General features: G+C 42.1%; 2 protein-coding genes across 2 annotated transcripts in view; both read right to left on the reverse strand.

The window, feature by feature from the left end:
• Positions 1-273: 273 nt before the first annotated feature.
• On the reverse strand, positions 274-28,767 carry pclob (piccolo presynaptic cytomatrix protein b). The gene is made up of 27 exons (XM_070906994.1): positions 24,994-28,767; positions 22,065-23,322; positions 20,774-21,577; positions 20,016-20,656; positions 19,557-19,822; positions 18,343-19,171; positions 16,768-17,803; positions 14,737-14,805; positions 12,660-12,748; positions 12,454-12,529; positions 12,232-12,357; positions 10,462-10,570; positions 10,172-10,239; positions 9,990-10,072; positions 9,831-9,935; positions 8,851-8,898; positions 8,629-8,759; positions 7,636-7,662; positions 7,117-7,210; positions 6,120-6,191; positions 5,425-5,719; positions 4,868-5,062; positions 2,578-2,719; positions 2,411-2,469; positions 1,439-1,576; positions 1,178-1,323; positions 274-417 (listed from the first exon to the last, which is right to left on the reverse strand). The coding sequence occupies exons 1-27, from the start codon at positions 28,765-28,767 to the stop codon at positions 274-276; spliced, it is 10,824 nt and encodes a 3,607-aa protein (XP_070763095.1).
• Positions 28,768-66,884: 38,117 nt separating this feature from the next.
• The window catches only part of sema3e (sema domain, immunoglobulin domain (Ig), short basic domain, secreted, (semaphorin) 3E), a 9,809-nt gene continuing 4,604 nt past the window's right edge, over positions 66,885-72,089 (reverse strand). Inside the window, 9 exon segments of the mRNA XM_070906821.1 lie at positions 66,885-67,529; positions 68,373-68,488; positions 68,845-68,933; positions 69,263-69,429; positions 69,640-69,681; positions 70,127-70,218; positions 70,460-70,685; positions 71,018-71,162; positions 71,244-71,313. Coding sequence (XP_070762922.1) covers positions 67,029-67,529; positions 68,373-68,488; positions 68,845-68,933; positions 69,263-69,429; positions 69,640-69,681; positions 70,127-70,218; positions 70,460-70,685; positions 71,018-71,162; positions 71,244-71,313 — 1,448 coding nt within the window. The 3' untranslated portion in view covers positions 66,885-67,028.

Here is a 72,089-nt window from a genome sequence, read left to right on the forward strand (position 1 = left end):
CACAACCAGCAGAGACTCGACATGGGAAGAGGTGGACATGTGTGCTGGCAGTGTTGGACTGATACAGTTGTTATGGTATTAGCACATAATTCCCCCTTTCTTCTAACGTATGAACTGAGGAAGTAAAGGAAGAATTAAATGGATGTTTTTAGCTCCTCTTCTTGATTTTTTTATTCTCTTATTCTTCTTTTTGTCAAATCCGATCTCTGAACTAGTACATTGTGACTTCACTTTTCACTGATCTATCGCATCTCCATCTTTTTGGTGTGATGCTCAGGGGTTGGTCTGAGTGGAGCTGACAGACAACTTGTGCCAGCTGACCACTCGCTTCCTCATGTCGACCTTGTCCAGCCAGATGTAGGCTTCCCCTATCAGGGTCTTCTTCATGAATTTGCCTCCATTGGACACCAAGAAAAGCTGGAAACACATTGGAGAGAGAAACTTTATTTGTCATGGCTTATTCTGTTGTTATCTGATTGTTAGTGTTTAACTTGCGCACCCATTACATCTTGAAAAATGCACAGGTAAAAGCATATTATCCAGCATTAGTAATACAAGCACCATTGGGCGAAGGGATTACAAGACTACAAAGTCTGACCTATGGATCAATATATACTTATCTAGAAACAAATAAACAAGTTGAACATTTCAATCAGGATTCAGCATTGGCTGAAAAAGGAGTCTGAGCATGAGATTGTAAGATTTGCCAGTATTTGTTTAACTACAACAGTCTGTGTAGAATGAACCTTTTATAGACGCTACCAGCTACTTTTAGATGTTATATCCTGCAGCTCACCAGGAGGTGGTTAAATCTCCCAGGTGCTAAATGAGGCAGCAGACCAGTTTATAAAACTTTCCATAATGAGGTTTAAGACTTGTTTTGTCAGACGTTACAAGCCTCCAGTTTTAATTAGCTGTAATGAGCTATTTTGGAGATTTGAGCAAAAACAGCAACAGCAACTGTCAGTCAACAGCAAAAAGCTGGATGTATACTGAACTGGAACAATTGAATGAATACACCACAAATTACTGCAAGTCTATACATGGAATTAATTTTCTATGATTATTAGGCCAATCAGAAAGGCAAAAATGGATTTACACATCATGCTTGACAAGTGGACAGAGCCAGATTCGTATCTGTCAGTCTGCAACTGTCTCATTTGGGTGCCTGTCGTACCTGTATGGAGTGTCCAGTTGGGTTGAGGGGGAATCTGAAGGTCTCATTGAAAGAGGGCTCTCTGTCATGCCGACAAACTCTGGTCTTCTTCTTGATGATCCTCTTCTGAGTGGCTACATTCACCACATACAGCTTCACATACAGGTCTGAGGGCAAATTAGATAAGTCATGAATAGGGATTTGTGAACCTGCAAGTTGATAAAAACATACATTCATATACTCGCACTCATGCATGTGCACAAATGCACACTACTTCCCGACCTGGTAGGTGGTCTGGGCTTTTGAACTTGTAAGTGATGTTTCTGCATTGAAGGATCTCCAAGACCAGTTGGTCCCCTTCTGTCTTCACCTCCTTCTTGAGAGCGACTTTGATCTCCCCCATTACTTGTGTTTTACCACCTAAAACAGCAATGAAAGAGAGATGTGGGTGATCAGCTTTTAGAATAAAGTTGGCGATTTCTATATTTCTTTCTTTCTCTGTTTGGACAGCCCTGACTGAACCATGCAGTACCTGCAGGCAGATTCCTACAGTTGCACAGAAACGCATGTTCTCCTGGTGTCACTAAGGATTACTTAAATTATTTAACAATTATGCATCACAAAACCTGAGCTCACAGCACAATGAAACCAGGTCAGGGAACGTCTTTACAACTTCACACGGGTCTCATCGACTGTCATGTGTCTCTATTGATATTTAAATGTAAGAGTCGTACTAAGACAGGCTGAGTTAAATGTGTCAAATGAGTCATCAGGCGCCATGGAAATGACCTCCTGACCCTCCTCTGTGTAACAGATGACAGGCTACAGCCTAAGATGACCTTGGGCTCTTTGTTACAAACTGAAACTAGAGACAGAAGGGAGGCATCATGACACCTGAGCTACATGAAACGTAGATATAGTTATGACAGTGGGTAGGATAGTGTGACACCCACTTCTCTTCCACCATCCCTTAGCCATGCATCAAGTCATTAAGTTGGGTAAATATTGTTAATTGACAATAAGCACTTAGCTGAACATTTGACTTCACAATTGAATAGAGTCATTATGAAAACACACTTTAGAGGTGGTTAAGTGAGTGGATGGGTAAATAAAAAATAAACAAAATAGTGTTGTTATACAAAATACCCAGCAGGGGGAGACCTACGACCATGCAAGACAGCATCAGAAATGTGTTTTTCTACCACAGCCTCAAGATTTTTTTTACTGTAAACAGAGGACATTTCTGGAACTTGCCTTCATTTTCTGGGGTCCCTAGTTGGTTTTTGTCGGTGCCATTAGGAATAGTCTTACCACTGTGAGAAAAAAAACATATGAGCATCATCAGACATATTGAATAACAACTCAATACTAGGCATTACTGGATGCACAATGTGCCAAAAAAGAGCCACAAATTGCCTTACATGCGTGGCACTTGAAAAATGGCACTGTCCACTCCAGTGCCCGCCCCCTCTTCTCCATCCAGACCTCCATAGGCGTCTCCCACAAGACTTGGGGCAGACAGCACCACTGACCCTGAGACATCACCCAGTCGGTGTCCTGGTCCTGAGGGTGGCAAGAGCGAGTGTGATGGTGAGGAAATATCTATCTATCTATCTATCTATCTATCTATCTATCTATCTATCTATCTATCTATCTTTTTTCTTTACAGCAAATTATTTGTACACGGCAAGGAACACAGAGCATCTCCACTGACTCAGCTTCTACCACACATGCATGCATGTCCAATAGATATGCTGAAACACTTCACATCCCCAGCCATCACTCACTGACAGTGACGCTGTCTGTCACACATAACTTTGACTGAGCATCACACAACAGCAAATCAGAGGAGGAACAGATCAACATAGATGACACCTCGTCCTTGCGTTCAGCATTGCAGTGTGTAACCTCGGTTAACTCATATAGATCACACCAAATCCCTTCACCAGAATTAAATGAAGGTCACTAAGTTTAATTCACAAATGAAAATGAATTTAGTGCAATACAATATGGATGTTCCTTCATTTTCAATTATTTGTTCTTGGCTCCTGGCTGCTGTTGAGTTATGCTCATACAGTATGAAAAAGGATGATTAGTTCAGGGAATATGTGAAGTGTTTCTGTCTAGACTGAGGGTGGACACATTCTTTGCCTTCATGGTCACAGTGTCCATTGCCTACATTTGCCTTAAAACGATGATTAAAAGTAGTTAGATTGTGTTTGAAACACAATCTGTGACTGAAAGGCAATAGCTGGGAATTCCCTTTCTATAGCCATGAAAACATGATTATATCAATAACAAAAGTATATAAAAAAGACGCACAGACAGACACACACACGCACATGCACGCTATCAGACATTCACAGACTTACATATATTAAAATCATTAAATGAGAATTCATTTGTTACTTCACTTATTTACACATTTGGTTATAGTAGACTTAATTTTATGTCGTTTCTTATCTATTTTTTAGTGTAGTTTAGTTTTATTAGCATTTATTAGCATTATGGTTAAAAAGGTAGGATTATTAATATTTATCAGTATACTTTTCCTATGTTGCCTCACCTTCCCTTGACACTTCTGTTCCTCTCATGGTTACTCTCATTGGCCGGTGAGTGCAGAGTGAGCCTCCTGTTGACTTTTGAACCTCTTGGTGTGTCTTTTTTTCCTGGTTTGACTGGTTCAGGCTCACATTTGTGTCCCTTTTCTTTTAGACGAAGGGTTTGGGAGAGGATTGGATAGGAAGGGGAGCCTGTGTGCCATACCTGTGTGTATCTGTGTTTGTGATTTTTCTAAGGGTTCATTCATATGGCACACGCATGCACACACAGAGAGAGACTGCAGCATCACAAAGCCCTCAGTGGCCAGGGAACAGTAGCCAGGGAAGCTGCAACTGCATGCTTAAATAGCTCTGACACTGGGCTAACTTATCTACAACAACATAATTCTTCATTTTGAGGACATCACACTAAAGATTATGCATAAACATGAATGGATATTGTTTAAATCATGTTAATATGGTACAAGACATGTGAGGGATTGCCATCCCAGTTTGGTTTCTATACTGGGGTTGGAGATCTCCACACTGGGGTTCTGTAGAAACCATATGCTTGGGATTGGCACATGCACCTATCATGTATAAACAGAGGGGTCTGGGTATTTTATTGTGGAACAAATGGAAAATGTTTGTTGTTAGACTCTTCCTCTGTGTTAATAACTCACAGTAATATATCAACTTTATGTCCTACTTAAGATACCAAAATGGCAGCAGAAATATTAAACAGATGGAAAATATCAAATACTGTATTTGGAATATTTAGTGCACTTAATGTGCCAGATTTATAAATATTTAATTTTAAATTAAAAGACTGAAGATTTTTACAGCAAGTTTAGGTTTTGATGTATTTCTCTTTTTAATCTGCTTTGGATTTTGTTTAGTGACTAGTAGTAGTGAATAGTGTATTATTAAGACTGACTTGGAGGGAATTAAATTTACATGACTACTAAACTAAAATTATTGATCATAACAAGTCACTTGTGCTCAGAGAAAAAAAAAGTAAGATGAGGAGAGCAGAAGGCAAAGGTAAAATGTTAAGGAGGTGAACGCACAGCGGTTCAGGTTTTCATCAAATGATCTCAATAAAGCTTGCATGCGCAGGAAAAAGGAAGCATGTCACAGGAAGCGTATCATGGGTAGGGGCGGGATTTACTTGGTTGCAGGCGGGACTGTTGCACAGCAGCCTCTGCGGCTGCAATGGCTATCCCAGCATCCTCAAGGTGGGCCTGAGTGACGCTGCTCTTGCTTTGGCTTCGGGAGGGGCCATGGGAGCGCAGTTGGCCATCAGAGGAAGACTTGGAGCTGCCTGGGCTGCTGTGTGACTTTTCCAAAGGCATCATCTGCATGTCTGCAGGAAAATGAAATGGGTTATGGGTTATGACTGCTAATGGGACGAGAGAAAAGAGATGCAGATGAAAATAATCCACATTGTTAACAGTATTTGATATTTCCTGCTTCAGAGCAGTCCCAATTGTGCCATGTAGCAGTTGACAAGCACATGTGTAAAGTGCAATTACAGTTGTCAAGAAATGATTAGCATTTGTTTCTATGGTAACAGTCTCTATCTCTATGACAACTCAGGGATCAACTTATAAATTGCAGTTTTTGTCGAAAACCTGCTACGAGTAACAACGTCGGTGTCATGATTCAGAATAACCTGTCATATAGAATAAACTGTATGGACATTTAAGATGGATGAGATTATTTTACCTTTGGCTGGATCAGGGAAGATTCCATGGCTTCTGCTCTTGATTACAGAGTTTTTAGGCGAATCATGACTCCCGTCCCCCTGTCCTGGTGCTTGACCCTGTCCCATACCATGCCCAGGTCCCATCCCTGACATATGGCCCAGGCTGTGGCCGTGTCCCTGACCTGACCCAGATCCTGGTGGGCCTTGAGCTGCATGGTGGGCTCTACTGTGCTCAATGCTCTCACTCTGCTCTTTCAGAGGCAGCCAGCGAGGAGTGTTGTCTAGCTGGTTAGTGTTCGACAAGTCAATCAACACCTGAGACACAATTAACATACACACACACAGAGTGAAAAAAATGATACAAGACTCTAAAACCAAGTCCAACAATGTACAAATTTTTGAAGGTCTCACTGACAGAAGGGAACAAGGAGAGGAATTTGTATTAAGGTAGATAAGAAGCCTCACAGCATAGTGTTTGCAAACAGTCTATTTGCTAAAGAGTTGTAATGCATACTGCATTTAGCACAAGATACACAGATTTACAGGCATAAAGCAAAGCTTGAGGAGAGGAGAGAGATAAGGCTGATGTTATTTGGTTGTTTTAAGAAAAGCTTGTCTATTGAAAAAATTAAGCAGAGGAAACCTTTTGTGTGAGGTAAATACTAAATGCATTTGACATTTTCAGACATGGGATTCAGATTCAAACAGCACTCACTTCTCCAAGGAAATCATTGGAGGAGGATCTGTCATAGTCCCACACTGTCACCTCCAGCGTCTTTTTCTTTAACTGGAAAGAGTGAAGAAGGGAAGAGAGGGGCACAGATCATGATGAGGGATCATGTGTGCTTATGTATGTGTGAGGGAGAGAAATGTGTATGTGTGAGTGTGCCTGTTTTTGTGTGCATGTGGGTGGAAGAAGTGTGAAAGAAAACAGCTCAGGCACACTGTGTGTGCAGTGCATGAATGAATGCCGACCTACAGTAGGAGGGTCATTTACTGTAATCAGCAAAGAAGAGAGTAGTGAGATTGGATTTGTTCCAGTATATGTACATGCATGTGTGCATGTACCCTTGAGTGTTTATGTGTGTATGGGTGTGGGAGGAGATGGAAAAATATCTCAGGGGGGGAGTGGGCGAATGAGCGATGCGGCAGCATTTTTAAGGCCGCTCCGGCCAGCAATGAGACTTGATTAACAGAAGTAAGGCCCAGAGGAGCCAGTGAATCGCCCTGCCTTCACAGAAGGCCTCTATTCTCTGACCACTAAAGCTACCGCATCTGCCCTCATCTCTCACAGTTGTAATTACTGTGTGGGTGCTTTCTCTGTCACAAACAACACATGCTCTTAGCAAACACAGACACTAAAAGGATAAACACACGCATCCAGTGACAGACAAGCACACAGACACATGATTACCAAGTTTCTATCTTTTCGTTAAAATGAAACTGTGTGAGAGCAGAAATGATGGTTGTTGTGTCTTGGGAATGCTGATAAGAGGGTGCACAGGGATACTAAGAACAGCCCTCGGGACAAGACACGAGGACAGAATCCTAATATGAGTATAAGACATCCACTTCATCCCAAGTGGCCCACAGCACATACACACATACAGTAACTGCACGAGCAAGACAGAGTGAAAATCTGTATGTGTGTGTGTGTGTGTGTGTGTGTGTGTGTGCATGTGTGTGTGTGTTAATGTCACTCTGCGTAGTACCTGTTCCAAATGAATGTTCTTGTAGATGACAGTCTGGTTCCATTCTGGGTTCATGGTCTTCTGGGCATACCTGGTCCTTCTCTTGTTATCAGCACTGATAAGTCATGATATTCAGAATGATTGGTTGTCAGTAATAAATTAAAATGTCTCTTCCCTGCCTGACCCCATGGCAAACATTCACCAAACTGTGATATACTCAATAAATGTGGACTATAGTCAATCTCCTGTTGTGGAGACATAAGAAACAAATTCAAATTTTTGTTTTTTTAATTGTCTGTTTTGACTAAGATGCTTTTACAAAACCACAAATTACTTCAGAGATAGAGGCTGAGGAGAGTTAAAAGAGAGAGGCACGAAGAGAAAAAGCGATGATAGGAGTGTTCTTAAACACCATGAAACTGAGCAGATAATTGGACGAACAACAAAGGCCACAACAAAAGGATGGAAAACCACTTTGGAGACATAATTTACAGAAAGAAAAACAACACCAACAAAAAGCAAAGATCAGCACCACACTACCTTGCATTCTGGACAACCATGACTTGGCTGAGGGAGTCCAGAAGAGGAAGAGGAGGGCAGATATCACAAACAAGAAAAGCAAAAACACAAAAAACAGTCAGAGAAGCCCAGAGAGCTCAAAGAAAAGGCAGTAAAGGATAGAGAGCTGAGGCAATCAATATTCTCTGCAGGGTGTAACACTGTTTTTGTGCCCAAGCAGTGTATGTGACGCAAGACCAAAAAACCTCACAATGATTACAACTGGCTCATGGGTGAATGATGATTCCCCATTTTGAACTTTTGTTGAAACGCCTTGGCTGTGTATTCCACTGCTAATGTCAGACAAATACCTTTCAAAATACTCTTCAAATGAAACAGCGGGAGAACAAAGTTCTGTCCGGCGGAGCTTCCATTTCTAACCTATACAGCGTATAGGTAGAAAGGGCTCATAAACAAGTCTGATGGGGTCATTATCTAAGAGAAGATACTGTTACAGAGCAGATAAAGGCCGCATCGATCCTTTCTTTTGCTATTCACAGGCTCTTGGGAAGATGGTGGAGCAGACAGGGATGAGAGGAGGAATAAGAGGACATAACACTTGGGGACAATTCTAAACTACTCAGTTCAGTCAAAAGTGGGCAGCATACGAAAGAGCTTGTGAATTCAGCACAGAGTAAGTGGGCTGTCTATGACCAGGTAATTTTGCGCATTATAATGTTGCAGTATGGCAAAGGACCTCCTCTCCCAGCTTTGTATGATGTCCAAAACACCCATTTATTGATTCATAGAGACTGAATCAAATTGAATCAAATTGCACTACAAATGACTGCCTCATATCATCATGTCCAGCCTCATTCTCTCATACAAACTCAAGTAGTTAGTCAGTTCCATACAGCACAGTCAATACAAAGTCAGAAAGAAATAGGGGGAGAGAAAAAACAAGACAGACACAAAAGCAGAAAGGGAGACAAAGACCAGACATATGTGGAACACTCAAACACGCTCAGAGCTCACCCTCTCCCAGGTAAGAGGTAGACCTTGACAAAAGGGTCAGAGTAGCCGTCGTTGTCCCTCTGGGCCAGGTTTCTGGCCTGCAGGACGTGGACGATCAGGTTTCCTAGGTTCCTGTCATAGTTGATCTGGAGCTGATGGGAAAAGAATGGCGTGGAGGCTGTGTAAGAAAGCGCAAACTACAGCTGAAAAAATAAATCTCTGGTACCTTTTGTGTTTTTATACCTGAATTTCTCCAGTGATGGGATGAGGTGTCTTCATCACCTCTGTTGTCTACAAAAAATGGGGGAAAGCATATAATGGTTGTAAATGTATTGTTTCATGATAAGTCAAACACAGACATGGCTGACGGACCAGACCTGACCCACAAAGAAAAGTTCATACCAGACTTCAGCCACTAACCGGGGATTAGGTTGCTGTAAATGGTGCTCTGATTTCAAATATATATTGTCAGCTTACGGACAAATGGGTTGTCCTTATAGGGGAGATGCCGAGTAAAGATTTCTCACTGGATCTATGAGCCTCAAGAGAGATTTGAATGACTGAGCCGTGTAATTGACTGGAAAAGTCCTCCAGTGAAGTTTGAGAAGGTTAATCAATTATTTGAGGTACTTTGACATTAATAAGAATTGTCTATTTCAGTTTAGACGATTTCCAAAGTACAAATATATTTCTACTATCAATCTCATATTCCATCCTAGGTATTCATGGCCATTTGTTTTACATAATGCATTTTTTTCTATCAGTGTGACATGCTTTTCAAGAGTCAAGCATTTAAACCATAATGAAGCACTTGTGCATATATTGCCAATTTCACATGTAATGGACACCCACACCCAGGGTCATGCACTGTATCACACTATTTTCTTGTTCCATTATAATTGGCCTTTCACTTTCGGATGAACACTGTCACACCGTTTGACCTTCACACGCAACCTCCCCTTTGTAGTGTTATATGATGTAATACTTATGGAGGCGCATGATAGATCACACAGGGTTCCATAGACTGCGGCTTAAAACAGATCCATGCTATTATTCATTCAGACTAGAATTATATTTTACACAATGTATCCAACCTCTGACATATGAACCAGTTGTTCACTATTTATATTCTTGTCACCACATTTTAAACAGAACTCCTCACAACTGAAGAGTACGTCTGAGACGAGCAAGCAGAAAGCATGCCAACAATTCAAAGCCACTACCTTGTGTCTTTGTTTCTTGTTTATGGCAGGGGAAGCAGGCTGGCCGGGGCTTGGCACGCCACTGGAGGCAGCCGATCCGGTACCTGAGTGGAGGAGGGCAGAGCGCTCCAATGCAGAGAGAACCCCCAAACCCCCAGGCCCAACCCCTGTTCCAGCCACACCTGGAGCCTGCTGCTGGGACACCTTCTGCAGTTCTGCAGCCAGCTGTTTAGGATCCACACCAGGGGAGCGCTGCCCACCTACTGAGACAAATATGTATAGTTATGCACATTGTATTTATGTGAAATAGGTACACAGATACATGCATGCATGCAGACGTATCAACAAATCCTTGTACATACCAGCCTTAAGCTGGACATGGTGCTCCAGGGCTTGTGGGTGCTCAGGGTCAGACAGCATATTAAGGTCGCTGTTTGGATCCATATAGGAAATGTATAATGGAATATCAACCAGTGTATCTTAGCAGTAATCAGTCATAGAGTGATATTTGTCAGATGAAGGGGTGTGGAATGAAGAGAAGGGACAGGAGGGAGGAGAGAAGGTGTACATGGGTGCAGAGTTACCATATTGCGACTAAACATGTAGGAGTTTCGGTGGGATAGAGGGGTAAATGATGACAGATGTAACTCACAGTCTCACACAGAGCTCCGCCTCTGCACATGGCTGCCCCATGAAGCACTGCACTTCTTCATAAGTCTTTCCCGTCAGAGGGACTCCATTCCACTCCAACACCTGCATTCCTGTGGTGTGATGAAGGCATATTCAGAGACAACAGGGTGTTATCAATTCCCAGACAATATGTTGCCTGTGGCGAATATATTTCACCCCATCTCTAAATGAAACATGATTGAGTCTGGATAGTGCAGCCTACATGCTCACATAGCAGAAGTAATAGTTCAATTTGTAGTACACCCAGTGGAAAACTTTATTTTTTAATTTTTTTACTTAATATAATTTTCAATTTGTTTTTTATGTTGACTTTGACATTACACACACAGCACAGCAACATGAAACGAGAGTTTTGCACACAATCTTATTTGTTTTTCTTAAAACAAACAAGGGCATGTCAGAGGTAAAAGAAGTAAGACAAACACATCACAAATAGTAATATTAAAATATGTATATTAATGATATAATATACAAAAATCAGTGCACAGCAAACTCCAACTTTCAACCCAAGGCCAGAGCTGTATGAGGCCTCACTTACACAAGTGATATCTAGTCGTCAGATTAGACTTCTGCTTACGAAGCAACTCACCAGCTGTTGTGACAATAAAGGCTTGAATTAATATCTCCATATCCTTCTGCATGAGCCAGTGCTCATTTAGATTATACCCTCTGCTCTCTCTATGTAATTCACCGTATCCTCCCCCACTTTATTTCTCTTTGCACCTGCAGGCATGTTCCGCTGCCATTCTCTTTCAGTGAAACATAAACATCATATTTGCATAGCTACAATTCAGCATTCGCTAGGAAGTAAACATTGCCAGTCTGACCGTTATTCCTATTTCTTTATTACAACTAATACTGCCATGCCATGTCTAACCTTTCCTATTGTATTATTTCCAAACAAAAAGAATGAATGAAATACATCAGACCAAGAAGAACCACATCAGCTGATCTGTCCTTCATCCCCTCCCTTGTGCAATAGTAAAGTCTTGGCAGTCCCTATGTTAGAGTTCCCACTGAAGAGAGAAACTAGAACCAATTTTGTCCTAAAAATATCCTCAAACTGTTGGGATTACTATTAATATTCAGGCTGTTCTCTGTCCAAACAACAAACATAAGAAGATCAATCATTAGAAAATTCTATTAACTCACAATGTACAAATTGAGTAGGTTTTCTGAACGTTCATAAAGCTAATTGTTGGGTATGTGTGTTTGTCTATTCCTGCCTTTGTGTAGTTGTGTGTCTTTAATGATGCTAAATATAGCCTAATGACTAACACAGCCCAGCACTGTAGAGGGTGAGTTGACAGACTTATTCTGTGTTTGGATGTGATGTGTTGGGGAATGAGACATGACAGACCACAACACAGAAGGATACAGCCGCCTCTCACATTTCCATCTGGAGTTCAGTGATTCAGGCAGGGATTTTTACTGAAGGCTTACACTGCCCTAAAAATAATAATAGTTTAAAGATTTGTGTTTACACCATTAATCTCTCAGGCCTCAGAAACAATACCTACCATGTACAGTATCTTACCAAGAAATGATGGAAATATATTGTTTTTTTTCCCACTATTCCAAACTTAACATTGTATTTTATATTTTTTTTCATTCCAAAGGTGAATGTTGTATTTCCTGACTAAAAGAAAAATAAACATAAAAAAATACAAGAAGCCAACTGAGGCAGATACAACGTAATTTATACTATCTCCTTTTCTAATTCTCCTCTTACCCTCTACAACTTTTCCTGTTTGCTCTGCCACACCACCAGGGATAACCTTGGCAATGTAGGCTCCAATCTCTCCTCGGCTCCCTGGAATCTCCTTCCCTCCTACCACACGGATCCCAAGTCCATTCCCTGATAGAAAAATAAACATTCAAATCCAAATGAGCAAAACTGTGAAATAAAATGAAATTGTATGATATGTCTATGTGATCTGTGTTTGCATTATACCTGACACACTGGTGTCCTTCAGGTCTCTCTTAAGCTTGATGCGAGTGTGAGGGAAGGCATATGGGACCAGTTTCATCTGAGAGAGATTTTAAGGAATTTACAGCATGAAGAAAATAGATTTCCTTCAGAAAACTTTTCTGGTTTATATACTGAAAATTGAAGTAAGGAAACAGCATAGTGTGAAGTTGAATGTTGTTAGCTCTCACCTGTCTCCTGTCTGACATGTTTCCACTCTGTGGATGCCCTTCTCTTGGCTTATCAAACCAATCTGTGTCCTCTCTCCTCAGGTGGTAAGCTAGGCAGGGAGAGGTAGTGGTTAAAAGTCAAGCACACACAAACGCACACTACTGTATCCCTGAAAGCTTGATAAATCCTTGCTTTAAACATGGTAATGACAACATGGGCAGAGATCAATCTTGCAATCAAGCTTTGGACAGTTTCTAGTAAACGTTTGTCACGCTTCCACAACCGTTTGCTCAAATATAGGAAGATCTCTGATCTGTCCTGACTGGATAGGTGAAAGCAAAGAAGTATAAACTCTGTTCCACCCTATCCATACCGTCTGTGAGATCAAATGATCACTGCAAATGACAAAAAGTGATGATAAAATACATTTAAAGAGCCTTTTAAGTTTGGCATGCTTTCGACACAATGCAGTGCTCTCCATCCGAGTGTAAGGGTTCTTTTTTGTCCATGTTTTCATAGCTGCTGTATATGAAACGTTGTTGAAAGAAGCCCCATAAAATTTTGCATTATGATAATAATGATAATAATTTAAGTCAAAATACTGTGGGTTGGAGCTGCCCCATTGTTTGTTTTTATTCCAATAATATCAATATTAACTACAATAAACCTCATTTATATGGCCATTTCCCAATCAATTGTTACTGTATTTTTTCTTTTTAATAAAATAATTTCAGTCGTGAAGGGGGAGAAATATCCACACAGTATCTAAATCCTTACCTTCCACTGTAGCTTATGGTATAGGATCAAAAAACATATAACTGTGAATTGGTACTGTACTATGTTAATGTATTTATGAAGAACTGTAAGTACAATGTGCTGTGAAACCTCCCAAAGCTCATCATACAGACATCTAATACCTTTTAAACATGACTTGTGACATATGAAAGATATTGGATGTCTTGTATTTTTAGCATTATCATTGCAAAGCTCAGAAAACTTTAAATATCTATGAAGTATAAACAATCCAACGCCATGGTAACAAAGCATGTTGGTGGGGAATGTTCTACAATAGAAATGTGAGTCATCACTTTGGTGTCCAATTCAATAGATCGTCACTAAGGATAGAATGTGCACAGGTTTGCCAAATGTCTCTTTGTATTATCACTTATCTAATTCCAACAAGGAGATGAACCAATAATGATGAAGAGAACTGTCCTGATGACCATTTAGGCTGAAGGTAAATGCTGCCTGTTATCTACACCAGAGTTTTTCAGTGGCAACATCGACCTTCAGAATTGTTAAAAAAAAAATTGGATAAAATGCCATAACATATATGCACTGAATAGCAATACACACATATTTTTGTGGTAACACTTATGCATGATCACACAATATACATGTGATTTTTTTGCAAAAGTGCATGAACATGAATACTGGAAATGGGTCTGATATGCTTACAGAACCACTATGATGTGCAGTCATGATGTATAACTGAAGTCACTACAGAAAATGACACATAAAAGATATCTAGTGCCATTAAGATGGGGTTCATTCCAGAATGGATCTGACATGTCAACTACTAGAGATCTGCTAAATGACATGTAGTGCATACTATTGTGATGTGGGTCATTCCAGAATGAGTCTGGTATGTTTACAAAATCAACCATGATATGCGGCATGGAGGCATACAGTCTCTATGTAACTACATGGAAATTGGGATGCTGTCTCACCTTCTATATTCCAGTTTGGGCCTCCAGCTGGGGTACAAAGTTATATGTTTTTTTAGAAATGCGTTCAACATATGTTCATTAATCTAAAAAACTACAGGTATTGTACTAAGACTAGATTTGCAGTGTGAGAAATGTATTTCAGCACATGCACTGAAAGCAGTAGTCATGTAAGATGCATGCTTGAAATTACTGCGAGTCTGACATTACTAGCCTTTCAGACAGTTTACAAATTTAAGCAAAAGCACTATGAAAAACATAAAATACATTTTAGGGAAAAAGCCATCAGTCAATTGATGTAAGATTGAGCCACAGTGGTACCATGGAAGTAAGGGTTTTTAACTAGTACTAGTAGTAATAGATACTCTACCGTGTCTGATACTTTCATGAAAGATTCTGGCATCATCTCTGTTCAAAGTCAGCATGGACTCACTTAGTGCTGTAATCAAGGCAGATGGACACTTTTACATGGGGTCAGGACAAATATCACCTTCTTTTCAAGATTTTAACTATTCTAATTCTTCATAAATGGTCCAGAAACAAAGCTAAAGTTGTTAAAAATATTTCTTACTTTTAAGCATTGTGATACTTATCTGATAATCTATCCGGATGACATTAAACCCCCTTAAACTTAGGCCTAATCAGGCAAGTGTTTTGCAGAAGCCACTGGTCTTTCATATTGTATTAGTTCAGTTGTTTCAACTAAATGCATAACAAACTGTATCTAATTAAATCTTAATAATAATGAACAGACTTTTATATGGTATATTGATACCTAACCTAATGTAATGCTACCAAACCCACACTTGCAGATATGAAGATGGTACATGTCAAAATTTGCTGTCAATCACTAGGGGACATGGACGTCTCACATAGCAATGAGACATCCACAGCAACAACCCACAAGGAGAAAACATTCACTTTATTAAGATGGAAATGGAAAACATATGTTTTGCACAACATGCAAGGATGCAAAATCAGATACAGATAGAAAATTAAAGATATATAGAAACAGACATAGGGTTAACACAACACAAATGAGACACAATAATATGATGCTAAAGGTAATTTTAACAGTACACATAACTGCACAGTAGTCCTTGAGAGAAAGTCATTGCATTGCAGTATGGGTAGACATGTACAAAAACTCCTGCAAATTGGATTACTTTTAAATTGGTAGGTGTGTGTCACTGACTTTCCAGGAGTTAGAGAGATGTAACTACACAAAGTGAATGCCTTGACTGCACCAGCAGAACCCTTAAGTACATCCAGACACCATGATTCAGCAGTGTTCCTTTAAACTTACTGCTGCTAGTTGTTCTCCAAAATAGCTGAAAGGGAGCCTTAGAAAAGTAAATATGTTTCTGGCTGAGCTGATGCCCTACTTCTCACAAAGACACAATTTTTCTCGGCAGATTGGTGGGGGAGGGATGGAAAAAAGAAAAAGAGAATCCGTAGACACTCCCTGTCATACCTTCATGTAAAAGTCCTTTACTACAGGTGTCTGCAACTAAGATTGTTTCCAAATGGTACAGCATCTCAAACACTCTAAATGCCATTAACCAATCATTTTGAAATTTACATTCTATATATGTATGTAAGTCGTGTATAGGTTTGTGATTTATGTTTATGAGGCACTTCAATGACTTACACATTTTATGGCTTTTTCACAACACAAAGCTTAATCTTGTATGCAACTTGTATTAAAAGTTTCTCACTTTTAAAGATTAAAAAATACTCTGTCCTGTCGATAAGTTTCTGAATAACCGCTCATGGCTGTCATGTGCCACAACCTCTCTTAACATTAATATTTATGCAAGAGTGAATTCTCACTAACTGTGTTATTTCGACCATGCATTCACTGAATGTTCCCAGTGTTGATACTTTGTTTAGAGTGACTGTAAAATATGTATCAAGTTTTCAATAAAGTTTGGGCTCTCACTAAGAATAAGGCAGCTGTAATGTGAACAACATGTATGAGTAAGTTCAAACCCATAGATTTTGTGCATACAATTGTGTTACCACTGAGTGTTAAGAGTAAGGATGATCATGTGAAGAAGTAAAGCCATTATAAAATAAAAAGACAAAGCATGCTCATGAAATAACACAGAACAAACACGAGTACAACTGATTAGTAACATACATAAACTCAGGCCAAGAGCATTATGTATAGGTGAGTAAAATATTCAAAAGAAAGGAAATAACATGCAAACATATAATGTGAAATTTACCATGACAGAGGGAAAAATAGTAACGAGCAACCAACAACAATTATCTGGAGAACTGATGATTGAGAAAGAACCAGTTAAAGCACAAAGTCAGTAAGACCACTCAGCATTAGCATGCGTCACAAGCAGGTCCACATAATCGAGTTGCTGCAACAGTCTCAGGCTCCATTTACCTTCACTGTCAGACATGGCGCCTTGCAAGTCATCCATGATGAATGCGATGTCTCGATCATAGCCACGCGTCCGAGATTCCTCTCTCATATGTTGCTGTACCTCTGGTAGGGAATGGCTAGACCCAAATTGGTCCCTGGAGTCAGCAGAGATGGGAGGGAGAGGTCCAGCTGAGGCTCTAGCCATACCCATAGGCTGCCCCACTGGGCTCAGAGGGCTCTCCTCCTCAGAGTTCTGAGCCACAATAGGGATTCGGCCCCGGCTTTGGCTGATAGGTAAACTGGTGGGCTTTGCTCTGGCCACCCCAGGGGCAAATGCTGCATCCAGGACCTCTCCCTCTGTTTTAAGTCTAAGTGAGGAGCTGGATAGGTCCCGTTTGATAGATAGATCCAAGCCATAGACAGAAGAGGGACGGGAGGAGGGGCGTGATGAGGGTCGGGAGCGGGTGCCACTTGGGTAGGTGCCATCATCTTGGGCAGTCGCCCTGATAGTGGATCCCAGTGCAAGGGACTGCCCAAGAGAACCAGCTAGGTTGGCCCCCAGGGAGGAGCCCAAATATTTTTGCTGCTCAGACAAGTTTTTTCTTAGCCCAAATGTTATCTCATCCTGAAGCAACCTAGCCGTTGCAGCCAGATTGGTCACAGATGAGGCTCCAGATCCCATGTAGCTACCAAAGTCGGGTTCCAGGTCCCTACTCTCCTGAATTGGAGAAAATTTAGTAATGGCCTTTGGGTCTATTAGGGCTTTTTTGTTCTTCATCTGTTTCTGGTAAAGCACAGCAGCTGGGAGTTGTTTTGCAGCTTGTTTTTCAAGGGTGAGTCTACCAATGCTATATTTCTCTCCTTTAGGGAAGTGGCGAAAACTGCTATCACTGGGGAGATACTGGGGCAGGCCCAAGCCTGTTAAGTGTTCTAGTCCCTCAGTTCCTCGTCTGAACTCCTGCTTGATTTGCTGCTTCAGTAGCTTCAGCTCATAAGGCTCCTCCATAGTGTCATCTTCTCCTTTACCATAACCCTGAAGGCGAGATGAGCCTAAAAACTCTGCCACCTAAAAAGGAAAAACAATATGCCACACAATGAGTGTTTTCTTTAAACTTACACAATAACAAATGCATTTTATGGGTGCTAATAAGTGGTCAGTGACATATAAACAGAAGGGACAAGACTGATCCATTGTCTGCATTTGTTTGTAATTGTTTTTCAGTGTGAGTAGTGTTCGAATGAGGTTAGTCTCTTCCCAATTTGTTTTTGTATTGACATATGCAAAGTGTGAAAAGGCTGAACCTTTAGGAACAGAGGAATACTTTTCATAGACATAGTCATCTGTTGGCCAATACACCGTAGTATCCGCCCAAGACCTAAAGCTTTATGCTGCCATAATTTTGCTGCATTCTGAACAGGCTATAAAAATTGCATCATAGAAATAAAAAAAGCAGTATAGGAATGCTCTCAAATTTCTTAATTTTTAATGTTCAGTGAAGGATTTGTGAAACTGCACCCTAAAAAGCAAACTGAAAATAAAGACATTAGGAGTTGAGGAAGGTAAAATAGAGGATAATGTAACAGTACAGTATTTACCTCTGCTGTGCGCCTGACTTCTGCTGCCCTGAGTAGTCTGTCTGCCTTGGACAACTCCTTATCAGGCAGGTTGAATCCAGAACCCAAGCCGGTGTTGCTTAGCCCTGTTGAGGCCTTGGTGAGCTCCCCTATGTCTTCTATCAGCACGTAGTTCCTGGCATTGTGGTGGTCAATATCAGCATAGAAGGAATCAGCAGAAATGCTCGACATGGGACTAGAGGCCATGCTCCTCTCTTCTAGCCCTAACCTCAAGTCCAAGTTGCCATACTTGCCCCCCAGATGAGCCACCCCGTAGCCACTTTCTGTGGAGGTTGGCACAATGAGCAGAGGCTGGTTGCGTATCACTTCATAGTTGGTGGTGATCTTAGGCTCTAAATCAGTCAGGGTGGTTTGACGCTGTTTACCCTGCTGCAAGAGCATAGCATGTTGGTAGCTACTAGGCTGAGCCTGGGCATGGGAGAGGGATAGGGTTGGGTAAGGAGACACCTGTTGGTGGTAAAGGGACTGCTGCTGATATAAGTTCTGTTGGGTGTAGTGGCTGGTGGTTTGGGTCTGGGGAACATACTGGGCATAGTGAGAGTAGGGACTAGTTAGTGTGTTGTACTGGGAATCAGCTTCTGTCTGTGGAGGGATGAATTGGTCAAATTCCGACTGGGGAGCTGTCCGTGGTCTCTCCAGACCTTCACCCCTGGCCTCTCTGATGTTGCTAACCTCGCTATCTGACATGTAGTCTCTTTCCTCCGCTACCCCCTGAAGATAGGCCCTTTCTCTCTTCTCTCTCTCCTTCAGCAAGACTTCCTTACGCCGGTTGATACCCATCTCCAGGTACCTACAGTAATAAGAAAAAAGGGTACATATGGTTTTACAATTTAAGCACTAACAATTCTGTTAACATTACAACCAGGGAGGCAAATAATGTTTTGGGTTGTCACACATTAGTACCTTTTACTATGTGTGAGTGTGGAGAGGTCTCACAGAGTGATGTCAAGGCAGCCTTTTAGACCATAAGCTATCAAGGTAAGAGGGGAATCATGCAGATGAATTAGGAATAATGATTGCATGAGAGGGAGGAATGCAATGTATGGTTGTAATCAATTTACAACATATTAATTGGTTACAAACATTATTTGTTAATGAATGAATGTCACAGTGTCTGAACAAAAGCTTAAGCCTATAACCTAAACTGTGCTGATGTTAAATCTGTGGCATCTCACCGTAGTTTGGCATCAATCTCCTTTTCCTCTTCATCTAGCTCAGCCTGTTTCTTGCGAAGTTTAGAAGATTCTCTCTCCACCAGATCAAGCTCCTTGTCAATGTCCTGCAGGATCTTTGCCCGGGCCATTGTTGTACTGCGGGCAAGACGACGACGAGCAGAGTTGGTGCTGTAGCCTGACCGTCCTGTCAGGGAGTCATCCTCAGGAGGGGGGTCTGGTAGTGTCCGCTTTACCTTCTTACCTGTACCAGAGGGAGAGCCTCGACCCTTGAACATAAAAACAAATCATAAATATGTCAATCACTGAATGATGATTAAAACAACTTCAGAATGAAATTTAATTGCAATTCACTGTATACTTTAAATTGTTTCCATAGCATAATCATAAGCACAGTAATTATCATTATCAATAATGATAGACAGTTCTTAGTTTTTCCATTTGTATTCTGCCATGACTTACAGAATAGCTGTCTGCATAGTATCCACTCATCCTGTCTTCTGTGGTAGGACTAAGGGATTTAGGATCAGATAGAGACTTCTGACCAGCCTTTAATATCCGAGGGCCAGAGGAAAATCTGGTTGGGTCAGCAGTCAGCATTCTCTGCCCTCCAAGTGACTTTTCCGGAGATAGGGGGGAGACTTGGGTGTAGAAGATTTTAGACTTGGAGGGGACATCTGCTGTTAGGTGTGTGCTATAGCCCATCTCAATGGGTGTGTGCCTTCTGTCTGAGTCTGTCTGACAGCTCAGACTGCCACCTCTCTGAGAGTTCTCTGGAGCTGAGATATGCTTGATGATTTCCACCTTAGTGTCCATCTGGATATTGGGTCTTTTAATAGTTCCAGAGTGGTCAGTCTGGACAGATATCTCCGCAACTGTCTGGATAGCAATGCTAGAGACCTTGGAGCCATGTTTCCCATCACTGCTGTGTTTTCTAGAGCGTCGTCGAGCTTTTGTGGGAGCATCCCATTCATCTTGGTCCTCATCATCAGTCTGAGCAGAGCTATCAACATTTCTTTTATTTTTCTTTCTCCTTCCTACATGCTGCTTCTCTGCTGAGTCTTCATCATCTGTCTGCACTCCACTATCAATAATTTTTTTCCCTGTGTCCTGATCAGCTTGAAGCCTCTTTACTAGATTAAGCTGTTCCTGACTTTCCTCTAACTGTGTCCCAATAGATGGAGTTGTAGACTCATCTTTGACAGGCCAGTACTGGCCACTGTCACCTACCCCTGCATATTTAGCATCTAGGAGGTTCCCTGTGGTACCAGAGCTTCCATAGTGCTCATCTAGCTGGCGCTGGAGTTGCAGTTGAAGTTGTTGGATTTGCTGCAACTGCTCTTTCTGCTGGGCATAAGTCTCCTGCTGGGCCACCATATGGGCATGGTGCTCTTCCTCTTGCTGCAGGAGAAGCTGCTGTTTCAGAGCCTGAAGTTCCTCAAGCTCCCTTTGGACCATAAGCTGCTCCTGTTCACGGTAACGCTGGATCTCCTGCCTCTCCCACTCCAGCTCCTCAGCAAGACATAGCTGCTTAAGCTTCTCTAGCTCTAGAAATTCCCTTTCCATCTGATACTGGGCCATTTTTGTGTTGTCTAAGCCAGGGAATATTGAGGAAGAGGCTAAGGCATCCAGAGAGGCAGCAATTGCTTCCAGGGTAGTGTCTGAATACATGTCCGGATAGCCTGTTATAATGTCAGCCAAAGCTGTGGGTAGAAGCTCCTTAGGTAGCCCTGTATCAAAAGGAATTATCTGTCCTGGGTCTGCACTTGGAATGAAGCCATATGGATGCGGCAATGACTGGTTGTGGACTGTTGATGTAGGTGTTAAGGTAGTGCTAAATACGGAGCCAGGTTGAGTTGTAATTGCATACGTGGATGGTACTGGGGCAGCAACAGAAGAGTAAACTATTCCATCTGAGGTTCTTAGAACACTGTGTACACCAAACCCAGCTGCAGGGACCTGGGTGTATGGAGCAGTAGTCATCCCAGGGTAGCCTCCAGTAGCTTTGCTAGTGTAGTCTAGAGCTTTACCTGCCACAATAAGTCCAAAAATGTAGATTTTACTTTATCAAATACATTATAATTTCAGAAACAAACACAATGTACTGTATATGAGTTGAAGGTCATGCAATTTGGATTTAAAAAGACTAATTTCACATGCATATCTGCAGTCATTTTGGCTAGCAAGATGCAAAACCAAAATATTGAGGGAGCACACGAAGGCACACACATGCATCTGTATGAAAACAGAAAGAAAAAGAAAAAAAACAATTATGAAAACATGCATCTTAAACAGCAAAGCAAAATCAAACAATTAAAGGAAAGCATGATTAAAAAACAAGGGAAAACAAGCATATATGTCTTCAGGGAGCAAAGTATTGAGCTTTAACAATTTACGTTAAAGAGAGAAGGAACTTTGTAAATAACAATTTCAAAATCAATCAAATGCAATCCCATAAAGCAAGCATAGAGTGGTAATTAAAAAGCTGCAAACATACAGAAAGATCCCCACACTCACCAGCAGAAAGTTTGGCAGCAGTGAGGTCTATAGCGCCATCTGAAGATCCATGAAGATAGTCATAGTCATTCTTGGGATCATAGGAGAACAGTCCTGCCTCTGTCAGGTTGGTCTCAGACATTGAGGCTTTTATACCATTCATGCCTTTGATACCATACAGTCCAGCATTATCATATTGGTAGTGATCATCTCTATAGCCAAAACGATTGTCAGGCTGGGTTGTAACCGGGGGCTGTGTTCTGCAGCTTCCTGTAAATGGTAGCTTGTAAATGACGTCACAGCACACACTCCTCCGACCAGCTGTAAGGTCAACTGGAGTCCCATCATCCTCTACAACAGTGGTCACCACTCCTGGGCTTGTGCCAGACAAAGCTACCATAGCTCTCACTGGTCTGTAGTTTGACAGATCCATGGCTCCTGTGGCCTCGAGAGAGAGGACAGGACCTCCATTGCTGATAGCTGCAGGGGCCGAAGTAATTGGCTGTTTGCCTCCTGAGGAGATAAGAGCTCCAAAAGAAAGATTAATGGGTATGTCTTGAGCTGTGGATGCGACAGCGCTGACTACGGCCTGGGAGTTTACAGGTCTGTATACAATCTGTGCTAGTGGTTCAAATGGTTTGTATGTGGTGAGAGGCAGAGGCAATGAGGTAACAGGGCCCTGCAAATCGAGCGGTTTCTCTGCTGGAGTGTTGTTATATGAGGCAATGGTGGCTGTGCATGTGACTATTGTGATGCTGTCAGTGACAACAGACAGTGTAGTTGCGGGGGTGATCTCTGCACTAAGATTTACTATCTCAGGCTGCACTGCAGTGATTTGACGCCCACTAGAGTCGCTTGAAAAAGACTGTCGACATGACTCAGGTGGTGTCAGGTCCATGCCTTGTTCAGTCATCTTTATGCCAACCTTCATGGTACGCAAATCGATAACATCTCCAGGGTAGACTATCTTCCCATTCTGTTTCGGCAGAGGTTGGACTTTAGTTATGTCTGGTTGTATAGTGATTGTTACACTGGGGGGCAGGGGCTGTGGAAGTCTTTCATGGACGACAGAAACAGTGGTCCTCTGGACTTCAGTGGTGACAACCTGAGTGACCAGGCTAGGCAGGCTTTCAGGAGGCTGGCCTGAGGTGGAAATTGAAGAAGAATACATGTGACTCATACTGGAGACCACCTTTTCTGGTCCTCGAATCTCTTGACTCTCAATAGACTCCTGCTGAATTTTAGTGATGGTGACTGGAGCCACAGATACACCCTGTGGAATGTCCTGTGCAGTGGGCACTGAGGGTCTACTGGTATATGCCTCAGTGGTTATTATCTCCAGGGGGTGATCATATTCCGATGCATAAGTTAATACCTGTGGTCTTTGTTCTGTTGAAGGAATAGACCCTCTCCTGTAAGGGACCTGGACAGCATAACCATCAATAGGAACATCTTTTTCAGCTGGCATGTTTACTACCTGTGCCAATGGTAATGGTTGCTGCATGGTCATGGATTCTCTCCTGGTGGCAGCAAAGGCCTCAGTTGTGACCACCTGTGTGGGCATTTCATACTCTGCAGGATAGGTGAATATCTCACTTGTAGGGTATGGTGGTTGTGCTATGGACGATATTGATGTCCTCTTCCTACTGGTGGTTTCCTGAGTTGTAATAACTCCAACTGGCATGCCAGCCGTCGTCTGAGGCTGCATCACTGATGATGGTATTGAACCTCTTCTTACATCAACATCCCTTGTTATAATTTCTGTGGGTGTCTCCCGTTCAGGCTGCAATGCTATGACCTCCGGTGGCGGTGTTGAATGTGACATGACTGAGGATGTAATTGCTCCATAGACCTGTGGAATGTAAGTAACATTAGGTACTTCTGCCTGCACTGCCATTTGTTGGACTTCCATCACAAGAGGGGATGGTGTTACTTCACCAATTGTATGAGTTATCATCTGAGCAACTGTAGTTGGTGGCTTAAAAGGTGTTGGGCTAACTTTGACTACTACAGGTAGAGGATGAGGTACTGGAGATGTTGTTGCTCCTGGTATTCTAACAGCAGTGTCAGCTGTAATAACCTCTGTATTCAATTCAAACTTTGTAGGGAGGGTCATCACTTCATCTACAAAAAGTGATTGCTGTGTAGAGAGCTGCTCTGTTACTAAAGGTAGAACTTCTAAAGGCTGAACAGTGTGTGGTGCGGATGGGAGTTCAGCAATGGTGTCAGTATTGCTAAAACCTGTAGGCAATTCTTGCTCTGCACAGTGAGTCACCGCTTCAACTACCATAAATTGCTGTTGGACAGGAATTTGCTGACTCACTTCTGGTATTGGTGATCTAATCATAACTGCCTCACTGACAATGACATCAGTAGGCATATCCTGTTCTTTTTGTAGCATTTCTATTTGAGTTGCAACTTGTGGATAAAGAACAGTTGAGGGGACTTCAGCTGGTCTATCTTTAGGAACTAGTGCATGTAGAGGTACCTCATGCTGCAATGGGACAACAACAACTTCTGTCAGAGGCTGTGGTTGCACAGCTACAGCTGGTATTTGGGCCTGAGGAACTAATGCTTCAGCTGAAACCTCTGGTGGAAACGCTATGACCTCTGTGGTTATATTTGGGTGCTGAACAACAGATGGTATAGACTGTGCTCTTGCTGTGGCTTGGACTGTTAGTGGTTGAATAAGAACCTTTGACTCTGGGGGCATTGTGAAGACCTCAGACATTGTTTCAGGTGGTGGCAGTGGCTGAGTAATTGATTGTTGTTGTTGCACATATGGTTTCTTAATTGGAAGAGGTACACTATGTGCCTGAATAAATCTGCCCTGATCTGATGACACAGTGATGATATCAGCCACAGAGGGTGGTGGTTGCACTACAGAAGACACAGAGTCTCTTCTGGCTTGCATTTTAGCAGCCACAGCCTCAGAGGGGCTTACTTGCTCTACTGCCATAGTTGAGGCTACAGGTATTGGAGGTGGATGCCTTACAGAGGGAACAGAGGCTCTCCTAACTGTAGCCTGAGCTGAGAATGCTTCAGTGGGTGTTTTCTGCTCTGAAGGCGTGGTCCGTACCCCTGACACCTTTGCAGATGGGATGGAGCTTCGTCTTACAGGTGCCTGGACTGTTATGCCCTCTGTTGGTGAGCCAGGCTCAGATGGAAGGGTTATCACCACATAGGTTTGCAAACATTTGGCATGTCTAGGAGACAAAGGTGACTTAGGAGATGTTGAACCCAACTTAGATTCCACAGGTCTTGTCAGGCTAAGTGACAGAGCATTTGGAGGTTCTTTGGTCCTGGGCAGTGTTGCAGCTTTGGGGGCCACAGGAGGAGGAGGTGGCTTGACACTCTCTCCTGGCTTGTGGCTGAAAACCAATCCAGCTGGAATTGATATAGGCTTAGGTGGTATGGGTGGAGGAGGCTTGGTGGTTTGACTAGGACCAGTTGTTGTAACAGAAACTTGTGCCACAGTTGCTGTAGCAATCGTCACTGGAGTTGGAACTGGTGGTTTTGGATGAACAGTTGGCTTGGGTAAAGTGGTAGGTTGTGGTGGAGGTGTATCTGCCACAGGTACTTCTTCTGTGTCTATAACTTTTGCACCTGTCATAGGTGATGGTGGAAGTGGTGGAGCTGAAGGTACTGATGCAGCTGACACCCAAGTGGATAGTGAAGCTGTATCTGTGCTAGGTATATCTGATGCAGGGTGTGTGGCTATTTGACTACTTTGTGGCAGAGAAGTGGTGGAAGGTATTGACCCTGTTTTAGCTATATTTTGTTGGGTTTGTCCAAGCAGAGATATGTTTTCCACACTGGGCACTATGATGACTACATGGCCTTGTCTGGTTGGGGACACTACTTGGGGTACAGCTACACTATCTGGTTGGATGTTTTCTATTCTTGGCTGTATATCCACAACTACAGACTGCATTGGCTGGCCGGCCACTGTGGTTCCCATAGCTATGGTGGTGGTCATAGCAGGGGTGACATGCTGAACAGTTCTTACAAGTGGCAGCTCTGTGTTAGGCTCAGGTAATGACACTGAAGTAGATCGAGGGGGGGGAGGGGGTGGGACCTTCTTTTTGACTATAGTAGTTGAAGCTGGAGCTGGTGTTGGCACCTGGGCTGTTTGGGCTGTGACTACCACCGAGCTCATAGATGGGACAGCTGGTTGCAGAGGGACCACTTTGGCATGGGCATGAGCTGGGGTAGTTTTGAGTGCTGAGACTGGTGGTGGGGTTTGTGCAGAGATTGGAGATGTAGTTGAAACCAGGTCAGGCATCTGGACTATGACTGGCCCAGGGCATGAGCCCTGAGTGACAGAAGCAGAAACAACCCCGGCTGAAGCTGGGGTGGAGACAGCAACAGGTGTGGCTGCAACTAGGGCTGTAGGTTGAGCTGAGACAACAACTGGTGCTCGACTCCATGCTGAGACCTGTATAACAGCTGGAGCCTCAATAGGCACCTGAGATGGAGATGAAACCAAGTCTGGCATTTCAACCACAACAGGTACAGCAGACTTCTCCACTAAGACTTGATTTGGGGCTTCAGCTGTAGAAGCCTTAACTTGAACTACTGCAGTTGTTTGAGCTTTGGATGGATCAGATACCACATCTGGTATTGTTACTATAACTGTGGTTGGAGACGGATGAGAGCCTGAGTCCACACTAGATGGTGCTGCTGGAATTGTGGCAGGCAATAGTGGAGAGATCTCTGGAGGTGATTGGGATACAAAGGAAGTTGGAGGTGTTGGTGTAGACAGTGGAGTTGAATCTGATGAAAGAGGTGATTGCGCCTGGAAAGAGGATGAAGATGTAGCATTAGAAGCCAAACTGGAATCTGGAGTGGCTGGTGAAGTTGGAGGTGACACTGGTGATACAGGAGAAGGTGTAGTGGTTAGTTCTGGGGCTGATATTGGAGTTGGAATAGGTTTTGGCTCTGGAATTTCACAGACAACACAGATAGGCTCCATCTCAGCAGTTTCAGACAAAGGTGAGCTTATGGATGGATCTTCTTTAGTCTCAGATTCATCACTAGGTGTAATGTCAGAGGAAATACCAACACCATAATCGTCTGCAAGACTGTCATCCTCTTCCTCCCCAGATGAACACTGGGTAATCTTGAGGTCTGGTATGGGGAACAAAGCCTTTCTAAGTGCAGGATCTTGAGGAACCATAGGCCTAACAAAACCTATAGATCCACTAGGAGTACTGGGAACAACAGTCACCTCAGAGCGCTTAGGGGGCTCAGAGGGGCGTGGTGGAGCTGGCCGTTTCTTTTTCTTCACCGACACTTCACTGGAAATGTCAGTGCCTACAAGTGGCATATCAATTTGTCCAACGAGGGATGTCTCTTCTGTGAGTATGGTCACCACACAGGTCTCAGCAACTGTGGGAGGCCCAGTGACCAAGGTCCCTGATGAGGATGATTCCATGGCCGTCTGGGCCTGTTGAAACTCTTGCTCTATCATCATCAGTTCTCTCTTTTTTTGCATCATCTCCTCATAAACCTCCTCAGGAGACCTGAGTTTTTTGAGGGATTCCAAGGTAGTATCCTCTTTGGATTCCTCCTGTTGAAATTCAGTTATCTTAATTTCAGGTTCCTCAACTAAGGATTCGTAAAGATAGTCCTCTATTGCCATTCCTCCATAGAGCGGCTCAATATCAGGAGGACTCTCCCCTGGAATAGCTTTTGTCTTCTGGATAATTTCCTCATATGCTTCCTCTGCACTCTTCAATGATTTTGTCTCTTTAAATGGATCAGGAGGAGTATATGGCATCACTGTTGGTGAAGGCTTATGTCCTCTTTGTACAGCTCGCCCAGCCTCTGGTTCTGATTCTACACTGGCAGAGTACTCAGAGCCAGATGTTCTATTGGTTTCACCAATTATGGTAACCTGTCTCAGATCCTCTGTGGAGGAAACATCTTCAGTTGGAGACAGTGGTTGGCCATGGGCCCTAAGTTCATTTTTGTCTTTCCTAGACTTCTCTTCCTCCCTCATATTTTCTTCCTCAGATGAGTCTTCAATGGTGGGGAGAGGCTTGGTTGGCTGCCTGTGCTTTCCTTTGCGATGCTGTTTGTCCCCACTGACTTTCCTGTGACTGGGGCTGCTATCACTGTCCTCCTCCAGAGATGAGGCTGATGTAGGTGAAGATCCTGGAGTAAAGCTGGATGCCTGAACACTAGATGATCCCTTTGACAGGGATTCTGTGATGCTCTCCACTTCTTCGTCCGTACTTTGTCTCTGTCTCATGACTGGAATAGCTTTCTTGAAAGTAGTGCTGGGCATCGTTTCAGGAATATCTTGAATAGTTGCAGTGTCAGTTTTTGGAAGGTCTTTTTTCCTGACTGGGCTATCTTCATTATCTGTGCAACTTTTTCTAGACAGTGATTTGGCTGTCACTGAAACATTATCAAGTTCAGCCTCTTTGATAGCTTCCTCATTTGCCAAATTCTTTTCTTTCTCATCTTCTGAAAGAGACATTTCTTCTTCATCACCCATACCCATTATCTGCTTGCGTATGAACTCTTCATCTTCCATAGAGGAGTCAGCACTTTCAGTTTTGATGTCCTCACTGCTGGATGAAGCATTGCTCACCTTCAGCATTCTCCTCTGGACTTTAGGTGAGGGTGTGAGATCACTTCCACTGCTCTCACCTATTGGTTGGAAACTTAGGCGCCTTCTCTCAGCTTTAACTGCCTCCTTTACTGGCATGGATGGATCTGTATTTATATCATTTTTACTTGTATCACTAACCACCTGCTCATCCCTTAATTCCTGTGATATAGGTAAAATCTGGGGTTGTTCTTCATCATGCTCCTCTGGTTTAGATTTAGGCTTAGCAGCTGTCGCAGGGACAACAATGTTTTCCAGTTTAACCTGCCCAGTCGGTAGGGAGACTTTTCTTTCTTTCACTGGCTCTTTTTTGGTTTCATCTTGCCCCTAAAAATGTGAGAAAAAAAATTAACAGTAAATACATTTCATTGATGGGTTAGGGTTAGGTTACAAATGTTGGGACAAACATTGCCAGATATTTTACCTTGTTTTTACATGTAACTGCGGAATGTTATTAAGAGTTATTGTGAAAATGGTCTAATTTAGTGGGAAGACGCATCAGTCAAGTTTTGTCAAAATAAGATAAGCATTGGTGATTAACATATTGCAGAAACAAGCTAAATAGAACATAGGCCCCTATTGAGTTCATTTATAATTGAAACCTCAGAGTATAGTTGTAAAAAGCATCTTTCCACAGTCATAAAAATGACTAGTTTTTGGTGTCATCACACTAGTTATACTAATGTCATCATATGGTGGAAATGAGGGGCAAAGTAAACTAACAAATGATGGATGAACAAATTAGTGAAAATATTGCAAAACTCTGCAATAATAATAATGCAATAAAATAGTAATGACAAAAATACAACATATACATTCAAATAATGCTTGGTGCACAACTTACATGCCTACATGTTTTAAAGATGACATTGATATTTATAAATTTAAATCAATATCGGTATAGCCAGTATGACGGTAATGACAGAATGGTTCTCCATAGTATCTAATTATTTTCTTTTCTACAATTTTGATTTTACAAATATGCAATTTACAATATTTTTCTGTAATCCAAAGGAGCCATTCTTACTATTATGATGATGTTCTTTGAAGATTCTGGTTGTGTCTCTGGAGTTGAGGTTATCTTTTCAACCAACTTATCAGCCACTTCCTTGCTGTCAGCTACTATGATTGGTTCTACTTCCAATACTAGCTGTGGTTCTTGTGACTTTGGTTGCACCTTAACTTGCTGCAATTTGGTTGGCTCTTTCAGGTTGATATGATCATCAGGCTGTACTTCCTTAATAATCCTCTCAGGGGCAGACAATTCTGGCTTTGTTTCAGTCCCTGGAACAACTCCAGCCATAGCAACCTCTGCAGCAATAGGTGAGGTGGGTACAACTGTAACCTCAGTCACTGGGAAAGAGGAAACTGCAGCTACACCTGCTTCAACTACTTTATTTTCCACTGTTACAGTCTTGGGAACATCTGTGTTTGGCACTTCAACCTTTGGTGTTACTGCTTTCTGTTGCACAGGGGTCATAGTGGGTTTAATTGGTTCTGCTGTGGATACTGCTAAAGGCTGTTTTTCTGCTGCAACAGGTGAAACCTTTGCTGTTGTAGGTATGAGTGTAGTCTCGAGCTCGATTTGTGCGGAAGCTGCTGTGGCTGTCTTGACAGATGTAGGTTCCATCTTTGAGGTTGGAACTGTTGGCACTGCCTTGATGGGGGCAGGTGCAGGCTGTGCTTTTGTGGCTGCAGGTGTGGGATCTGCCTTTGAAGAGGCAGTTTTGGGCTCTGACTTTTCGGTTGCAGGTGTGGCCTGTATCTCTGGCTTGGTAGATACAGTTGAAGACTGGAACACTTTTCCTGAGTCTCCCAGCTGTCCCAACAAAGCCCTTTGAGTCTGGCAGTTCAGACAGAGCCATTCCTTCTGTATCAAACAAACAAACAACATATGATTAGCATACCAAGATTAACATGAAAACTCCTTAAAGGTACAAGTTGTCATTGTTTTATCTGTGGTATATCACATATGGAATTGGAAGACTTTCAGTTATATATTTAGTTGATGTCAATCATCTGATAGACTCATACCAGACTCATAGACTCATACCAATGCTGCTTGCTGCTGCTGTCTATCCACCAACCGCCTTATCATAAGCTATATTTTTGGTGTTGTTGACTACAATGTTCTGGTATATGTTTGTTAAGGGTGGATTAGTTCTTCCAGCAGAATCTTTGTTTTGCTTTATTTGGATTATTTGAGAAATCCCTCACAAAGGCAGAGCCTTTTCCTCCAAATCCAACAGTAACATTTGTTTGGTCTAAATGGCAATGTCCTTGATCTAAGATCTGACTGAATTAGCATTTTCTTTAACTAACAAATGCAAGCACATATGCTATTTAGTTCGTATTAATGAAATTGTCCATATGGTGCCACTGTTATATGCACTGTTTGTAATTGTAATTGTAAATGTAATTTTTTTTAATTCAAATACATAATGAAACCAATACAGTCTATTTTCTCCAATGCATGTATTATGTGTGTGCTGTGTAGAGACATTACATTAGTGCAGGACAAGCAATCTACATTTTATAAACAAAACCGTACCAAAAGGGTAGCTACAAATTGTGAGTAAACGATGTTTTTACTTTGAATTTTATTCAGATTTATGAGCATAATAACAAAATTGGGGGAGTGGAAGGACTGAAGCACAACTTCAGAAACTGAAACAGCATTTTAGTCTAACTAAAACTAAAAGATTGCTACACTGGTAAAGACCAAGTTAAAGCATACCCTGAAAAGTAGCCTGACCAGGAACTGGATTAGACTGGAATGATAGCTCCAGTTTTTCAAAACTGCTTTGTGGACATTTGCTGAAGACAAGCGTAATTTACTGGAATAAGACTGCCTTAACTCTTTACTTTGTGAAATACCTCAACAGTTTTTTACAAAGACAAGACACAAACAAATATGCAGCAAATTACATTTCAAACTTATACCTAGTTGTCTGGTGTCGAGTCTTAGTATTAATATACCTGTTATTGAATTTGTAAGTGATAGCCAGTTCCAATTATGTGTTTTTGTGGCACATTTAGGTAGTCGAAATGATATGACTGCATCATGTCAAATGTGCCAAAGCAATTAGGTATTGCCGTGTGGTGCAGAGGATAATAACTCATAGTTTTCACATTTTCAACTAATAAAGTCATCTTTGACTTGTTATAGATAAGAACACAATATAACACAGTCTCTTATGCTGAGTAATACCGTAAGGACCCAAAGTAGTATAATTAAATCTTAACCCTGCACGATTGTTGCTGGACAATTCAAACAACCAAAGCATTTACACAGAAATATTAACCATAAATAATATCATCAATGGGAGCTTGTGGTTTGTAATATTAACATGCTCTGTTCTGCTACAACTTACGATACCTGTAAGACAACAATAAAAATGCTTACCTTTCAAAAGAGCGAATCACATTTTATAAGCAATTCTATTACTCTAAAAATGTAATCCTCTGAAGACAAAGTCCCTATCACATCCAAGCTCCATTAATGAACAGTTAAGTAGGAGAGGAAGGCATAAGCTTTCAATAGATAAAGCAGTGTCTGTAGCAACCTAGTAGACCAAATCACAGCAATGCGCCTGCCTCTGCAGAGCCAGGGAGAGCAGCTCTGATACACAGGACAGAGGAGGAGATTACATCGCACACATATCCTGTTTGTGAAATACCATTAAGTTTTAATTGCTTCATCCGTGATATAAAGAGTTAGAACCTATACACATTCACTACATCTTAATTATGGACCCACAATAACCACATAATAATGTTCATGCATGTTATAAACAGGAGAAGTTGATTTCATAGGTTTATGTGCTGAGTTGAGCTTTAGTGATGTAATATAATTTCTGTCATACCCTGGCTTAGGCCTGCTCTTACAATCCAGCTATGCTGGATATTTCATCTTTGTTCCCATAAACAAGCCTAAAATGTCACACTGCTAAGACCTGTTGTGGTCATGCTCCTAAACAGAAAGACAAGGCTAGAGGGAACACTGATTGGTCAAAACTGGCAAAATATCATTACTTGAAGTAATTTGTATTTTTTTGTCCTACTAAGGGTTATTATTATTATTATTGTTTCAAACTTCCAATCATCATGTCTTTACAGACACAGATTATATATTTGGAAATAAAAACATTTATGTTAGCAGAAATCTACTGCAAATAGAGCACTGCTGAAAATACGCTCACATTCTACGCTGAGACTATGGGCAGCAGCAACACTGCAAGAATAGCATCATTAGCTGCATTGCTGTAAAATGCTTTCATTGACTGAGAAATATTCACAGCAAACAGGATTACAGCTGATGAGAACATATACCGTCTTGATAAATAAAGTCATAATTAATGCAAAATATTGCATGACTTGGGAGAAAACTGATACTGATGCATCAAGTTTGATTAATGAGATTTTTGTTGAGTCAGTTGTGGTTCAGTCAGGAATATGATAATCCTATTGGTTCCCAACAGTAACACACAAAGCCTCATCAGCATAGTGCATGATGCTGATAATCTTGTAAACCAATAAACCTCAATTTCATGTGATCTGATGCAAGCTCAGCCTCACTGAACAAAAGTTATATGGGTCCACATAAAAGGTAAATCTTACACTGAGGGTAATTTATTTTTCTTTGTACGAACTTATGACACTGCTGTGCATTGTATCTAGTTCATTTAGAATACGAAATACCTCATAAATTCATAAAATCAGTGAATCTTAAATAAATAGAATCTGCCTTAAACATCCGTCAACTATATAGTTCCCACATATCCCTTCTCCTTCTCCTTCTCCTCCTGTCACGCTCGCAGGATGTAATCACAGCTAAGACGGAACGTGCTCCTGTCGCATACATATGGTAATAAGCAAAATTATGTCACTACCGAGGCCATTCAGATGATAAATCAGTAATCACAAACTCCAGCCCTTCCTGCTTTTCTGATCATCTTACAGACCGAGCACAATGACCCTATTAGAGGCAGCTCATATGCACTGATGCTATCTTTATAACTTTGAAAATAAATCAAATTAAACCTGTATATAATTGCAGTTTTGGACAAAATTATATTTAAAAACCTATTCTTTATTTGTAGATGAAATCCTGAGCTGCCATAACCATAATTTGAGACAGTGTGACAATTTGAAAAAGCACAAAATGAAAAGTCAGTTTCAGATCAGTTTGAAAAAAAAAATGAATTACAGTAGATTTTCACATTCTTAATATGTCTATCATTGCCATTCCACATATCAGTTGCATCATAGCACTTACTTTATGAAAAACCGGGCAACCTAAATTCACTCAGCCACTGATGATAATTGCACACTGAAATTAACACATATTAACAATACACAGGTTGTTAAGAAGCTACATTTGCATAACTCATTAAAATCCATTTAGGCTTATTACCCATTCTACTTCTGCTACCCTCTAACAGGACAAACTTGAAAGGAGCTATAAGGAAAGACTGATCAAACAGCATTGTACGCAGATGGCTTTCTCCTGGTCTATTGTATTCTCCCTCTCCTGCAATCTAAATATGGCCCTGCACCTCACACCCCTCCAGGTGCTGTTATTGCACAGGTCCAAGTCTCAGCATGATGAAGTGAAGTACAGATAGACAATTACAGAAGTACGTAACTGAAGGGTTGCACTTTTGCACTGTGTATTGTATGCCAAGATGAATGCCAAACAAATCAGCAAAAATAAACATTTACACACCACCACTGCACCAACCTTGCATCTGATAACTCATTTAACCTGCTAATTCTAAATCGGACTGCAACACCCCCCTCCCCCCTCATCTCAGTCAACAATAAGGCCTAATCCCATCACATTCTCTTCCAGCGCCAGTCAATGCCTCACAGCCACACAGTCTCAGAGCCATGCATCAGAGCTACAGGGTTTGGAAAGTCGCCATCATCCTTTTGTCTAATTAAATCTGTTTTATGAGTAAAGAGCAGGAGCCCCAAGCAGAGAGCTGTGGGAGAGGCTGCTCCCCACGATTAGCCTGTGAGCTGGATTACCAGACTTTCACAATGACAGCAGTCAGGAAATTATGCTCTTGACACACAGGCGTGCCGCATTAGGCTGGATCTGCGGAGCTTTATAAAGAATTGCCCAGTTCACTTTATTCACAGCAAAAGACATTTTGCATTTATGCAGCACCTTAGGAAAAGAACCAATTCAAATTGGGAACAGATTACATTCAATTTTAAGATACCTAAATATTTTATACTTTCATTCAAATTACACAAATGTCTTTATTGGTAGTCATACCCTACATACACATATGGCAATTTCCACCATGCATTGTGGATGACAGACAAGGAGAATACATCTTGTTCACTATCAGCATTGGGTACAACAGGTGTATGGTTCTACAAAGACACTGTAAATCAAATGTAAAATTCAAATGCACAAACATCTATCAAACTGCTCTAAACAGAAAAGGCCTGTCAGTCTTGCGTGTCCACACTAATGAATCAATCCAGTCACTTGAATTTGTATTATTTGTACAAACCTACACCTTCTTATAAGACACCAGTCACTAGGTATTCAAGTGGTCCTGAAATTTACATTTATAATAGCTAGACTGAAGGCATGGCCTTTGGGCTGTGGACTACACCGCTATTTCACAGCCTCTCTTCAGTGCTTTCCTGCTGTTGATACCGGAGCTGGTAAGTTTCTTATTGATTTTCTGGCAGATGCCTTTGGCACAAGCTGTAGCTGGCTAATATACTTGGCTTTCAGCAGCCCCCAAAGAGCAGAACTCCTCATAAATCAAGCCCTCTGATAATAGAGAATGTTGACCCACTAATCTGTAATAAGCAGAGTGCTTCATTCTAAAGACAAGGAAATACACCCCTTGCTTTTTCCAATCTGACAAATGGCGCATCAGCAAACCTCCCTTTGATGGCAGGGTGCGATGGGGCGAAGATTTGGATAGAAGAGGGACTGAGATGGCGTGGCATAAATAGAAAGCAAAGACACTAGGAGGTACATTAACAAAGTCGAACCTCTTGGGGGAGGTCCCATTCCTTCTCCTCTGACAGAAAGCCACGGTCATGTATTAAAATAGCAACATGGATCCTTTTCTCATATTCGGGGAAATCATAGCAGCTTGAGGGATAAGCGTCACAGCCGTCTAAATGTCATGAAACATCAAACATACTCTGTCTTTTCAAAACCAAATAGAGTAATACAATAATCTGTACTGAAAAAAACAACTAAGGGCAGTGGCAATAAATAAATATAAGTGACAATGATTTCATTGTTCACACAGATATAAGATTATTTCAAGAATGTTCTAATGCAGCATCAAGTCCAAAGCATGAGTCTACTCAATTTTAGCACGGCTAACCTCAGTGTACCTTCTAAAAGATGCTTTGAAAAAAGAGTAGTGATGCAGCAGGTAGACTGTGCTTGGTCTCTCCTCAGAGTGACTATTTTTAACACTGTCACTAGGTACACCGGGGGTGCTCCTCCTTATCATGGGGCCAACAGTCTGTGGTTGCCTACAGCAGAAAGCATCTTTCACACAGACCTGGTATCTGTAAAGAATATAATGATGGGGCAAATGATGATGAAAATTATTACATTGCAGGTCTGTGTGTCAGAGATAATGCATCTTGTCATAAATCAGTCTCTCATGGAAAATGTTGTTTTTACCTTTGATTGGTTGGCACAATTCCTCCAATGGATGTTATGACAAACTAATATTTTAAGACAAAATATAAGGGCAAGATTGATTTGTACTGAAAAAATTAAACAAAAAAATATTTTAAGCCAAAGATATAGCCACGTGGTAACATTTTAAAAAAATATCAGGGAACTATCATTCATATTGTCTCATCTGTCACACACGAAGCTTTGGCTGGCAAAGCACGACACACGTGTGTCCTACTTATCAGACAACAGTCACTCCCAGGCTTTTGATGGCATCAGCTGAAGCAGAACAGGCAAAAGGGAAAATGGATAGACTTGCTGCCAGCACTCACTTTGCCTTAAGTGGCATCCTCCTTTTTCAAACCTTACAAGTCCCTTTCAGATTTTAAAGGAGGCATTTCTGCCCTTCCACTAAAAAGCCAAACACATTCATGATAGAGAACTGGCGGGCACAGCCGCTTTGGATAAAGCAGGTCGTGGGACAGCAATAAGTATGGCGGCTCATCCTATCCAGTTGTGTTAGGGCCAAGCTTTTTCTGTTTTCCATGGCTATTAAAAGGAATGAAGCAGCAATCATCCATGCTTCACCCTTCCCCCATCCAACCTCTACCCTTAGGCTCTTCCCCCTCTTGTGTCCACAAAAATGTGAGAAGTGTCAATTACATAAGAGACAAATCACTTTCGTGTTATTTCTCCTTAAAAATGCGCCATTTGGGCTGAGCGAGTGGTAATCTGTCTCTGGGAAACCAAACTGACGGCAGAAATAATGAAAATAGAAAAAATAAAGCTCACATTCACTCAATCACTGCAGAGACGACTTGTGTTGTTTACTGAGAGTCAACAGGATGCAAAATTGTCCCCCGTTACACAAACTCTTAGCCGGAAATACTTTGTCTTTGTCTACTGTTGCCAAAAATGTAATAAAGTGTCATATTATTTCAATAAATGCATCCGTTACATATTTTATATATTTAATGTAACCAACTTTTTCTCCTGTTTAATAGGATCTCACATAATGAAAGTATTAGCATCAAAAATGACCTTATTCGAAAGCCTCCAGGAAAATGACTAATGCGACTGACATGTCACATTATTATTGTACACACATTTTAAATACTTGCAGCTCAGTGTTGTATCATTTCAACTCCAGTGGTCCTTTCAACTGACCATTGAAATAACTATAAGGGAAGAATAAATCAAATCACACTAGATGGGTCTGATATAACATCTATAAATTATTTAAGATTGTTAATACTGTTTGCCATGAAAACAGACCAACCCCACAGGGAAATGTGAGCTGTACAGTATTACTGCACCTAACATATAGTATATGAAAAGGCAAGGGTACACAGCCTAGCATTCAACAATGACGTGCATGTGTGGGTACGTCACAAAGCAGGTACACACATGTACTATTACCACCTACATAAATTGAAGGTTTTTGAATTAAATGGAGCCACTGATCTGTAAGAGAGCAGATGGCCAGAAAGGAAATGTCTGCTGCTCTAATGTACTGCACCGTGTTGTGTTGGACTTAATCTGTTTCACCTCTGCTTATTGGCATATCACAGGGCTTTGCCATCTCAGATCTCTCACGGGGGCTGGAGATTCCCTGGTCCCTGGTCTGCTATAGCAGCAGATCCCATCTCACTAATGCTGTTGCACAACCCTCAATCACTTTAATACATTTTCAGTGCTGCCGGTCTGCTATAGCACTCTTCTCATGAGCCGTTACATAATAACTCCGGCCACTCTAGCGGAGGGACAGCAGCCACCACCTACCCTGCATGTTAGTATGTTTTTGTTTTTGTTTGAGAACCTCTCAAAGTCGGTCAATAATTCAAATAGGTTTCATTAATTAAGTGCACACAGACCTCTTTTCAAAGTCACAGTGTGAAAACCGATTCCAGCAAGCTCTCCATATATTTTCTCTGCTGTGGCACCTTCATCTATTATTCCACCAGACTTGTAAGTCATGGTCTTTGTCAAGAAAATCAAATCAACAGCGGAATAAAATTCAGCCTATTGTGAGCAACATTTTCAGTAGAAATACAGGGCTGTATGACAGCCAATCTTACAGTTTTTCCACCCTTTTCACAGCAGAAGAATATACGACAAAGTAAAAAGACAAAAAAAGCACTATTGTATTGCTTGTACACTCCGACCCAAAAGAAGGTGTGCTTGACTACATAAGAATTAACAATAGACAGCAAGGACAATAACTATATTAACTTGATAATAAAAGCATCAAAAGAAATTGTACAGTAGTGTTTTGCTACTCAGCATCAGACATTAATATCAAAAACTGGTGCCCTCATTACAGTCCAGTAAAACAAATATATCAAGTCATAATAATCAATCCAGCCAACTGAACGTGACGCAACTCAATAGATAAAATGGTAGTATTTGAATTAGAAATCATAAGGGACATTTTTTCAAGGCCAAACCTAATATAAATTGAAGTGAAAATGAAATTTATTTCACTTACCACTGCTGTATGAGGCATGGGGTTAAATCCACAAAGACTGCAGACAGTGTTCTTGCATTCAGTGCAGGTGTTGTAATTGGGTGGACCCTTGGAGCCCATGTTGAGTTCAACCTTACAGAGTGGACATGTGGACAGACCTTTAGGAGCAACTTGTACATCCCTGGGTTTTGGAGGCTCTGATGGAACTTTCTCTGCTTTGGCCAGCACTGATGGAGCAGGCTTGGCCTGTTGAGATTGCTCAGTTTTCTGGACAGCAGGTGGCTTGGTGTCCTTTCCAGGTAACGTTTTAGGAGAGGCTGGCGGTGTAGTTTTAGGAGAAACATGGGCTGTAGTGGACATCTTACGTGGAGTCGGTGGTGTAGTTTTAGGTTCATCCTGGACAGCTGAGGTTATCAAAGTGGATGCAGAGCTTAAGAAAGATGACCCAAAGCCAAACATCTTTCCAGTCACTGACTCAGCAGACTTTGCTGCAGTAGGCTGTGTTTTAGGACCACCAAAGCCAAAGAAGCCTCCTGACTCCTGTTTAGCAGGCTGAGCTGGTGGTGGTGCAGATTTGGCAGGAGGTGTCACAGATTTGGGGGGCTGTTGTGGTGGTTTTCCAGCTTCTTGCTTTGCAAGACCTGCCTTGACTTCTGGTTTTGTAGTTTGAGAAATCTGTACTTGTGGGGGTTTTTCAACAGGCTGCCGATGGCTAGCCACATCCTGACCTGGTGTCTTTTGCATAGAACCTCGTCGTGGTGTGTCCGTCCTTTGGGCTGCAGTTGGCACTGGAGCCTCAACTTTGGGGGTTTCTTTTTTGTCCGGTGTTGCTTGAGTGACCTCTTTTTTGACTGCTGCAGATTCTGTAGACTCCTCCTTCTGGACTAATGTCGGTATATTCGTCTGTTCAGAGCCAGGAGGTATAAAAACCTTGCTTGGGGAGGGCTGTGGTTTCACTACAGGACGACCAGTGGGCTCAGATGCTCCTAGGGCTCTCTGCATCTGGCAGTTTAGACAAAGCCATTCCTTTACCTGAAAAAAGTGCAACAGAATGTATAAATCATAGTTTGAAAAGCAAAGAGAAAATATTTTACAGGACAAATTTAAACATTTTGAGTGGAGAGGATATTCAATCACTTCAAGCAAGTCTCATGTATTTATTCACATAACATTAATATAAACTATAATCATGCCTATTGTAAACATAAAATCTTAATTTATGTGGGTCTGGCATTTATAATTACTGATAGGACGGACAGAATAAACCTCTTATATGAACCATGAAGTTAGTACACCAATGTATGTCAAGGAGTTACTTTTCAGTGGCAAAGGCTTTGTGTGGTATTAAATGAATGAATTGCCAATACCAGGCCCATAAACAGTATTGAACACATTTGTAAAGACCTAATTTAAATCAATCAAAACGTAAATGCTTTCTTTACTTTCTTTTTAAAAGAATTGTAAGTCAAATTAAAGCAAATACAACACTTTTGGGGTTAGTGATTTACCTCTGCCGCATTTGGCATTGGATTAAATCCACATTGGTTGCAGACAGCAGTCTTGCATTCTGTGCAAGTGTTGTAGTTGGGAGGATCTTTGGAGCCCATGTTGAGGTCAACCTTACAGAGTGGACAGATGGACTGATCTGCTTTTGGAGCACCTTGGGTGTCTGTTGGTGCCTTGGGGGGCTCTGATGGAACTTTATCCACTTTGGCTTGTACTGTTGTCTTTTGCTGCTGTGATTTTTCTGGTTTCTTCTCCTCAGTTTTCTGGACAGCAGGTGGCTTGGTGTCCTTTCCAGGTAACGTTTTAGGAGAGGCTGGCGGTGTAGTTTTAGGAGAAACATGGGCTGTAGTGGACATCTTACGTGGAGTCGGTGGTGTAGTTTTAGGTTCATCCTGGACAGCTGAGGTTATCAAAGTGGATGCAGAGCTTAAGAAAGATGACCCAAAGCCAAACATCTTTCCAGTCACTGACTCAGCAGACTTTGCTGCAGTAGGCTGTGTTTTAGGACCACCAAAGCCAAAGAAGCCTCCTGACTCCTGTTTAGCAGGCTGAGCTGGCGGTGGTACAGATTTGGCTCGAGAGGTATCAGCTTTTGGAGGCTGTTGTGGGGCTGGCTTTCCTGCTTCTCGATCTGGTGGAGGAGCAGACTTAGTAATAGAAGTCACAGCTTTTGGAGGCTGTTGTGGGGGTGGCTTTCCTGCTTCTTGATCTGGTGGAGGAGCAGACTTAGCAATAGAAGTCACAGCTTTTGGAGGCTGTTGTGGGGGTGGCTTTCCCGCTTCTTGATCTGGCGGAGGAGCAGACTTAGCAATAGAAGTCACAGCTTTTGGAGGCTGTTGTGGGGGTGGCTTTCCCACTTCTTGATCTGGCGGAGGAGCAGACTTAGCAATAGAAGTCACAGCTTTTGGAGGCTGTTGTGGGGGTGGCTTTCCTGCTTCTCGATCTGGTGGAGGAGCAGTGGAAATCACAGCTTTTGGAGGCTGTTGCTGTGGTGGTCCAGGTTGTCCTTTGGGTGTTTCTCCAGTAGGTTTTTGTGAGGCCAGTGAAACATCAGTCTTTGTGATAGTGGATGGAACAGTTTTGTCAGGCAATGACGCGGCTGTAGGAGTATCAGTTCCTTTGGTTGTGGCAACATCAACAAGCTCATTTTTGGCTGCAGCTGGTTTAGGGATGTCTTCCTGAGAAGTTGATATTAGAGTCTCTTTTTTCTGTGTGGTGGCAGGGACTTCTTTGCTTGGTGAAGGTTGGGGTTTTATCATGGGAAGGCCTGGAGGTTCAGAAGCTCCAAGTGCTCTCTGCATCTGGCAGTTGAGACAAAGCCATTCCTTCACCTTAAAAACAAACACAAAACATTATTAACATACTTTGCATTTGTTAATAATGAACTCTCAAAACAATACTTTGATGTCTTGGTCCAAATAAACGCTTTGTTTAACTAGAAGTGACAACAGAGATCGGAGAAACAAATTTCCAATAAATTAAATGGACATGGAAAATGTTGACCAAAAATAAAAACCTGTGACTAAATAGCAAATGTATAGAACAAAAACAGATCAATTTATTAAACTGTCAAATTGTCTGCTGACCAAACATGCTGAATGAGAAAATGAATTCTACAAGAAGTTAAGTATTTAGTCATTAAAATACCTCTGTTACATTCGGCATAGGATTAAATCCACATTTGTTGCAGACAGTGGTTTTGCATTCAGTGCAGGTGTTGTAGTTGGGAAGATCTTTGGAGCCCACGTTAAGTTCCGCCTTACAGAGTAGGCAAATAGAGTGGCCCACTTTGGGAGCAGCTTGGGAGGCTTCTGGTTTTGCAGGCTCTGATGAACCTTTGTCCTGTCCCGATGGAGGAGCCCTGGCCTGCTGAGGTTGGTCTGGTATCTTTTCCAGATGTGGTTTCTGAGCATCAGACGGTTTGGCCTCCTTTGCTGAAGTCATCTTCGGAGAAACTGGGGGGCTGGACTTTGGAGAAATCTGTGATGCTGACATCTTGTCAGAGACTTGCGCTGGGGCAGACATTTTGCGGGAACTTGGTGGTGTTGTGCGGGACTCCTCACGAACTGCAGATGTTATCAAGGTGGATGCTGAGCTGAAGAGGGATGAACCAAATCCCAACATCTTCCCAGTTACCGCTTCAGTTGTTTTTGAGGCAGCATGTTGAGATTTAGGACTACCAAAGCTGGAGAAAACTCCTGATTCTTGATTTGGTGGCTGTGCTGCTGGAGGAGCAGATTTGGCAAGTGATGTTTCAACAGGGTTTGATTGTTTGTTTAGGGCTTGTTGGGGCTGTACTTCGTCAGAGGATGTGACTGGTTGATCAGCTGACTTCTGAACTCTTTCAGTTTTCTCTTCTTTCTTTTCTGATACTTCTTTGGTTGCAGGTAAACTTGGTGGAGTGATGTCCTTTTTCTTTTGGAGAATATCTGTGACTTCAGCTTCAACAGGCAGTGCTTTATTAAGGTCTGAAACTACAGCTGTCGTCTCTGTGGTAGGAGGTGCAGTGGAGGTTGGAACATTCTTGGTTGGTGGTGAATCAGTTTTCTCCCCTGTTGTTGGGGTTGAAACAGTACCCGGGGTCTTTTTTGTAGGCAGTGAGGCAGTGGTTGATGTTTGGGTAATATCCATTTGAAATGGAGGTTTAGTTTCTGCTTTATTTTGTAGTGCACCTGGTGTTGGCCTGTCTTGATTTTTGTCTTGCACTTCTGCTTTATGTTTGGAAATAATGTCTTTCTTTTCATCGGCAGTGGCGTCTTTTTGGTCAGCAGCAGGTGTGGACACTGTCTGGGGTTTCATCAGTGGAGGCTCTACTGATTCAGTAGCTGTGAGAGCTCTTTGCATCTGACAAGTCAGACACAACCACTCCTTCATCTATGGGGAAAAAAAAACATTTTGACTGTGTCTGTAAAACAGTTTTAAGGGTTTAAACAAAACATTATAGTATAGCACAACAAAAGGCAATATGTATGTATTTCTATATTCTAGGTACACCAAAATCGATGTTTAGACTGGCATTATATATTTTGAAAACCTATATAAAAATGTACATATGATATGGAATACACATCAATACACACATCTTGAGTGAATATCACTTACTTCTGACACATTAGGCATGGGGTTAAATCCACACTGGTTACACACAGTGTTCTTGCATTCGGTGCAAACATTGTAGTTAGGCGGATCCTTGGCTCCCATGTTGAGTTCAACCTTACAGAGTGGACAGTTGGACTGGCCTTGTTTGACAGTGGCTTGGGAGGCTGCTGCAGCCTTTGGAGGTTGTGACGGAGCTTTTTCCACTTTTGCCTGTACTAATGGAGGTGTCTTGGTCTGCTGGGGTTGTTCTGGCTTCTTCTGTTGTTCTTTCTTCTGGGCAGCAGGGGATTTGATCTCTTTTGCTGGGGACATCTTGGGAGAAACAGGTGGAGTGGTCTTGGACTGATCCTGAACAGCTGAGGTAATCAAAGTGGAAGCAGAACTGAAGATGGAAGAACCAAAGCCAAACATTTTCCCAGTCGCTGACCCTGCCGGCTTTGCCTCATCAGATTGAGTTTTACCACCACCGAAACCAAAGAAGCCTCCTGACTCTTGCTGTGTGATTGCTGTGGCATTACTCTGCTTATGTTCAGTTTTCCTTGTCTGGTCTGGTGTTTTTATAGGACCTGATGCTTTTTGGGGTTCCTGTGGCCTTTTCTGAGAAGGAACTGGGCTGGGCTGTTTCTGACCCTCTGGCTTTTTACAAGCCTCAGTTGTTGCTGGCTGTGCTGTTACAGATTGTTTCCTCTGAGGTGAGTGTGGTGATGATGACTCTTTGTTTTCAGGTTCATCTGGGCTGATGATATCTTTATTTTGGGGTTTTGCAGGTATCTGAGAGTTGACAGAAGCGACTTCTGGGGGCTGTGCTACTTCGAGAGCCCGCTGCATCTGGCAGGTAAGACACAACCACTCCTTCACCTAAAAAAATGGAAAAAAGGTTCCATTATACACGTTTAGGTAATCTGTGTATAATTACTCAATGTTTTATATTTATGTAAGACAGTGAGCACTGTAATATATCAGCAGCTCTTATAAATCTAGTAACAGAGACTAGTTTTTTTTTTCAGTTTAATATTCCCATAAAATTATGAATGCAGGCATGCATAATTCGAACACTATGGAGAGCCAGCCAGAGACACTTTCAAAAAAGTAAATATGGTGTAACTCTTTAGAGTCTGTAAGCTGTCAAACGTAAAATGAAATTGTAATAAAAAGTATATGTCTTTTCTCTAATCTTACCGATGTTTCATTTGGCATTGGGTTAAATCCACACTGGTTACATACAGTGTTCTTGCATTCAGTGCAGGTATTGTAGTTGGGTAGATCCTTGGAACCCATGTTAAGTTCAACCTTACAGAGTGGACAGGTAGACTGGCCTGGTTTGACAGTGGCTTGGGAGGCGGCTGCAGCCTTTGGAGGCTCTGATGGGGCTTTGTCCAATATGGCCTGTCCTGATGGAGGTGTCTTGGTCTGCTTGGATGGCTCTGTTTTTTTCTGCTGGTCCAGCTTCTGGGCACCAGGGGACTTGATCTCTTTTGCAGGAGACATCTTGGGAGAAACTGGTCGAGTAGTTTTGGGCTGGTCCTGAACAGAGGTCATCAAAGTGGATGCAGAACTGAAGATGGAAGAACCAAAGCCAAACATCTTCCCAGTCACTGACTCTGCAGGCTTTTCAGCATCGGGTTGAGATTTAGGACCACCAAAGCCAAAGAAGCCTCCTGACTCTTGCAGTGTAGCTGTGGTGGCATTACTCTGCTTACGTCCAGGTTGGCCTGCCTGATCTGGTGGTTTCTTTGGACCTGCCTTCTGTCTTTCCTCTGGTGTTTTATTACCAGGTGCTGGGCTGGCATGTTTCAATGGTGCAGCAGCAGCTTCAGGTTTGCCTGACTGCACTGATGGTGTAGACTCTTTTCCCTGTGGGGAGACTGGTTCTGAGGTCTCCTTCTTTTGTACAGGAGGGCCTGGACTGTCCTTCTTTTGAGGTGTAGTTGATTTGGATGAATCCTTCAACTGGACTGCAGCAGGTGTAGGACCCTTACTGGGTGATGTTTGGGACTTAATTGTGGGAGGTCCTGAGGGCTCAGATGCTCCAACAGCTCTTTTCATCTGACAGTTAAGACATAGCCACTCTTTAACCTAAAATACAACAGACACCTGGTTATGTGTTGCTTTGGAATTGGGAGTTGCAGTAATTCACAACAACCTGAGTATTTAGAGGAACTCCTCAAAACTACACTACAGGTCAATGGGGTCATTGTAAAAAGGTCACATATCAATGAAGGGTAATTAAAAAAGAAACAATTACTTTTGTCACGTTTATTTATGTCATGGACATTTATTTACTCCTTCACTTACCTCTCCTATAGGCATTGGATTAAATCCACATTGGGTACAGACAGTGGTCTTGCACTCAGTGCAGGTGTTGTAGTTCGGCGGGGCCTTGGAGCTGATGTTAAGCTCAACCTTACACAGTGGACAGGCAGCCTTGCCTGCATTAGGAGATGTTTGGGAGATGGTTTCTGCCTTTGGTGGCTGTGGTGGGGCTTTGTTCTCTTTGCTCTGGGGGGATTCCTGTGGTTTCTTCTCCTGCTCTGGCTTCTGAGCAAGAGTTTTGGGCTGTCTTGCTGGCGATATTTTGGGAGAAACTGTCGGTGTACTTTTCGGAGAAATTCTGGGCACAGCAGACATCTTGGGAGAGACTTGTGCTGGTGCAGACATCTTACGAGAGCCTGGTGGTGTAGTACGTGATTCTTCCTGAACAGCAGATGATATCAAAGTGGATGCTGAGCTGAAAATGGAGGAACCAAACCCAAACATCTTCCCAGTCACAGACTCTGTTGTTTTTGAAGCGTCAGGCCCTGCTTTAGGACCACTCAAGTCATATAGGTTTCCTGATTCCAGCTGTGTATGGTCTGGTCCTTTAGCAGCCTTAGTTGCCTGTGTTACTGCTGTAGGCTGTGTCTTCTGAGGAGGCCCTGGTGTGGAACTCCCTTTCTTTTGAAGTGTATCTAGCACTGGATTTTCCATCTTTACTGGTGCACCAGATTTAGATTCCTTCTTTAGAGTTTCCACTTGATTAGGAGCTGTTATTTTCTGATGAACAGCAGATGGAGAAATGTTGTTAGCTGCATTGTGAGGTTTCATAGGAGGTCCTGTGTGTTCAGATGCGCCGAGAGCTCTCTGCATCTGACAGTTCAGACATAACCATTCTTTTACCTGCAAAAAGAAAAGATGTCGAATTAAAATATGAAACATTTACAACACTGCAAACATGCAACCACTTCACTGTGTCAAAGTGTATGCCTGTTCAATTATGGGCTGTCATATGTTAGTTGTACCTTTAATAATTTTGTATCTTACAGTAATGTAAACTGGGGATTTTTGTAATCGCTGCTTTTATTACCTCTGACACATTTGGCATTGGATTGAATCCACACTGGTTACAGACAGTGTTCTTGCATTCAGTGCAGTTGTTGTAGTTGGGAAGTTCCTTGGAGCCAACGTTGATTTCCACTTTACAGAGTGGACAGGTAGATTGGCCTGCCTTGGGAACAGCTGGGGAAGCAGTTACACCCTTTGTAGACTCTGATGGAGATTTTTCTACTTTGGCTGGTAGCAATGGGGAGGCCTTGGGCTGTTGGACTTGCTCTAGTTTCTTCTCCTGCTCTTGTTTCTGAGTAAGAGGTGATTTGGTTGCCTTTGCAACAGGCATCTTGGGAGAAACTGGCGGTGTTGTTTTAGAATCATCTTGGGCAGCTGAGTTTATTAAAGTGGATGCAGAACTAAAGATGGAGGAACCAAAGCCAAACATTTTTCCACCCAGTGATTCAGCAGGCTTTGCAGCATCAGATTGAGGTTTAGGACCACCAAATCCAAAGAATCCTCCAGATTCCTCTTGTGTAGTTGAGGTAGTATTACTCTGCTTACGTCCAGTTTGACTTGTCTGGTCTGGTGGTTTCTGAGGACCTGTTTTCCGGCCCTCCTGTGGAATTTTCTGACTAGGAGCTGGGCTGACCTGTTTCTTCACAACTTCAGCCTTTGCTGGCTGCTCTACTGATGTTGGTGGTTTCCTCTGAGGGGAGCCTGATGCAGAAGCCTCCTTTAGTTTAGATTCAGCAGGTGTTGGAATGTCTTTCTTTTGAGGTTTATCTAGTGGGGGCGTTTCCTTATTTGGGGCATTGGCAGGTGGAGTGACTTTATTTGGTGAGGCCTGTAGTTTCATCATTGGAGTTCCTGGAGGCTCAGATGCTCCTAGTGCTCTCTGCATCTGGCAGTTGAGACATAACCACTCCTTCACCTATATCAGAGCAAACAATTAATAAGTACAATTTAGATTTGTGTTGTCGTACAGTGGAATGCATTTTACTTCTAACAATATATTAATTATGTTATCAATTAAAAAAACATAATAACAATCATTGTTCCAGTAACTTTTCTGTAATCTACAGCACTCTTCTTATCTTACCTCATTCAAATTTGGCATGGGATTAAATCCACATTGGATACAGACAGTGTTTTTGCACTCTGTACAGGTGTTGTAGTTGGGAGGATCTTTAGAGCCCACATTGAGTTCCAGTTTACAGAGAGGACAGGTAGACTGGCCTGCTTTGGAAACAACTGGGTAAGCCAAAGCTGTCTTTGGCGGCTCTGATGGAGGTTTGTCCACTTTCGGCTGTACTGATGGAGGACCCTTGGCCTGCTGGGGTTGTTCTGGTTTCTTCTCCAGTTCTGGTTTCTTGGCAGTGGGGGATTTGGAGTCCTTTGCAGCAGGCATTTTGGGAGAAACTGGTGGTGTAGTTTTAAGCTCATCTTGAACAGCTGAGGTCATCAAAGTGGATGCAGAACTGAAGATGGAAGAACCAAAACCAAACATCTTCCCAGTCACTGACTCTGCAGGCTTTGCAGCAACGGTCTGACTTTTAGGACCACCAAAACCAAAGAACCCTCCTGACTCTTGCTGTGTAGCTGCAGTGGCATTTCCCTGCTTTTGTGCAGTTTGGCTTGTCTGATCTGGTTGTTTCTGAGGATCTGTCTTCCGGCTCTCCTGAGGTGTTTTCTGAACAGGAGCGGGACTGGCCTGTTTATGACTGTCTGGTCCTTTAGCAGCTTCAGCCTTGGGTGGTGCTGCTGGTGTAGATGCTTTTCTCTGAGGAGAGCCTGGTGCAGAAGTCTTTTGTAGTGCAGGCTTTGCTGGAGTCGTTTTTTTAAATGATGAATTGTCCAAAGATGTGTCTTTCTGGGGTTCACTTCCTCCAGCAGCTCTTTTCACCTGGCAGTTTAGACAAAGCCACTCCTTTCCCTTAAACAACACAACAAATAAACAAATTATTCATGTACATGTTTTACTAATAACACATTGAAGGCTCTAAAGTAAAAAAGCCAAAAGAAAGAAATCTAGGAGTTGAGGTGTCCTATTCTAAACAGAAAAACACAGCTACACACATACCAAGAATTGTGGGATACAGTGAGCAGACTCTGTAGATGGCTACAGAAATTTAGATATATATAAAAAAGTAAACCCAGTGACAGTACTGACATTTTTTTCAGTGGTTTAGACTATACACGTTAAAACATCCACTTTCACAGAGTGCATGCAAAATGAACAGAAGGTTCTCTCCATCCTAATCTTGGTTCACAACTGTTTCAGGCATTAGTTTAAGCAGTATCACAAGATCAAGTAGCCTTGGACTGTCCTTGACAAGGTAGTCTACTAACTGTGCATTGAATTACAGAGTCAAGTGTCAAATTCTTTGTGCTTCAGATAGCCTGGAAGATGTCATGTCCATCTACACAGTATGTGGTATTGCCTACAAGACAATCCCCATGAGGTGTGTGTGTGTGTGTGTGTGTGTGTGTGTGTGTGTGTGTGTGTGTGTGTGTTTGTGTGTGTGTGTGTGAGTGAATGTGTGTTTTTGAATATAGCTTTTAAATTCTCTTTGACTAAACTCCAGAAAAAGCAAGAATTGTGGATCATTTCTCTTTAAAGTTTATATGTAGCCATGCAATAATGGCCATGGTAACATTATTACCTAATAAAATAAAAATAAATAAAAAAGTATTATAGTTATTCATAGCAATCCTTATTTATTTCAAAGACTAAAGGGAAAGACAGTGACACAAGACATGTGTGGAGTTGCTTTGGTATGTGAGTGCAGCCCTCGTCAGCCAGGTCTGGCCGAAGGGTCTGACTCATAGCCTTCTCTCAGTCTCATTGTTTAGGGACTAGGGGCACTGTGAGTAGGATATGGAATGAAAATGGCTTTGCAAGTTTGCAACTTTAGTTCAAGGATTAGACATTGTCACTGGTAAAAACAAAGGCAAATACCACTCCAAAGCTTCACAGAGCGTAATTCACAAGTGTCATGAGCATGCTACAGTACTGTATCTAAGTAATGAATACTTTGGAGACATTGAGGCAATAATGTAACAACCCAGACTGAACCAGCTGACAGGTTCTCATCACTCAGGAAACAAAAGCAATTTGCCTCAGAAATTAAAAAATGACATAGTGATGTTCTTTCCTTTTTCCCTTTCTTCAATTCTTCATTCATTCCTTCATGAGTTGATTTAATCAATTTCACACATGTCTTACCTCTTTAACATTTGGCATGGGATTAAATCCACATTGGTTGCACACAGTGCATTTGCATTCAGTGCAGGTGTTGTAGTTGGGAGGATCCTTCGAGCCCATGTTGAGCACCATCTTACAGAGTGGACAAGTGGATTTGCCTGTGTTAGGAACATTGTGGGAAGCTGCTGCTGCCTTTGGAATCTCTGATGGAGCTTTGTCCACTTTGGCCTGTCCTGCTGGAGGAGCCTTTGACTGCTGGGGTTGCTCTTGTTTCTTGTCTTGCCCTGACTTTTGGACAATAGGTGATTTGGTCTCCTTTGTAGACTGCATTTTGGGGGAAACTGGTGGTGTGGTTTTGGGCTCATCCTGAACAGCTGAGGCTATCAAAGTAGATGCAGAACTGAAAATAGAGGAACCAAAACCAAACATCTTCCCAGTCACTGACTCTTCAGGCTTTGCAGCTTCAGTTTTTGCACCACCAAAGCCAAATAAACCTCCTGACTCCTGCTGGGGAGCTGGAGTGGCACCACTTTGCTTATGTCCAGTTTGACTAGTCTGGTCTGGTTTTTGAGACCCTGACGCTCTCTGGGTCTCAGGTGTCATTTTCTGAACAGACGCTGGGCTGACCTGTTTAGCAGCTTCACCCTTGGCTGGCATTTTTGCCAATGTAGACTGCATTTTCTGAGGTGAACCTGGTGCTGACATCTCTTTTTTGACATGTGCAGCAGGGGGTGTCTGGTTTTGAGCAGCAGAAACTTTGTTGGGTGTGGGCTTTTTCATGGAAGGTTCTGGTGGTTCTGAAGTTCCTTGAGCTCTCTGTATCTGGCAGGTAAGACAAAGCCACTCACGCCCCTATACAAAAGATAGAAAATATACATATATTTTGACAATTATGAAATATTGAGGCACACAAAGTATAAGAAAAAACATACAATTCACAAAAGACAGTTCTCAAGACATCCTCAGAAAGGTGTTGAAAATGTTGTATAACAATTGTATTATAGTAAAGGTATGGTATAGGTGCGTTGTGTAATAGTAAATCTAAATCATATATGCAATAAAACGTTGAATGATCTTTCACCAATTAAGACTGGACTGAATATAAGTGAAATTTGAATTGTCAAGCCAAGAGAACCATATAAAATCAATAGCAAAAGGTATGTACTATATATTTTACAGACATAAAATACATGCATATTTAGTTTGAACAAAGCATAGTCATAAAAAAAATATAAAAAAAACATGACAAAAGCAGACAAAATACTACGCCACTACTTACATCAGAGTCTGGAGGGCTGAAGCCACACAAGCTGCACACTTCGGTTTTACATTGTGTACATGTTTTATGGTTAGGTGGTTCCTTGGTGTGCATATTAAGTTCTGTGGTGTTACAAACTGGGCAAAGGGACTTAGCTACTGCTTTTGACTGAGGTCCGGCTTTGGTTGCTGCCGGTGATGAAGACCCTGCCCGGGACAGGCCAGGTGCACCAGGTCCCTTAGAGCCCTGTTGTTGAGTCCCGGGCTTATTAGAGGATTGCTGCTGGGATGTAGTCCTGAAGCCTTGCTGTTGTTGTCCCACCTTCGATGAACCTTGTTGTTGCTGTGAAAGTTTAGGTGAGCCCTGTTGTTGCTGTCCAATTTTTGGTGACCCCTGCTGTGGCTGTCCAGTATTTTGTGCCCCAACCTTTGTGGACTCTTGCACCCCAGTCTTTGCAGGTTTTTGTTGCTGTGCACCAGTTTTAGCAGGCCCTTGTTGTTGCATCCCTGTCTTAGGTGGAACTTGTTGAGATGATGCCTTTGGAGATTCTGGATGTGCTCCACTTTTAGTCAGAATCTGTTGTTGAGCTCCAGGCTTAGGTGAACCTTGCTGTGGTGGGCCCTTAGGTTGATTTTTTTGTGGCTCTCCTTTAAGTTGGGCTTCAGGCTGTGTACCTCCCTTTGGAGCAGCTTGTTGCCCACCAGGCTTGTTTGGGGGTCCAGCCTGTCCATTCCCATGCAGCTGTGGTGATCCTTGTTTAGGGAAAGGCTGGCTCTTTTGCGCTGGGGGGCCTTGGCCTGATTTTTGGGGTCCCTGTTGCTGTTGAGGGCCTTTGCCAGGGCCTGCTTCTGGCTGCTGTTCTCCAGATAGCTTCCCCCCCTGCTGGGAAGGGGCTTTCCGATTTTTATCCCCCTCCCCATCATCTCCAAATAAACCAAACTTATTTACAGCAGAGGACACGGCATTGAGGGGGTTGGCCCCGCTAAGGAATTTGGAGGAGAACATAGTGGGGTCTTCGTCCTCCTCCTCTTCCTCCTCCTCCTCCTCCTCCTCCTCCTCTTCCTCCTCCTCGCAAGAGCTGGAATCTACAGGACTGTCGGAGTCAGAGCAGGAGCTGTCTCCTCTCTGTCCTGGCTCTCCTGTAGAGGCCTGAGGGGGGGCTGGGGCCGGAGCTGTGGAGAGAGCATCTACAGCCCCACTGCTGCTGCTGCTGCTGCTGCTGCTCCCTGGGCTCTCCTCTGGCTCAGCATCTACATCAGACTTCCTAAATGCATGAGAAACAGACAGAGAGGAAGTGTAAGATGACAGGGAACAAGACAAGAGGGAGGGATAACGAAAGAGAGCGTGAGAATTTGTGAACCACATTTACATTACTGTCTGAGCCAATACGCTGTCTGGTAAACAAAATAAAAACCCTGCCGCAACAGCGTACTCAAGTATAATGACAGCAGAGGAAACATGTCATTCCAAGATAACCAAGTTATCTCTAATAACTCCTTCACTTAGGAGAGCATCTTTATGTTACACAACATGATGTGGTTAACTCTCTAGTTTAGAAGGGTGCATCTTCATCATAATCCATAAACTGCACATTTTACAATAGAGGAATTTACATTTGAATACACTGTAAATGTGACGAAACTGCCTCCGTGACCCACCACAGTGCTTGACAAATAAAATGTACTCTCATCCCGGCTGAAACGATTATCTTTTGCATAGCAATCGTCGCCTCTACACAGAGAAAGCCATTAATGATTCAGCCTCACTTTGATTTACTCCGCACCGACTGTTGCATTCAGGACCATGGACAGGGTCAGAGCCGCCCTGTTGATCACAGCGTATACAAACCTCAGAGATCCCTTTCAGCCAGAAATACAATACAGACCAATGTGCAACACAGGAGGCGGATACCGCTCTCAATAGACCCGGCTAGCCTACTACAAACCCAATTCAAATGGCCATTCAAAGTACACTCACAGCTGCAGATTACTATTTTTCTACCACCTTCAAAAAAAAAATCGACTTTCTCATCTCATCACGTCCTCGGGTTTTCCTCATCGATAACCCAAATAACACCGAGTGTCGGGTACTGAGGACATCTCATGCAGGACATGTTTTACAGCAGCAAGAGAGTAAACAGAGGAAATCTAGCGCTCTCTCTGGAGAAACTGCACATCCGGGTAGGGGCCCGTCAAATAACGCATGGAAAGTGAATGCTGATACTTTCCTTCACAAAAGCAACATCAAGGGCAGCACAGGTCTGTGATGAGCTATTGTCAGTATAACATCTACTATGTTTATATTATATGGATTCAACGTTTAGTACGCTCAGTCCACTGGCAGCAATGGTTCACCCAGAGGCGGTTAAGTGGATCTGATGTAACCACAGCGTTTAATCGTAACGAGAGAAAAAAAATAACCCGACAGCTCTAAACCCGAAAACATGTTAGTCCGCAGAGGGCACGAGGTGATGACAGCTCCGTGCGGCACGAGTGAGCGGAGATTTAAAAAAAAAAACACACTCTCACCTATTTGTGTGCCCTTGACCGGGAGCCTGTTCATATTTCGGAAAAGTCTAAATGTTGTACGATCCTGAATTATTTGAAACGAGCCTAAACCAGCGAGGAAACCCAGCAAAAGCCCTGTCACCGGTGGCATTTCCCGAAATACCATCTGCTATCCGCTCCGTGTCCCCCCCTCACTCATCTCCTCCCATCCTGCAGCCGAGCATCCGTCACCCTCCACGGTCACAATGTCAAACACCGAAGCGCGGTATTCCAGTGAAACCGGAGGAAATTGTACCTTCATCAACAGCAGATCTGTGTCCCTATCCTCGCCCAAACCTCCTCGGATATCCCCTGTCCGTGTCTGTCTGATCGCCGAGGGATGGAGGGCACAGGGCAGCAGATAGAGAGCGATCAGCATCCACTCCGCCTCCCACTCCAGTGCGCAGGCGCCGCATCTGACAGGTGATCACAATATATGTCACGCACGGAAATTGAAATTAAAGGGGACAAGGCGATTTATTTCCCCCGGAGTCACGTGCGATCAACGGCGAGGACCTAAAGATTTACCCGCCCTGCCTGATATGTTGAACATTTTCTCAGCGACCGTTGACATATTTGAAATGTCACTGTGGTGATCGTGAGTAGTAGCCTATAGATGGATAATGTGATTTTAGCTCCAAGTGTGCTGAGCCACCAGATGGAAGGTCACTTTGACTTCCATTTCACATGATCATTTTCTTTTTTTGTTGTTGCAAACAATCGTTTCAAAACACCACAATCTATTATGATGTTCACGTGCTTTTTCTCTAACGTACACTGGACATAAATGAACATAGAGCACTAGCGAGGCACTGTGTATTTCATCTGTGCGTTGATTGTAGATACTTCTGTGTGTACAGTTGCACCCCAGGTCATCACTCAGAAGCTGGCCATGTATCCCCTTTGTCTTTATGAAGATAGTTGTCTATACCTGATATGATGAAAGAAGAAGTACTGTCATTCCTACACTGATAGACCATCTATCATCTTACATATCTTAAACATCAACATTGCCTTTTCAAATTATTTTCTCTTCTTCAGTTTAGCAAACCTAATCGCTCCTTATAGACTAGCCTCCAGTTTTGCTACGCCATGCACAATATGCTGGCCATAATCCACACAGCTTCCAGTTTTGGACATCAGTCAATATGTTTGCAAAGCAAATAGTGTGGTTACACACAGTCTACAGCTAATGACATGTTATTTTATTTTGCATAAACAGATGCATTTTGGACTATAGACACCTTTCTTAATTGTGCCGCAATTCTTCCCCTGTGCATACACCGTCTAGACATTTCCTCTTGGGCCTAAATTAAAGGGTGTTTGCTGTTGGTTGCATTTTAGTTTATAGAATACTTTGTGGAGAATAGGAAGTGAACACCCACAGGCACAAAGCACCCCTTCAGTCTGTGTAACCTCTCTCTTCTTCCTGTGCTGGCCTTCTTATTCTGGCATTTCTCCCACGAGAGTTTTTCTACAGAGCAGATGTGATGTGAAGAGACAATCCGGGCAATCTTATCCTGTGCCACTGTCGGAGTGATAAAAAAAAAACTTGCCGGCTTTCTTCTTTTCTCCTTTCAGCTCAGGCCAGATGAATAGACATGCTGAGACTTCTGTCCAACCATGAACTGACCATGATCCTTGAAAAGCATTAGTATCTTTCTAACTAAATCTCTGTTAAAAAACTCATACAATATAAATATCACAGTTAATACCCTCAGGACATTAAAATAAAGCATTTGATTTCTACCCTTCCTGTCAATTGGTTTACAGAATACAATCTGTAGGTTTACAAGATAAGAAAAAGCTCTCACCTCTATTGATCACCCTTCTGCCATAAGAAAGATAATTCACCAGCAATGATTACTTATCATCAAAGAGAATGATTTATCTAAAACAGATACATGCTCCCCACACTCACATGCAAATTTGCACGCGACATACAGTAGATAAATTCCTATTCAGTATGTGGTGAGCGTGAGTGAGATGTGTGGGAAGGATGGAGAGCAAGTGGTGTGGGGGCGTGTGGAAGAGTTACGTCACGTGTGATGTGTGAGCGGCAGAATCGCTATGGTCTCTCTTTGGAAAGTGCCAGATTTGGCTTCATTGCAGACACACACACACACACACACACACACACACACAGACAGGAAACATTCATCAGCACAATCTCCATCTGGGGCTATAGGCTTTGCTGTGGGCACGTACATGGGCCACAAATCCTTAAAGTAATCTTAGACTGCTTATATCTACCTCATCCTTACAATCTGGTACTTGAAAATCTTTTTGCTGGCTATATTAAGTGATGATCCTCTTCCTGTTTTTGTGGAGTATCAGAATAGAATTTATGTCAATGCAGGCCTAATGTCCTTATATGCCCATGCTTATGTTTTGTCTAACCCATGAACCACCATATATCCTTTATAACTGCGGTTGTGTGGCCTGTTGTTTTGAAGCGATTGACAGTAAACAACTGTCTAAAAATCTGAGTTCATCATTAATGTTTTTGATGTTGTTAAACTGCTTTCAGCCTGCTCCACAAAAGAGTCGTGTTTGTCAGTCAACAATGTTATGTAAGACTGTAAGACAGGAGGCAATCACCAGATGCGGTACCATCATGTTCTTTTCTTTTGATCTCCCCCCGCTTGTCAGTTTAAATGCAATAACTACAATCTCCACTGTCACCATCCTTTTTTCTCCCCCGCACTCTCTGATTACGCCAGACCAGTCTTAAATCCTGCGCTCACCCAGCTGAAGCATCATAGTCTTTAACATCATCACTCATTCGTAGAAACGGACCCCAAAATGAACTGCATGCTCTCGTGTGTATTGAGGAGTGAAAAGAATTCAAGCTGCTCATGGGGAGCAGTTTAAAAATCTTGAATATCAAAACGTGTCACATGCAGGGTCGTTTGTCTGGCTTTATCACACATGTAGTGAACACATTTACATGAGGGACTGAGCTAAAATTCCTTTCAAGGGCATTTTTGATATCTTTTTTTTGTTGTTGTTTCCTCCATTCGAGCAGAAAAAAGAAAATTCCCAGCAGGAATTTCAAGAGAGGAACAGCATCAGTCACTCTGCTTCCTTCTCTGTGGTGTGATTTAGCAGTCCTAATGGAGACACAAAGCCTACATTCATTTACCAGAAGCTTGTAGTAATATGTTTCTTTCCACACTCACCCCTCAAGTCACATGATTTCTTCAGTTAAGGTTAAGTTAAGGTATACAATCACACATCTAGCATCCACATCTAGTAATGATGATGAGTATTACCAAAGAGTGTAACCAGTTCAATGACAGGCCTGTCTAAAATATGGTGTGCTTCCAGCTTACATTTAAATGAAGCACAAATTAACTACAATAACTAACTAACTCCAGTTCATACTGTTTGGGCTGAAATTGAAAGCTGATCTCCATGAGAAGAAACCTATCCTTTTCAAGGTTCAGGTGTCTGAAGCCTATAGGGAGCGAGGTGGGGTACATCCCTGCACAGGTCACCAGTCAACCACAGGGCACATACAGACACATACATTCACTTGCACCTAACCTGCAAGTCTTTTGACTGTGGGAGGAAACACACACTGGTTTGAAACCAGTACCTGCTTGCTAAGAGGCAACAGTGCAGACCGTCATGGGACAAATCCAGAGTCCATTAATGCTTTCTACTAAAGTACTTATCCCTGATAGCCATTTTCCAAACATTAATAGAGACATGAGGTCATGTCCCATCTGACAGCTGACCAGGTGCCTCCGTGGTTCTCCTTTCTGCTGCATTGCCTCTCTGCTCACTCAGGCGTACACCATTAGAAAGACATCACATTTATACAGCATTTGTATTCTTCTCTGCACGGTCGGGACTGATCCCAGCACCCACACACACATCTCTCTCTCTCTCTCTCTCTCTGTCTTTCTCTATCGGGCTCTCTCATACACAAACACACTCAAACAAACAGAGCTCAGAAGCAGTACTTATCTCGTTTAATTAAGCCGACACACTGGAGCATAATGCTGCCTCGCAGTTTCTAACTCCCTCAGCTGTAATTCTCATGGATGAGACTGCAACTTCCACAGCAACAACAACAACAACAGCCAAACAGTCACTTACAAATGACTTTTTTAAAAGTATTTTGGGAATGGAACATTTGCAAAAAGACCCACCTCTGACGTTGTGCTTTGAGGAAGGCAAAGCAGTTTTTCCCCGGCATGGTTTTCTCTGGAGCAGAGCCGGAGCAGTGTGGAGCGGTAACCTGCATGGAGGTGTATTGCTGTCCTCTCTAGGTCTCTAGGTCTCTGTGCTTGTGTTTTGCAGGGTCACCATGTAATCTATACAGTAACCTGATCACACACACTTTGCCAGTGTCATTAAATTTACATATCTGCCCCGAGGAGGGGAAAATATGGACTCACGACACTACACACTAGATGGAACCAAAATACCGGTGGAATACACCAAAACGACAAATAGAAAATTGAAGTCAACAACATAAACTGGTTTTCAAGTATGGCATTTAAAGTCGGTGCAATTTGTGTCATGTGATCTGCTGTATTATTGTCGTATTGTATCATATTAACTAGCCAATATATAAAGCCAATATATTGGCTTCTATTGTCTGGCTAATAGTAAAGTAAGTAAAGTGGGGAAAAAAATGAAGTTGGTTCATCATGGGACCCTTTTTCTCTTGAACACTTACTCACAGACGGATTCAAGCCAGTACTTTGTCACACGTTATAAACGTTCCAACAATGTAATTGACTGACTGATAACTGGATTGTGTTAGAATGCGCATGATACGCAGGTAGAGTTACCAAGCCTTGGCAGTCCCCTGTGTGTCACGAGGGAGCATGGAGTGTGCTTTGCCTTCTCACTTCCTCACTCAGCATCATGCCAGAACGCTGCACAAGACTCTAAAGCCACCCAGTCTTTCTTCCTGACGAGTGACCACTGCTATCTGCCATACTAAAAATACTCTTAAAGAGACAGCATCCACAGGACATCGGTACACCCTTATCACTACTTCCCCTACTCTTATCTGGCTTTTACCACCAGCCCCTCCCTCTGCTGCCATGTCATGGGAGAATTCTGAGGACAACACAGTTCACGCCCCCAAATCCTGCAAGTCAGTGAGCAGGAAATCACTGCTGATCAGAGTCAGACTGGCAAGGATGGGAGAGGATGTAAATGTAAATGAAAAAACTGTGGGTAGGATAAAAATACATCTAGTCTGATAATGGAAATGAGGACACTAAATTGATAAATACCATAAACATGAGAGAAATAAGGCATCGACAGATGTGACAACAGGAATGGAGTGGACAATGATAGAAAAGGAAGGTAGACACAGCAGAACTGCAGCTGCTTTAATGCTAATGTATGCCTTTCTTGGAACTTGCAAATGCCTTGAGATCGAAGTCCTCCCTGTCTTTCTTGCATCTGACATATCTAATATTTGTAGCCATTAGTAGCCTCTAATATTCAAAGGCATCAGAAAGTGCACAGATCTGCATCTAGTTCTCTGCAATGTTTTTCCTTGTTATGGTGGGGAAGCCTGTTAAATAAAAATGTTAACCATGTGACAGAAAATCACTGAAACGGGCCAAATTTATTCACCCTACCACTGAATATACAAAACTATAATGAGGTGGACATCAGAATGTTTGTAGGGGTGCTGTGTGAAGGTCTAGACAGCAGGCTGTATATAATTGAAGAGGTGTAAAAGAAGATGGGGTTTTAGACTACCTGAGGACTCCGGCCTCGCCAGTGTACAGTGTCAGAAGCAAACCTTGTTCAGTTCACAGGCAGGTACTGTATCCATGGTGCATATTTTCCTTTCGAAGAAACCCAAATGATTTACAGAAATGCTCTTTTCAAATATTCACATTTCTGTTTCAATGCCAGGTACGGTTTATGAATCTATTCATTTAGGCTCTCTTTTCCATCATATCCGAAAGTGTTCACACCTCTCGAGTCTATTTACCAGTTATGAGTTCATAGATAGTCATCTTTGTCTTTGACTCTCTCTCAGTGTTCCTCTCTTGCCACTTGACAGCTACGAGTGAAAAAGAGAAGATGACCTTGCTTGTGTGCGTGAGTGTGTCTCCCTATGATTTCTAAGATGGAGACCATGGAGAGGCATCACTTTCTGGTGTGCTTTTCATCGGGAGTTATGCAGTATGCTCTAATATCACCTTCACTGGCACCTGCTTGGCGTAAGACTGTGGAACAGCAGAGAAACAGTACCACCTGGTGTGTGTGTACATGTGTGTATGCCTGCGTGTGTGTGCTTGTGTCTGCGATTGAGTATGCACACTGTACTCAACCTGCCCAGGGAGAGGATCCATTCTCTCATCAAATATTCACCAGCAACCACAGGCTCCCAGCTGCCTGCTGCCATAATGCACACACATTGCCGTGTTATTGGCGCCTGATGTATTCACTGAAGAAAGTGCCCCATAAAATGTTTGAACAGTCCATTTTGAGGATCATTTCTCAAGTTTATGCAGCTCAGCTTCAAGTGTAACTGCCACACATCTACACCTGGATACAGCAAATCTTCCACTTGAATGCAAGTTGGCAGTGTTACTAAATTGTGAGTAAAAAAATGATTTCTAGGTGTAGATCAACTCAAAAACATGTGGCCTCCTCATGCGCTTCCAGAGTACTTTGCAGCTGTTGGTATGATATCCCACCCTAATGTGCATATAGTAGTATTGATCAACACTATTCAATAAAGCCATGGTTGATGTAAGATATATGACGAGTTTGATTCACAGACCTATAACTCGGGTAGAAAGAATGAATACACATGTATGCTTATTATGTATGTTATTTATTTACAGTGCTGGCATGGTATGGTAATGCATTCATTCATAAATGACAGTGCCTTTGAAAGGAGAAAGAAATGTATGTGACTTGAAACTGATATGACTCAAATGTGAACCTATAAATTATAAATGGCAAGAACTCCATAACCAAAACTGGAAACGTGTGCTGAAGTACAATGACAGAACAGAGACACAGGCAGTCTAAAATGCTTCGGGTGTTGCGATGAAAAGCAAAAATGTAAATAACACATTGACTTTGTATAGTAACAAACAGTAAGTAAAGCAATGATGTTGCATAATCTTGTTCAGGAACAACACAGACAACAGTCATGCCAACAAAAAAAATTTATTTGATTTTGCTCTGAAATTATAAATACATTATTTTAGATTAGTCGAGAGAAATATTCCCTCAAAATTAATGAGTATGGTATTATAATACTGTCAGAACTCATAAAAACATACCCTCCTCTACAGATGCTGAGCCATAATTAAATAGTTCACCTCAGATATGGAAAGTCTGTTTATTTTCAATGTTAAAGAAGTTTGTGACAGACAAAGTGCTGCAGACAAAGATACACAGTATACAGTACCTCATAGTAATATTCCATTGGGGGAATTAATTTCATAGCTGAATTGTTTTATGTTATCATGAAATGCTGTCAGCTCAGAGCGGTGCTGCAAATAGAACTATAACCAATTTGCAAGAATATTATTTGCAATATGAATATTTGATGAAATCTTTTTATGCACAGCTGAGGCAAATTTGCAAAATTAGATTGCCTTTGACATTTGTCTTTTCTGCTGTAGTCATCTATGTAGCAAGTACTGGGTGTCAAAAGTAAAGCTGAGAGTTAATCAGTGATGTATTACATTTTAGACAAATCTAACTTAATCACTTACAAAGTATAAGTGTACTACAAGACGCTTTGGAGAACGTTTCTGAAAATGTCATAAAGGGTGTACAAGCTGCTTAATACTCTTAATTAGATCACTCACATAAATCCTTACTTTTTCTGTGGAAGAAATTCTGTCTTTTCAGTTGTACCTTGCAGCTTTAAGCAGTGTCTCTCAATGCAGCTTTGAGTCGGGGGGGCTGGCTTACTCAGCATTGGATGAAATGTTGTCATGTGCTTTGTTTTCCTCATCTCTTATCTCCTCTCTACAGCGGGGTGTTTCATCTTCATCAAAATATCACAGTTGTTATCTGGTTATTATCTGGTAGACCTATTTCTATCGATTTGGATTTCAATTACCTTTTTGAGGACAGACAGTCATATACAGCATATAAACATGTCCAAACCATTAGTTTTGTTGATTTTCTTCCAAAGGAAAATTCAATATAATATAAAATGCAACTTCCATGTTCAAATAAAAACATATATGTCCATAAAGATCAACAGACAAAGGGAGAATATCAGGGTAGGCATATTGATTAGAGCAGCTCATTCAACACCTAACTCACTGCAGTGGAACACACAAAATATGCTTACTTAATCAAATATAAGACCTTGAATATTCAATGCATGCATTTCAGCTGGATCTCCAGCTGTATATATAGAGGAATCCCTGCTACTACACTCCAAGCATTCATATTTCATATCCCTGTATTTATAGTCAAGCCTTTGTAAGTGATCCTCGAGTGAAACCACAGTATCGTTTGTGTATCGTGTTGTAGCTTTTTGTGTGTAATGCTGCACTTTCTGATTTCTGCTTTTCCTGTTTTCCACCAGTATGTAGAGGCAATGTGGTGGGTTGCTTGACTGCACGTGCTATTTGTTGTTTAACAGCCTTGGCCAGCTGTTGGGGCTGCCACAGTGCAAAGGTCAGAGTGATGTAATGAGAAAGATGCAGGGATAAAGAGATGGATTAGAGGAGAGAACAACCCCCACATGGACACGAATATAGTGATTACACCCAGATTAATGACACAGCACTCACTGCGTCACACACATTCATGGCATGGGCATTACTTTCACTGAACATAATGTACTTGAATGCATGCAGACACGGATACAGGCACCCAAACAAAGTTGCACAGTTAGATTTATTCTGCATTCTGCTGAAAATGCGTTCTAAAAATAAAAAACACATGACAATGAAACGTCGTTATTTTCTAGCTGTGCTAAACAGCATTACTAATTTAGACCTGTCAGACATGGTTGCTTTCACTGTATTTTAGGGCATCTGTGTTTCTCACTTGCATCAGGTACCTGTGCCACTTCTCTTGGAAGACTTGGAGTTCAGGTTGGCAGATAAGGCAGCAATATAATTCAAAGACTTGTTGGTCCTATGAGAGGCAAAACCAAGGTGAGGAGAGAGCAGAGCTTAACATCACACACCTTCCTGGGTACAAGTTCCTCTGTTCTCTATTTCCTTTTCCTTTTCACTGCTTCACTCACTTCACACTTTCTCTCTCACTGACTCACTCTGTCTTCTCTGCTTTCCTTTGGCTATCAGCAGTAGGAAAAAGTCAGATGATCTACGCCTCCCATCTTTCTCACTCCCTCGGCTGTCTTCTCTAAGCCTCTTGTGTGTTGTGAGGTATGTGAGCTGTGGGAAACATCACAGGATGATGGGTGGTAGGCATCTTTTATATATGCAAACTCCTCCCAGGAATCGTGGAGAGGCAAACACACGTGTGCAGCCTAGTGAATCATATTGAATGAATGGATTTAATTTTTATTAGGTTGTGTGGGTGTTATATGCTTTTGGAAGGCATATGTGGGACAAAAACAAAGATTATGGACGCAAACAGATGAATAAACACACATACGCAAAATTACGTTTTTGCAACGGTCAGTCCAACCTCTCCATGCTGGTTATTTAACATACTGACTGCTGAGGGGAAATACTGTACCTCAGGGACAGCTGTGTCAGCGAGATAACACATAGAACATGTTGACACACTGCTTGTGTGTACAGTGTGTTGACGTCTATATTATTTGTACAGTGTGTTGACGTCTATATTATTTCAGATTCCCTTTATATATTTTGTGTATTTTGCATGCTTATCACTGTGTGCGTAAGTCGTCATCATGTTTATTGGTGACAAATACGCACCGTATTTCAAAACTGGCCCCCTTTGTCCTAACCTGATCTGCAGGACATGCTACTGCCTGTGCCACTACTGCTTATCGGATCCCTTATCGATTGTATTTGATGTGTAACCTTACCTTGCAGCACCTACGTGCAGAGAACATCTAAAGATAAAGATGAAGGCCTACCCTGACTGAACACATAAACAGATGCTAGAATATTATTTCAAAAATGGTCTTAGATTTGAGCAAATCCAGCAAGGTGGATTTTATGGAAATACTTAAAGCACTGCAGTGCAACAGGGCACTGTAATGAGGATCTAAATTAATGTTGAAGCTAAATCCTGAATGTGAACAACTATTTCTCAGAGGCTTTAATCTGTAGCTGACAGGTCAGGATGATAGAAAGAAACGACAGAGTTTATGAAGTGAATGGTATGAAAGCGAGAGACATTTTGCCATGGGGGTGTGCTTCAGATGTGTGTATGAGGTTAGCTTTGCATGTCACTGATAACGCTAAATCAAAGGAAGAAAAGAGAGAGAGGGATCGATCTGTTCATATCTGCTGGGCTTTCATCCTTATTTAAGCCAACATACCCATGAAGACCTGTATGCAAACACAGACACATGTGGCAAAAACATGTACACATACACACATACAGTATTCTGTACACATTGACACGAGTGTTACTAGCTGTAGAGGCTCATTTACTGTTTGTCCTCCAATGTTCATTTTCCACTGCCTCATAACCTCTCCTTCTCTGTCTGACATTTTCACTTGTAATAAAGCGTTCTGGTGCACTGGCTCCTGATAGAAACAGTGCTGTGTGTGGACAACAAAGGTGGCAGGAAAAAGGCGAGAGGGGTGCCAACAGAGGAAAAGGATGAGCACTGTCATCTTCACACAGTGACAAAACCATGTACAGCCTGTTTATTGTAGTGGCCTTTGACCTTTTCATCCCCTTGTAGATCAATGAACGGATTTATAGCATTTCGTTACATTAAATTGGCTTCTTCAACCTTGCAATTTACGATTTCAGGAAAAGATGTGTGCTGTTCCAGATTAAAGCTCTATTTTTGCATCTGTTCCCAAAGCTGCTCAGATGACATCTATCTGTGGGGTCAGAAGCTCCATCCAGCAGGCAAATGCCAGCATCAGTCCCAGAAGGGAAGAGGCTTCTTTTGAGTTTAACTAAGAGCACCAGTCTCATACATTAGAGTGTGATATATGAGCGGCTACAGGGACCATTGGCTAGAGGGACCCAGGGGCCAGAGTAACAGTGTTAAAACTTGACAGAGAGAGAAGAGGGAGCTTTGATGAGGAGGGGAGCTGAACTGGTTCAGAGCCTGTTGCTATGGTAGCCATGTGGAATAAATCAGCAGCATGAATTCCATTCTCAAATGCCTTCAGCACCCCATCGACTCAGGTAGACCTAGACAGAATTTGAATGAGCATGGTGTCCCAGTGCGCAGCTCACCGTGAGAAAAAAAAAAAAAGATAACCAGTCGTTACTGGTTTTACCAGATTTTGTGTTTCACCAGCATATGGCACATTCCACGATACTAGGAAACAAAGCAACTGTTTAAATATTATGTTGACTTGCCTGATAAAACACAGCATTACATAATAAACAGAACAGAAAATATCAGTTTATTTGGTTTTGTTTCTGTTTTAATCAAAGTGGCACAAGGCTCTCTCTCTACCTCTTTCTTTTCGCTTCATCAGCTCAGTCACACAATATATGTGTGTGTGTGTGTGTGTGTGTGTGTGTGTGTGTGTGTGTGTGTGCAAATGGACTGAGTATACTTTGTCACTATTGATGGCTAAACCACAGAGGTGACACCAGGGAAGGATGGTCCATCTGTTTTTAATGGCAGGTATAGCAGACACAACATTTTCAATCTAAGTCAGAACTCAAATATTCAAGGAAATGAGTGACGATATAAGGCCTTGACAGAGACGAAGCGGCTGTTTTTACCACACAACAAGGTCAAAAAGATAAAGTGACTAAATTAAGAGATAAATAAGGCATGACATGGAAAAAAAGTGATCCTCCAGACTCTAATATTAGCACAACCACTACAATGCATTTCACTGTAATACCAGATTGTTGGATGTTTCTGTCATCTCAGAATTAACTGAATATTCATGAGGCTGACTCATTAGTTTTGCTTAAGGCATGCTTAGATGGTCACCCTAACATTTATTTGTCTATTTTTCTTCTGAGGGAAACGTGGTGTGGTACATTTCTGTTTGCAATGGTAATTATTATTATTATCATGAATCCCATCTGCAACATCGTTACTGACAAATAAAAGTGGGGTAAAGGGGAGGAAAGGGTGATAGAGGGAGGAAGAGAGAGAGAGAGAGAGAGAGAGAGAGAGAGAGAGAGAGGAGGGAACAGCCAGCAGAGAAGGATGACTTTTTGAATACACAGTTATAGTTGCCAGATGTGCACATGAATTTTAGATAAATACAATATACAATACACACAATACTGTTGGTACATTTGATCACAATTGTAGATGTAAATATAGACACTTACAATAACAATAATATCCACTGATTGGACCACTTTTCATCTACTGTGACAGTTTTTACAAGTGCTTAAATAGTGATTATTTCCATTGAGGGCATAATTATAACTAAAACATGCCTCAAATATCCATAATAGTGGCATTGCAACATCTTACTGTATGCTTTGTGGCCACTGTAGCCACACACACCACAGCCATGACCACATTATAATCAAATTAGCAGTATCATAAAGCTCAAAGCGTTTTTCACTGTACAAAAAAACAACAACACTTTCATATTTTCCAGTTTATGACATCTAAACAACTACAGAACTCAAAGTAGAGAACAAGAAAATAAGTTATCATAGTCCTAAAAAGATTAGAAGGCTGTTACCTTTAACATAGTTGTTTTCTCTCATAATAGATACTGTAAGAGTTTGTCATAATCAGCCATTGAATGAGAGGCGGAGCAGAGGTTTAGTGTAGCAGTCTCTGTGTGCGTTTGGATTGACAGCTGGGTTGGGCCGGGTCAGTCCACAGGAGCTGATATATTATGTTCTGTCTCTTCAGATCAGAGGCAACGTCGCTTAATCCTTCGTCTCCTCCCATGGCCTCTGGTCTTTACTGACACTGACATTTATAATATTTACCCATGGGTCTGCACCAGATAATCAGGTTACACCACACAAAAAGGCAAAATGTATCCTTTTAAAATAAGTGGAAACATCACAGTCAAACTACTGAGTGTAAATGTAGCTACAATAGCTAGACAGCCTGCTACTGCTGTTTTTCTGTTACTGCTGTTGTTAAAAGCAAAGTGAAAACCTTTTACATGATGCAAACAGTGAGTGAGTCTGACCTTTAGACTGTGTGTGCGTGTGTGTGTGTGTGTGTGTGTGTGTGTGTGTGTAGTCTATTCTCCTCAGGTGTCCAAGGTGTGCCTGGGCGCTCGGTGGGTGTTCTCCTCTCCCCTTCTTTTCCCTCTCTTCTCGCCACCCAGAGGAATATACTTCCTTTTGGTCTTTTTACGCTTTTTATCAGAGCACCACACTCTCTCACAGTACTCTTCTACTCTCTGGGCATCCCCGTAGCCAATCAGCTGGAGAAACTCCTTGTACCACAGCCTGGAGTGGGGGCCTGGGACTGAGGATGGCACCAGAGCCCTGGGGCTGATGCTGGGACCTGGTGGGGGGCCCACAGAGGAGTGGCATGGAGCTGCAGCTTTCTCTCCCTCGCCATCATTAGCCCTGTGGATCGCTGACTCCACCCTCTCCCCTCTGAGCACGTGCAGAGAGATACGTAATAATGTGTGCACATATCCATGTTCCACAGTCTGGCACACGTACACACCAGCATCGGCGCTTCTCACTCGTAAAAACAGCAGCCCATGAGAGGTCATGATTACCCGCTCATCACCTTGAACCTACACAGGGGAAGAAAAGCAAAACGATTTTTTTTCTTAGCCATTGATGTAGCCATTATCTAAGTCTCGCAATTCAGACACTGCTGCTGCATTTGTTCTTCTCCCAGGAGGAATTTTAATTAAAAACCCTACAGAACTAAACTAAGTAAATGATAAATTAAGGCATAGTAGTACAATAGTTCACTAAAGTACAGTGACTTCTGTACTTAAGGTTCTGTGAGGTATATTACTACTCCAGGTTTATGTTTGCTGCAATATACGCTGGATGTTTAAATAAAATGGTCATATTTAAATATTTAAGACATAAACATCAAAATCTCTTCTTGTACATTCAAGTGCATTTCCCAGGGTTTTGAGATGTATGGCGCTGAGACTTCAGTCACCACCGCAGTACCATCAAGTAGAATGACATTTTGTTTGTGGTGCTCTACACATTGAAAAATGAATACCCAACAAATACATATTTTTTTCCAGAAACTATGTCCCAATTAGTCAGGGTAGTCCACAAATCTCACTATGTAAATTGCAATACTTGTTGCTTTGATTTTCACCACAATTGCACTGAAGTAGCAGCAGAAACCTCAGCTGCAAGTCAAACAATCTGCACGGCTAGACAGATCTACAGGGGCAATAAGAAAAACATGTTTTTGGAAGTGGAGTACACAATAGGAGTAAATGACAAAATATGATTTAAATTGATTGACCCTTAAAGTTTCAATAGTTCACCTCCACTCTGCTACTTCTTTTTTTTCCAGTGTATTGTATCTTTACATGTTTGTGTTTGCAATATGTTCAGTATGTTTACATTTGTATTTTCTTCATGTATAGGTCCATCAAACTCACCTCGTGCTTCTCTCCTCCCTTCTGTATGGACCAGAGGACCTTGGCTTGAAGTGATCGAGGGACACACTCAAGTAAAGTGCTGTTGTTCTCCACACCGTACACCAGCCTCTCCTCAGCTCTGTGCCACTGTTCATCTACACACAAACACATGCACATCATAAAAGATAGTGAGGCGAGAGAGATGGCAAGGAACTGCCGTGACCTTTTATTAGCTGGACAACATAGAGTGGATTGTTCTACCCCGATCCACTGTCACAGTAGAAGCACACTAACCTCTTACCTCCTTCTGCAATGACACATGAACAGTTCATATTTTTTCATATTCAGTCTAGTGCTTCTGAAGAACTGCATCATTTACTTGCTTGAAGACAGTATTTGTCTGACAAAATTTAGCGATATAAGTAAATACACACAAGAATGCCCATGCACACACACACACACACACACACACACACACACACACGCATCACACAGTCATTTATACACTAACCATCAATTTGCAGGCCATTGCACAGCTGGACGGCGTTGCCATGGCGAACATCCTGCCGCCTGAATCGTCGGCTGAGATGGGAGAGAGGGAAGTAAAGAGAGAGTCATTTTGAACATGTGATGAAAGTGTGAGAGACGGGTGAAATGAAAGAGGAAAAAAAAGCAAAGAGGGAGAAAGATAAAAAGAGGAGGGGAGGTAATCATGTGCATACTGATAGGCTTTACATAAGACCTGGCTGTTCTGTCTCTCACAGCCTGTGATAATGACTTGGTAAACCAGCCTCAGAGCATTGTGACATTCAGGGCAAGATGCTGTGATGGAACAGAAGTGCACTGGTAAAGGTGTGAACAGCTGATATCACACACACACACACCTATCTTGGAAGTGTGTACGCGGTTACCTCTTGGTGTAGACTCCAGCAGGGTAGTATCTGGAGCAGGTGAGACCATCCCAGGCACAGTAGGGGTCTCTGGCCAGACAACAATCAGCACATTCTGAGCCATAGAGGTCACACTGATGCAGCCTGACCTGGGCCACACCCACTTCTGACCCCACATACAGTTGTTGCTGTGGACCATTAATATGAAGACACAGTTTAATTGTGTTTATGTATATGCTTTCTGTCTTTGCCTTATTCACCTAGGTTACATAGCCACAAGTAGGCCACAACTATGTTGATACAAACTAATGAAAAGTGTTGCAATGTTAACATCTTGTGGCTAAACAACAGAATTGCATGATTGAACAACAGTATCAGGATTCAGATGGCCCTCTTACCCTTTTAGGTGATATTATGATCTCTCTTATTGGTGCTGGCACCTGCAAATAGGAATCATCTTACTGTTATTCAAAAAGGAAGTTGAATCAGTGGTTCATCATGTTGTAAAAGAATAAAAGTAACAAGAGCTGACAAAAAGTTCTTTGTCACTGGAGGCCTGCCGTCATGCTTCTATCCATCCCAAATCAGGTCTTAATTAAAATGGCAGCAGCCACTGCTTGCAGACTAGTTTTAAAATATAACTGATCTAAGTAGAATTTATATATTCAGATCATTCTGACAATCTCTCTGTGGGCTGGCTGCACAATTACACTGGTGCCCCTCTGATGATGGAAAGGACGCAAATAAGCCATCAGTGTTTTCATAAAAATCTCTCTTATAGTGTAACCGCAATCATTGACTATAATATGTATGCCGTGAAATGCAGAATTTGCTGGGTTACGAAGTCTACTTTGCTTTTACATTTTGTAGTTAAAAATAGAGTACCTTGAATACTTGCAGCTCTTCCAGCAACACCTCCTCCATAGTGTCTGTGTCTTTGTTGTAGATGGTGATAACTTTCAACACCACTGAGTCATCTAGTGAAAGAAGACATTGACAGTTTTACAGGTAACGGCATAAAACTCAGGTTCTGCCTCATTATATAACTGTTGTATTAGTATTCCACAAATGTATTTTTTTTTATATATGATCAAAATGTCATGTCAAGGGTGTTTGAGAACCCAAATTTTCAGAGTATCTCCTGTTGTGTTACATTTTGCAAATAGTAACATGTATATTTTGCAGAGTCATGTATGGCATTCTGCACAGTTTGTGTACCAGTGCCGATGTAGAGAACATGGTAGTGTCCATCCTGGGCTTGGACTCTGTCTACGGCGATCTGGGTCAGCTTCCTCCTGCCTGAATCTGTCTGCAGCAGAACAGGTCTGCGGTGCTGGGGCAGGACTGGATGATACATCACAGGGTGAGAACGCACAAACCGCAAAACTTCATCTGGAAACTCCTTAGAGCTGGAGAAGCCACCGCCGTTCACTTTACTGGCACACTATTAAAGGAAGGTGTGACAGAAAGAGTAAAGAGAGTAAAAGAAGGAGCAGGGACAGAGACAGAAGATTAATTGTTTCGGCACTATGTGCAGTGCAGAAAAAAAAGCTGACATTCTTTAGTCTGGCTCAGACTGTCCCTGTATGACCTGCTGAGGTAGCTGTAACAGTGCTGACATTCACCAGAGCTGTCCTACATGCTCTCAACACTGTCCCCTCTCAAAGCACATCTGTTGTGGACACAGACTAATGGAGAGTGCTGTGAATGCATAATGTTGGTGCATCAGGGAATGAAATTCCATAAACATTATTTTATTCAGATTATAAGACTCACAGATCCAGGTCGAGGGTAGGGGACTCTGTCCTCATAAGGTGTCCAGTGATGCTCAGGTCTCTCTCGGTAGGCGAATGGACCATTGAAGGCAGCTCTGATATCTTCCATGTGATAGACACACACTGCGTAGCCTTTAAACACCACGCTGCAAAAGAAGCTTTTATTAGTGATTTGATGGATTGTAAAATTGTGACTGTATGAAATGCTGCTCTTATCCTCCACTCACCTTGTTGTGCTAAATAGGCCAAAGATTTCTGGGTTTTTCCCGTCCTTGTTTTTGAGCACAAACACATCCTCTGAAACACCAAATGTAGAATTTAGCTGTTGTTTGTTAGCCACACTCGGTTGACATTTTTATGAAATGTCTCATCAACTTTTACATGATGAACATTATAACTATTAAACATCAGCACGTTAGCATTGTCATTGTGAGCATGTTAGCATACTGGCGTTAGCATGTAGCTCAAAGCACAGCAGTGCAGCTTCACAGAGCTGCTAGCCTGGTTGAAATAGTTGACAGTCTTTTGGGAGTTTTGTAACTCAAGGTCCTAAGATTACCCCATGTGGTGAAAGAAGCACTCAGATGTTTTATGTTAAAAAGTAGCAATACCACAGTGTAGAGGTATCTTGTAAAAAGTCCAAAAGTTAGCTTCAAAATATACCTGAAGTACCAAAAGTAAAAGTACTCATTATGCAGAATGGCCCATTTCAGAATCATGTACTGTTATATTATTGGATTATAATTATTTGAAGCATTAATGTGTACATCATGTTAATGTTGCAGGTGGTAAAAGTGGGGCTAATTTGGTTTACTTTATTTATTTAATATTTCTCTCTGATTTGTAGTGAGTAGAAGTATAAAGCAGCAGAAAATGGAAATACTCAAGTAAAGTACAAGTATCCCAAAATAGCACTTAGAGTAAATTAACTACTATGATTACTTCTAACAGGTTGGGAAACAGGTAAAATCTTAAGCTTTCCATCCAGATAGTGAGAGCCTTTATGGATTTTGGAAATACATTCAGAACAGCAGTAAGCATCGTTAAACGACTTTCTGGTATTTCCAAAGAAA

The sequence above is a fragment of the Enoplosus armatus genome, chromosome 6 (genome assembly GCF_043641665.1).
Source record: "Enoplosus armatus isolate fEnoArm2 chromosome 6, fEnoArm2.hap1, whole genome shotgun sequence".
In the NCBI taxonomy this organism is placed as follows: domain Eukaryota; kingdom Metazoa; phylum Chordata; class Actinopteri; order Centrarchiformes; family Enoplosidae; genus Enoplosus; species Enoplosus armatus.

Bases quoted from the DNA above. Each gene is read 5' to 3' on its own strand.
- pclob (XM_070906994.1), bottom strand. From the start codon at position 28,767: ATGCCAGTAAAGGAGGCAGTTAAAGCTGAGAGAAGGCGCCTAAGTTTC. The intron at 8,760-8,850 runs GTATAAAAACAC...TTTTCCCATCAG, and splicing joins CCATCACTGGAGAAATTCAG to CTCCAGATCAACTATGACAG. The intron at 1,324-1,438 runs GTCGGGAAGTAG...ATTTGCCCTCAG, and splicing joins AAGCCCAGACCACCTACCAG to ACCTGTATGTGAAGCTGTAT.